The 72,089-nt window shown below is 42.9% G+C and overlaps 1 protein-coding gene across 1 annotated transcript; it reads right to left on the bottom strand.

Annotated features, from left to right (window-relative positions):
* Positions 1–14,140: 14,140 nt before the first annotated feature.
* On the bottom strand, positions 14,141–67,547 carry LOC147435276 (Galactose oxidase/kelch repeat superfamily protein). Its single transcript, XM_086488353.1, has 3 exons — positions 67,235–67,547; positions 65,848–66,921; positions 14,141–14,597 (listed from the first exon to the last, which is right to left on the bottom strand). Exons 2-3 carry the CDS (start codon positions 66,750–66,752, stop codon positions 14,327–14,329), a joined length of 1,176 nt encoding a protein of 391 aa, XP_086344479.1. The 5' UTR covers positions 66,753–66,921; positions 67,235–67,547; the 3' UTR covers positions 14,141–14,326.
* Between the last annotated feature and the right edge of the window lie 4,542 nt (positions 67,548–72,089).

Here is a 72,089-nt window from a genome sequence, read left to right as displayed (position 1 = left end):
TCTAGCTTAAGTCTCACTTTTGTGATCCAAATTTGATTTGTGTGGTCTACTTGATACGTTTGACCTTGTGGTATACTCAAATGTGAAAAAATGTCTAATTTTGTAGTAGATGTAAATAATCTTAATTATTTACTTCTACTATTTTTATGTAAGTTTTAAATTGAGCACTTTTTTCAACTTTTTTAGTGGACAGTCTTTTTATGAGCTATTTTAAGCCTCTGAGTCAAGTCAAAACTTGATTTAGCCTAAAATGTCAAGAAAAAGTAAATAATCTAAGTTTTGCAAACTCTTGAAATTTTACCTCAAATGTGTCCTTAAGCTTACCCACTGGTTCATATAACTTTTAAAGCGTACTCTCCAGTCGGATTCAATGGTGGACAGTCTTCTAGTGCTATTTCTAGCCGTAGACCTGAAATTTTGTAACTTCAAAAAACAACTCACAATTGATTCTTTTGGATAGAGCAATGTTATGAGATCCCACCTCGGATTCTACTTACCCTACTCCTAGGTTCTACTGCAATGGGGTTGTGGAAAGTGTCCACGAACACTCGTTTTTTTGTTTTTTATGGTTTTCTGAGCCTTGATCTTAAGACTTGTCTCGTCCGTCAATCATTCTTAAAATCCTAATCTAATCCTACAATCCTAAAAGGGACTTAGCAAGTACAACCTACTTCCAAGCTACCTCTACACAGCAACATACGACAATCTTAAGCTATGCGGTTTTAAAAAGAAGGTTTTGACTCTAGCTGATCGTAGAGGAAGTTAAAGGATAACTTCACAAGACGCTCGTGTTTTTTCCTAGTTTAGGTCTCTTCGATCCCCGAAGGTGGCGCCAAATGTGGAACGGGTGTCTAACCTCACTCTTATCTTATTGCAAACATAGCGAAAACCACGAATATAATTGTCAATCCATGGGATGAAGCTTACTCGACTAGTGTATAGAGGCTACAAGAGGTTGTCAATCTCTTGGAAAACAACAAACAACTCGCATCTAACTCAAGCTACACTCAAATGACACAAATCATCAAAAGCTAGTCGCTAATCGGCAAACAAATCATAACCGTTACAGCATGAAGCGCCATCCAAACGTTATGAAACTTCTAACACATGTTTATAAGACCTAAGCACACATGCTTATGGTCTCAAATCTCACTTTAGGTAAAGTGCAAAAATCACGATTATTAACAGCATTGAATTTTTTACCTAGTTGTTTTCGACTCCAAATGCATCTAAATGCTTAGCAATGATGCCCCAATACCCGTCTATACTTATATTATGATTTTGAAGCTTAAATTCCTACTTATGATGAAATTAGGCCGCGGGTCGGCGACGCCAAAAGCTACGGATTACCATGAAATGCTTATGTCAATGCGTAGAGCTCTTACCTGCGGGGTTGCAACGCAATAGACGGCACTGCAATGTGACAACCAGGAAGGGAATAGGTAGCGCGACAAGGAGAGAAGTGAGCGTCGTTAGCTCACGCTGTGTTTCTATTATCCAAAACTTATAAAGTACTTACAAAAATAGGTTTTTATACCTTAGCCAAGGTATTTGTGGTCAAAACTAATAATCTGGGAGCTCTAACTAAAGACAAGTTGATACAATCTGGAAGCTTGTAGCCTCGGCTCATTAATTACACTGTTTATCTGGAAAATAAGAGTTACAACATTCTCTAATCATCAAAATAATAAGTGTTTTAACAATAAAAGCTTCGAAAAATGTTATCCGAGTTAGCTTATTGGTAACAACCACAAAAGTATGGCTCTTCTGTGCAGACCCTCTCCATGGCAATCCGGAATCCATAAGGACTCACCTGAATCTGGCAAATAGTGGTGCATAATGCTATCCATGGCACTCATCCCTAGTGCATGAAACAAAGAAGCACTCTCTGAATTGTAAAGTGGTGGTTGTGGTCCGTGTATGTGGATCAAGAACATAATAGAAGTGTCGCACTACAAGGAAACAAAAAATAAATTGAAAAACGTGCACGTTCACACTTGCTTACCTTGAAATTATAAATAGAGGGATCACCTCATGTCGCTTGCCGGATGACTCTACATATCCATAAGGTGCATGATATAAAACCACCACAAATCGATGAATAATCAGCTCCAATGCCCTGCAAAATCGCTCAACCCAAAAGATTGTGTCTCCTACAAGGACAAAAGCCATCAATGATTAAAACTGGATATGTTAATGACAATATCAATATCTAGGACCGGTTTTTTTACTTGCAAGAGGTGCCATCACAAGTAGCAACCTCGAGTCCGCCAAGGTACTATGGCTCAAATGAATAGTTGATCATACATGATCCTCTGTACATGTATCCCATGAAGGTTGAGGTGATGGTGAGTGTAGAAAGTCTCCAAAAGGCAAGTCAACAAAGATAAAGTTAGTTGCACATGACATTGATCTACCACTCCTCCGATATGTAATCTCTGTCGATCGAGCTCTAACCATATGCTCGTGTACAGGAATCCATGATCTAGACTGCACACTACTACGAAAATCCCCAGCAATTGCAATATAGTCACCAAGAAAAGCAACACACCTAATATCACTGCAACTATTCTGCATAATAGGCTAACGAGGCAATGGTGCATACACTAACTGTAGGGCACGTTGCAATCTCTATGTGCCCCCATTCTCTATAGGAACAAACACATAATATAAATAAATATGAGTAATATAATAGAGCTGCAACAACAAGACTCCAAAAAAAACAAGATTATACCCAAGATAGACGGCAAATCATCAATCACATGGTCTGTAGTAGAAAATGCATTCTGATCCTTATCCAAAAAGCTTGTTTCTTAAATTTAAAAATAAGTGTCAAAATAATTTAGTATTCTAAAATTAGCAAAGTTTAGCCACATAGAAAATGAAAATGACTCCAACTCACAAGTTCGAGTAGGTGGACAAGATGGTAGAGGATGAGAGATGGATCAACAACATCTGTGGCTTGGGTGGTGGAAGATCCATAGATGCAGTTCCTTTAAACTGCACATTATGCAATTCTCTCTCTCTAGCAAGGACATGGCCTCTATCCATGTCGATCCACCAAGGACAATGCTCAAGCTCCCACTACGAGATCTGTTGCATGGTCGGTGGATACATGCATCCCTCACCGCTCTCAACATGTGTCCAAGAACGTGCAAGCACAGGTATTGCAGCAATGTGATGCATGGTCAAGAGGTGAGAAAAGTATCTACAAAAGCCAACAAACAATTATTCTAAACTGAAACAAAAATCCATGCGTAACATTAGTTGAAGCACATATTATGATACAAAAATAGTCAAATCATTATCTACCTGTAAACTAGCCGTAAGAAGCCATGCGGCAATAGTCAATCCTCTTTGAGGCTTGCAACTCTACGTCTCTAGAGGGAATAAAAATTTGCTTCCCTCCACCACAATCTCGGTGTAGAACATATCCATGGTGCACGAGGGAGGAATATCAATCCCTCCAGGCACATCCACATAGTCCACAAGAAGCTTCTTAGATTTATCTAAGATCCTTTGCAAAGCTCCCTCTCGTTTTAGCCAACTTTCACACCAAGCATGCAAAAGAAAAATCAAACTTCTTACTAACATTCACAAGTTCATTCATAAACCATTTGCATCAAGATGCTCACCCTCAAAACTTGTGGTCTCCTTTCACCATGCAATAAGCAGCACGAGTGATCTTGCTTGCCTCTAGTAAGAACACCCATAAGTTTTTAATTTCTATGGAAGCATCATGTAGAGAAATCAAGTTAAGTTTCTCTAGAGTGGCCCAACTATCTTCTTCCCATTGAAGGCTCATCACACGATCAAACCAATCTTTTCCTAACCTTGGATCAACAATGTTAAGAATCTACCAAACAAGAACATTAGTCAATTAAAATTGCATTTTACCATGTATCGAAGAAAACACGAAGAGAGGGTTATATACCTTCCATACACAATCTAAATATTTATAATGTAGATCATTCATGATCTTAGTCTCTTCTTTTTTCAAGTCCTCTTTAAAAAGCAACGATTTCTTGCTCTCTAGCTTAGTGTGTAGTTCTTCTGACATTTGAACCTTCAAAATAAACTAATACTTTTCAAAACAAAAAGCTTCAAATCAAGCATACAAAAAAGAGATCCAAAGTCAAACACGCTTACATCAAAAAGAAGCCTAGCTATATATCTTCCTGTAAGAAGATGCCATGGCTCCTCTCCCTTTGTGGTTCTCTTGCGCAAAGTGTCGATCAATTTTTGGTCATTCTCCGGTAATGCACAAAGGTAATCTTCATGATCCAAAGAGCAAATGTTTGCACAATTTACCAGCTCATCTCGTAGATGAGAAGATACTAAAGCATGGGTGTTCATACTGATGAAAATATTAGTAAGTTAGTCAACCTTCAATCATATAAAGTTTATCTACACACAAGTTTAGTCTCACTCACAAATTCATGCGTTGCAAGCTCATCTGAATAATTCTATTTTGGAAACCTTTGTGGGGTCGATGATAGTACACAAGACCCTACAATGCTTCTCCCTGCTATTGGAAAACATTTCTCTAGCTCTTGCTTGCCATGCTACTGTTTTGTGAGACTGCCTTCCCACACGTAGAACATTTTACCAAGCCGTGACTCTAGTTGTGACTGCAATGCTAACTCCTCTTCATACTCTTTATTTATGTCTTTCCAAAGTGGGTCCCATGTGTCAACAATATCATCTATTTCCAAAAATAAATGAGACTCTAAAATAACATTAAACATTCTAAAGCAAAAGTAATATGTCAATCCACAAAAGTAATTTGAAACAACAATGATTACTTGTCAACAATGTCTGTTCCTTGTGACATGTTTGCAGTGAAACTATAAAGGCACCTTTTTCCTTTATGTAACTTTCTCTGGAAAATGCAACCTTCAATCCAGAAACATCCAATCTAAGGCCACATACACAAGCATATGGAATGATTCTACACAAAGGAACTAGAGGGCACTCAAAACAACTAAAAACCCTTGTGGTTTTGAGAATGCCCTCTCCTCTATCCATATGCAAATGACTATCATCCACACCATCAGTAGACAGCCCAACTTCAGGGGCAATATGAAATGGAACCAGTTCTAAAGTTGACTCTTTGTCTAGCTATTTGAGCATCAACTTCATTCATTGACCCTAAGCCAGTGTGGGTACTTTTGTTCTCATCACCAATTTGATCATTGTCGAAGTCCTCTGTGACTGCCACAGAGCTCACCTGATCACTGCATATAGGATAAAGAGGCATAGCCTCTTTCCCCTTTCGACGAGAACATCTCCCAATTGCAGGACTACACAGAAATTTTCAAACACAAATTAAGTAATCCTTTTGTCATTGGTCTCAAAATAACATTTACTTAATCCATCATAATAAACTTTTATTAGTTTAGGTTAAAACCTAGATAATGAGTATCTTCTTTCTTAACATTGAAGACAATGAAATAAGGTCGAACAAGCATATGAACCATGTCACTATTAGATCCATAACACCCCAAAATTGAAGCACACTTTACTCGAATTAAAGCATTCTACATGTTGTTTGATTCAATTATCTAAAATCAAACACAGCATACGTCCTATCAACTAGAATAAATGACTAAATTTTCAAATTGCCTACCCTAGTGATTATGTGCTAGACTTGAGCAACCATTATTTTTCTTATATCAATATCATTGCATACTAACCACATCAATTGTCGACCCTTGACTTCGCAAAAATATTAAGAAGCAAACAATTATAAGCTACCTATAGTATACCTTACATTTACAAAGACTATGTTGAAAATTCTTATCATAACAAAAAATATATGCCAAAAAAAAAGGCCCCGGACTTGCTCTTGGAGTTGGACAGCTGTCGGAACTGTTCCGCGCCGGCTCAAAGGTTTCATCGATAGTGATCAAAGGAAAAATAGATGACCTGTGGCTTCCATGTGCAAGTGTCATTGACTTCATTAGAACCCTACCACTGCAAACTAACCTTGTTGTGGCTTTGAATCAAGCTCAAAAGTTGCGCAGGTGTCTAAGCTCCCATGTCAATATGATGGGTATATTGCTTTTGAGTTGCCTCCACAAGGTGAAAACGCAAGTATGAATGGTATGGAGCAACGTTTTGATGTCCACTCTTGGGTTGAATATGTGACTTGCAGCAGTGATTTGTTCAACGATATCGTGCGATTTAGTAGATGATGTGGCCATCTACGGTGTGTCAATCTTGATTGTAGTTATCATTTGAGAACAAAGCTTCCAAATGAAAGTCGGTGGAAGGGACGATTGTTGCGAGCACTACAAAGGGGATTAATTGGAGCAGAATTCGGCGAGCTTGTGTGTTTCCATTGTCATTAGATGCCAGAATGTGTACATGCTTGTGATGCTCATTTATTACTACATCCCTATTGAAAAGGAGTTTGTTAGTAGATGTGTAATTCATCTTGCTTATCACAAGAATCCAGTGGCTGTGGGAAAAGTACAGCTACTGACAAAATTATTTCCCAAGCTTTGCTTGCACGGGCAGCTTTAGATCCTTTGACTACATCCAAATAGTTGGAGAGAGTCACAACAAAAGAAATAGTAATGGATAGGCTCATGGGCCTAAGTTCCTCTAGGAATACTCCCTTGGCGGAAGATAAATTTGCCACGTTCCTTGACACAGTGACTCCACTCTCTAATAAGTGTCATGTGCAACAGAGTTTGGAAACAACCAAAAAAGTCAAGGGTATCACTTCAATGGGATTTGAGTCCATATTTAAAATAAAGAGCAATAGCCGATACCCATACCTACACATTGTTCTTTTTCCAGGCCATTTGGGAGCACAGAAACAACCTCATGTTTCCAAAATGTCTACAATGGGTCCTGGTAGTGGGGTGGACTTGGTGAATCGTATGCGTCCTAGAGGTAACTTGCAAGATATGTGGGTACACTTTGACCATGTGCATAGAGTTGATAAATGTCCTACTATGTGAGCACATGTATATGATCCTTACGTTTGAAAACTTTTAACTTTTGCAATATGTGAATTTACAGGTTAAAATATGCATGCACAGATTGAGTTTTGGAGAATGCTTAACAAGGTGGTGATGGATATGGGATTCGAGAAACCCAAGTTTAGAGGTTTCATGGCAGATGAGGCTAATGCAAATTGGATTGTTATTCATACGGTTTACTTTGGCGGTGCAAACAAGAAAACGCATGAAAAAGAAAGATCATGTATGTTCCATTGGGAGCAAAATATGGTTAGGCATACTTCAAAGTGTATCGGTCCCTCTTACCAAGAAGAGCACAAACTGAAATGACGAAAGTGGATGCATGCCTCCGTAGAGAATGCTGCAAATGTTTGTACAGAGGAGCTAGAAAATTTTGGCATGTTGGGCATGCCATTGAGTCAAATATTCCATCATTAGAAACATGGTTGTCTTGGTGGGATGTAAGAGTGCCTCATTGGGGTGATAGATATGTTTGTCAAGATGCAGCAGGTGCTTTTGTGCCAAGAACCAATCTCGCAGAGGCAAAGCATGCTAGCATGCATGAAACTATTGGATACAAGTCTGTATTGTTTTGTATGAAGCAACCTGTGCAGATATGGCTCTAGCTGTGTTGCAGAGTGTTAGATATAATGCATAACTTAAAGGGAGTAACACATGCACTGGACCGGTCAGTAGTGGCAGATTTGGTTGCAAGGTTTATGAGTCAGATGCTGCTAGTGGGTCAAGTTCATGAGTCAGATGCTGCTAGTGGGTCAGGTAAGAAGCTCATAGACCTAGCATATTCTTCTTTGAGCGAGATGCGCATGCCAAGTCCTGAAATGAACAGAGAATCAGTGAGGGAAAAGAGTGTTCAAGGATCTAGACCAATAGTTGTGGACCCTGATGAAATACTAGAAGATGACAGCCACAGACCTGAGTATGTGACTGTCACAACAACAAATGGGCTACCTAGGAGTACACAGTAGCAGGATTCCACAACTCCCCTCGTGTGGCTGGAGCAAAAAGTGTATCGGACTGTGTGGGAAATTAAGTGTATTGAGCCTGGGAGAAAAAACATGCTTTGGTGTTTTTGCAAATCATACTACAAGATGTGGGAGGCTCATTAATGAAACTGCACCTTCCGTGAAACATGGAGTTCTTGCACCAAGCTTCTGGGGCAGGCGGAAATATCTTGTAAAAGGATCCAATTTGGGAGGCATTGTTGAGGGGTTTCTATGGTTCTGCGACAGTAGTAACACTCATACATGGAATGTGGATGACATGATTGTCGGTCCTCCAGGACCTGCACCTGGGACTCGGGTTGTGGCTGAGGGTACAAAACTCCAGCCATCTGAAGTTGAAATGTTGTTGAACAATGGGTTTTTTCTTAAAGAAGCACATGCAAATGCTAAGTGCAGCCACAATGTTAGAACATGTGTTGGCACACCGAGTTCATTTCGTCCAAAATTTAGAGATGGCAAACTTGTTAGATGGAGATCAAAACTTACAAGAGATTTTCACGATAGGATTGCAGAGGGAAGAACTATGGCTGCCAAATGGTAAGGGAGGTAATTGTGGTTCCGAATGTATCACATGTGTTTCATGTTAGTACAACTAGGTCAGTGGAGAAAGGTGTTACGTATGCTGTCACACTTGCAGACTTCCCTTGATGCTCATGAGAGGATTTTCAGAGGCATGATAGCAGACGTGCGGCATATGTGCCTCGCAAGCACATCTACTTTGTGTTTTATAGAATCTTGGGTCTGGACTCCATTGCTCATGAGTTTGTGCATCAATATGCACCTACAAAAGTAGAGCTATTTCAAGCTTTAGGAGGTTCTCGGATAGCATCGTAGGTGCTAGAGTTCATGGTTTGACTTTTTTTGGGAAATGTACGTGCCAAATTTTTGGTGGACTATTTTGGAGAGGATCACCTAGAATTACGCTATGTGTCGAGTATTATGGTTCTAAAAGTTAAATTTGTATCCATCGGTTCACAGATTTGTGGTACTGAAAATAACATGCATGGCATAATTATTTTATTTCACAATTGTTTCTATTGTGTCAATTTACCCTTGGATTTGCTCGGAATGTGACTTCGCTCAATTTTCTTTGCACGATGACTACAACCCCCCTTCATTTCTTGCCCTAAATCTTAGATTTTTCACCTCCAACTGCCTTCATACCAAACATACATCCTCAATACATTAGTAATATATAGTTCATATGGTTCCCTTTTTAGACTACATGCAATAACCACATAATTCTTGTTATAATAATGCAAGTTCTACAAAGGTTAAATTGTAGCTCTCTACCATTTTCATCAAGGGAATTGTGGTTTTCTCACTTATTGATATAACTATTAGTGCAAGGAAATTTTTTGTTCGTGTGACTCACTTATGTCCTCTTGTAAGTGAGTTGTTTGTGCCTTACTTGTATGGTTTTTCAATTAGTTGTATATATGTTTCTAACCTTGGCAGCTTTGTGTTTGAGCCAAAAGTTTCTCTCGGTTTTGAAAACATCCTCACTATTTTCAAAGCCCTCGGTTTCAAATCTCTAGGTCGCCATACTAAAGGTATGTTTGAGATCAGATCAGATTGTTCTTCTTCTTTGAGAATTGACTCCAAAGGCTCTAGAAATCTTACTAGCTTGGTCTCTTATAATTCTAGCTTTTGACAATTGAATTTAAGTGCTCTATCTTATTTACACCCTCTTCACTATAGATATTCCTAGCTTGGTCTCTAATAGAGTTAAATCAGGTGGTTCTTCCTCTCTAATAATCAGCTCCAAGCTCTACGTTATTTACACTCTTCACTAGAAATCTTACTAGCTTGGTCTCTAAGACAGCCCTCTCTCTCACTCTCTCTCTCTCTCTCTCTCTCTCTCTCTCTCTCTCTCTTAGATCAGGCAATTCTTCTTCTTTGATCATTGGCTCCAAGTTCTACCTTATTTTTACAATCTCTTATCTTATTGGCTTAAAATTCATTTGATCTAGCTCAACTTATCAAAAGTGCCATATCTCAAATTGTGAATACTAAGAACAAAAGCTTCAACAAAACCTCACCCCTTCCTGGCATTTTTCTCAACAATTGTACCTTAGTCCTCTGGTTATAAACCTTGCACAACATATTTTACTTATAAGAAGTTATCTTTACAATCGCCTAACACTCGAATGCAATCAAATAAAGTGCTTCAATAACCACATTTGGATTGATTTTGGTGGGCTAGCTTGTACAGAAGGCTAGAAAACCACTTCATTTTTATTTGAAAAATGACTAACAGAAAAATTTTGTTAAGTCTTCCTTATGCTTCTCAAAAAGTGTTATTTCTTTAATTTTTTCACTTGATTTTCCATGCTCGTTTCATCATTGCTTTCTTTTAATATTTCATTGTGTTGATATGTCACCATTGCGACGTTTCAAACTCACCACATGTACCTCAAAAAGAGCACAATAACAATTAGAATTTGTCTAGCCTAGTGTTGCTTGTCATATTTTTTTTTATGAGTTGTCTTCTATTGTTTTACAAAAACATGGAGTTTCCTTGCATGGAGGAATTTGCACAATTCTCCCCAAATTTCTATGATACGTGGAAACAAGTCATTCCAAATACAACATAATAGCTTATAGCCCAGGCTTGCCTAACATAGGCAACCAACACAATTACAACTTCCCTTAATTGACATCCGTTGAACATAAAAAAATTCACTTAAGGTCTAAGCCTAACACCTAGCATAGATGGAAAAGCATAGCACCTGGCATAGAGGAAAATGGAGACATAAAAATCCAACACCTATCCACTTTCACCACATGCAAAACATGAGCCTATGAAACATCAGTTATGACTGGCTTAGCAAGCTCATCCATAAATAGTGCAGCAAAGTAATAAAAGGCATCTCGATGACAATCCTCAAGAAGTCTACTTATACATCCCAATCTCTTCTATAACTCTCTCTCTCTTTGCAAAATAAATCATGGCGTCTCAATTAAAATACATGTCTACATGCCTCAAATGGCACAAAGATACAAGCAGAGAGGCGTAAGGCCGGACCCTCTTGAGAGAGGCTGACAAGGGACCAAATCATCTCCATTGTCTAGCATAAAGCGGCATCCTGCAACACCAAATAAGGAATGTGGCACTAGAGGATACATACAACCAAACTTTATAGAAACTCGGGCATGATTAGACAAAATCACATGCCATATCATGGGATGTCCCATAGCAAGAAGCTCCCCAAGGGCCAACATAACATCTATCTAATCTCTCGAATAACCATCTAGACTAACTCTAAAAACCCCACGAAAGCTACAACGGCCGAGTATGAGTCAAGCAAAGTACATGCCAAGCATCCAAGCGAAAAACCGCAGAAAAGGAATCTCTCTCAAGCGTAGGAGCAAGCTATCGATGGTAAGGCATGAGAAACATATGTCAAGCATCTAATCTCTCAAATAACCATCTAAACTAACTCTAAAAACCCCACGAAAACTGCAACGGCTCAGTATGAGTCAAGCAAAGTACATGTCAAGCATCCACACCAAAAACTGCAAAAAGGATTCTGTCTCGAGCGTTGGAGCAAGCTATAGATGGTAAGGCATGAGAAACTATGTCTCCCAATCATCCATGTATGCCCCGACACTCCAAGAATCCACATGAAGCAATACATCCATAATCTGTTGCCGAAACTAAACCCTTGCACGAGTTGTGGTGAGAGCATACACATACAAAATGCCCTCTAAAATGTCAATCTATACAGAAGCCCATGAAGCTCTACCTGGAACAAAAGTGTCATGATCACGTAGACAATGTTGCCACTGCGATCACACAAATATACGTACACCTCCACAAGATTGATGGTCTCCAACAAAAGTTTCCCAACACGTACAAGAGACACCACGTAACAGCTTCCCACATCTATGTCTGTAATCATCCTGGATATCCCCACCACCCACTACATGAGTCTGTGAATCCCGTGTAAGTAGATTCCATCTCAAACCACTAACTCTGGTGTGATGCAAACCATTGATATATGTGACAATGTGTAAATCCATAGCAGCCAACAAGGGAAGTCAACTGAGGAACCACAAACATACATCCAAAAGTCGGATCAAGTCCACAAAACATATATGTGTCTAGCATGAAGGTCGCTTGGCCCTTCGCCATGGACCTATGGCAACAAGCAAGGGTGAATCAATATCCAATAGTGTAGGCCCGTCGTGGTGACCTAATTCAAAAGTATATGCAATAGTGTAACAAGAAGAATATAAGTATCGTGGGCAATACAACCCGAAATAGCAAAGGCCTGAGAAGGCGGTCCCATCAACAAGTATGTGCAGCAATATAACAAGAGGAATAATGCTTGTGGACAAGATGAACCCTGAATTGCAATTGATTCCTACCTTGCTAGCATGTTGTGGGGGACTGATGAGGAATGGGCCACTACATTAGTGCTCCTCTGTCTCTAACTATTGGATGCACCCATACGTTGTGCACAGCCTGTCCATGATTGAAGGGATCTCAAGGTCTACTGATACCCAAACTCCCTAGCATAGCTCTCTATCCATGTAGCAAGATCACGAGTCCTTGTGAAGGGTGCAGAAGCGGCCTAAACAGTGTCCGTAAATTGTATAGTGGCTGCAATGGAGTGATGACATGAGGATGAAATGACAGAAGAGGTTGTGACTCCCGGCTGTGGCAAGCTCTCTCTCTCTCTCTAAGCTAGGAGAAGGAGAGTGAGGGAAGAAAGTAGTAAAGAGTTGAAAGCCACCCTGACATCGAGAGGAGGCCATCAAGGAATCTCTGATAGCCAACTCCAAATCTTCAAGGCCATATACAATTACACATCCCAACAGAAGAGACGTCACCACTCCAAGAAGACACTACACCAAAGATCCGGGAGAGAGCCTATAGCCATCCCTTGCAATGATCAAGGGGGCAATGACATTCTACAACCTGCAAGCACGAGCAGTATATGGTGCAAATTTGAAGGCAAGGCAGGAACCGCCCAACACCCATCAACCCACACCCACCAAACCAATTTTAAATCTAAATCAACCATCAAACACAAGAAAAAACAAAAAAGAACCAATAAACAGGCAGAACATGTAAGCACACACGTACACACACCTCAACCACAAGCAATCATGCAAAATGCACTCACCCCAAGCACATGCAGATCCACAAGCACAAGCATCACACAAACAATAAGGCACATACAAGCAAACAAGCGCTCTCTCTCTCTCTCTCTCTCTCTCTCTCTCTCTCTCTCTCTCTCTCTCTCTCTCTCTCTCTCTCTCTCTCTCTCTCTCTCTCTCTCTCTCTCTCTCTCTCTCTCTCTCTCGCTCGTCTTGAGTTCAACTCCTCGTCCGCTAGATCTATAAGGTCTCTTGGGATAGTTTCCTACGACGTTAAAACTCTCTTCTTCTTCTTCTTCTTCTCTCTTCTCATGTCCAACATTTCCAAACTACACCCAATAAAGAGTTATAATGGAAAAGTAGAGTTGTGAATTCAATAAGTTTTGCAATGAGATGCCATGAAACCCTATTTCCATCTGAAAAAAAAAATATATCAGCATGACAAAAAACTTCAGCATCATGGATCAGAAATGTTACACAGATTTTTTGTCTTAGCCAAAAAGGCTGTTCAAGCGCTTGTATCATGTGCACACAGCATGCAACGCACTCCACAGCACATTAAATTCAATATACAATCAACACCCACTACTCACTAGTTCATACACATTCACATATGGGGCGTGCATCCTTGCGCTTACCTAGATATGTGTACAGTCAGCCTTGTCTTGGTAACCCATAAAAACACGTACAACTACTACTACTCATACAAAGATGCTAACAGTCATTTGATTAAGTTAGTTGGACAATATAGTTGCTTGAACAAGAACAAACTATGAAACAGAAACCCTCCACTTGTTATATTACAAGAGAAAAAAACGTTCTAGAAACGTTAGCTTAACCCCCACCCTGCCATTCAAATCTCCACATCCAAAACTCACAAACAAACAAATCAAGGGTTTAAAAAGAACTTCCGGTGAAAAATGTTACTGTTCTAGTAAAGCTGCAGTTTTTCCTTTTTTTTAACAACAAGGCATGCTGATCATTCGTGTGTAGCGAGGCTAGATTAGATTATGAGGCATAGAAATACCAACTCCTAGGTTTTCAGGAGAACCTTATTGTGATTCAAATAAAAATTATGAATTTGCTTCATCACTTTTCAATTCCTTGTTTGTGCTACCAACACACTTACGAGTTTGAAATATTATACACAATCCAATGCATGCTTTTGCTCTTTAAATGTGTTATGGACATTTGTACATTGTCACTATACGAACCATAAACAATCTACAACCTTATACTACAAGCAGCTATCCAAGGACGGCTGGGTGACTTGCGTGGGGGGGGCTGTGTGGACACAAACCTCCATGCCTTCCTCTTCGGGTGATAAACTTGGAAAAACAATGGAATTTTACCTGTTGGACATGAGCTTTGACCTCGTTCCTCACAGTAAACAAAGAGCTCCCCATCTACAGCAACTACTCTGCAAGAAGCCTTCACGAGTGCCTTTCGAGGGAGGGCAGACTCCTGGACCCAGACATTGGCAGCCACATCGTACCTAGAACCATTAACGTGTATACATGTTAGATTAAGAGCAGAACAGAACAGATCTGATACAATATGAAATTTAATTGATCTCATATCGCATCTCATTTAAGATACCAGAACAGAACGGTTTAGGTCATGGAATGTGCACAAGGTAAGCGCATTGCAAGAGGCTAATCTGGCAGTATTCTCTGATGTTTCAGCCTTTCCATGTTTTTAGTTCAAAAATCACATGCAGCATCTTTACTAGTTCCCTTGAGTCCACCCACAATCCACTCTTGCAAGCAGAGTGCTTCCTGGCATCACCAGCACCAACTCAGCCAGTTTTTAGATATACCAGGCAGAAAGCGCTCTTCCCATCACCCCCAATCTCATGCTTTCTGTTGTTTCAGCATTTGACAAAGTCATGTGCACCACTTCTCTATGAATGGTGGCATGCAATTTTAACCCGTCTATGGATTTAGGCATACTTTTATCATTTTTATACAAACTCTCTGATTTAAAGACAAAAAAGTTTGAAACTCAATCCTGACATAAGCAAGTTAACCAGAGTCAGTTACTAGTGTCCGACTTTAAGCAATTTCTAATTCACCTTTCAAGTATTGCAAATAAAGCCCCAGAGACTAACGCAGCATTTCTGTTTTCTAAATTTTAAAAAAAAAAAAATCTCTTCACATTGTTGCGATTGCTCAAAGGAGTCCCTCCTGGCACTTTCAGCCTGGAAAGTCTTCCGTGCAACCCTCTCTCAGCACCCCCCTCCCTTGCCAGCCCCCCTTTCCTCTCTTTCCCCGTTTCTTCCCTCCTGCAAATTTGTGCAGCACATCAACCCCTCCTCTTGTACAAGAGTCAGCCATTGTCATCACCTCGATATAACACACATGGAAGCGTGTTTTCAGCCTTTAACACTGTCCAAGGCATCTCAGCCATTACACGTAACAGAACATTCTGTTCTGTGATCGGTTGACGTCACTCTCTAGCGTCTTCAGCCTTGGTTGGAAGGGTTGGGCGCATCAGCCTCTCTCAATGCGCCCTTATTCTCAAGAAATTCGCAGGAGTAGATCAACCCTTGAGGGAATCAATGCCCCCCTATTCTCCTGCAGTTTGCAGCACTCGATCATCCCCTCATCAAGCACAAGTTTTCACCTATCTGTATCACTTTCGTTCAACCCCTCTAGAGGGGCAGAGAGAGAGAGAGAGAGAGAGAGAGAGAGAGAGAGAGAGAGAGAGAGAGCATTGTGTACGCTGTTACCGGGTTGGACACTCAGAGGACAAACACTTGCATTCTTCAAAGACAAAGCTAAAATGAAACAAGGCACACAACGAGCCAAAAACGCCCGACCCCTCCCTCAAAAATTCTTTATTTATGGGAGAATTGTACATAGTATCATGGGCAATACAATGCCAGACTTCCATACCGATGTCCATTCTCCAAGCCGCTTGTTCCTTTTATCTACTCTCTCAAGTGCCTCTATTTCCTTGCAATTGTCTTCCAAACAAGAAGCCACAATCATCGCAAGCACATACGACAAAAGAATGCTTACAATAGAGTAGACTCAACAAAGCCTTCGCGATGGAAGTCGTTTAATGGCTGAAATCTTCAATTCTAATGCAATTCCATTGTCGACATAGATTGAAAAGAGAGTTCCACATGATCTCTATCGAAGAGGGTTGGTTGAAATTGCAAGAAAAGTACTGAAAAACAGAGAATTCAATGATAAAAACAGCTCCATATATGTAGAAAAGTGGCGTAGGATGATGAAAAGAGGCTCCCCCAAGGTAGATCTATGGAAAGCTTCAAAACGCAGAAAAATGCTGCAAAAAGAGAGTTTTCGGCCCCCAAAAATTCCCTAGAAGCTCAAACTCGCAAATTCTCTTATAAGCCAGCCTTTCTAGACTTCTCACTTGTCAAAATTGTCAAATTGGTCAAAGGGCTTTAATTTAATTCCTTTATGTCCACTTAGAAATTAAAATTAAGTATGAACACAAATTTAGTCTTTTTAGACTTGTCACTTATCAAAATTCTCAAATTGGTCAAAGGGCTTTGATTGAAGTCCTTTATGTCCATTTAAAAATTACAATTGTGTGTGAACACAAAATTATTAATCTTCTACATGACTTATAGGTTGCCCAAGGCTCTAATCCTATAACTTTTCATCCCAAAAGGAAGGGGGGCTATACTTACCATTGTTCATAAGCCACAAAATGTGTCACCAAACAACATTCGCAAGGTTTCGGGCAATGTCCCCATTTCCCAAAACTATTCACTGCATTCATGCAAGAAGGTACTATGACCTTCCAAGGATGAGATGCAAGAGGACATGGAACAGGACGAGCATCTTGAGGTAGAGGATTCTTTTACTTGAGCAGATCCTAGCACACAAGGAAATTAAGTGAAGGGTAAGCTAGTCCCCAAATACTTGGTCAAGTTCAAAAACTAGCTTGCTCTTGATGCGAAGTGGATGAAGGACTTGACATGTAACAAGCTTGGACACCCAAGCAGAAAATCTAGCAACTGCAATAAACTGACCTAAATAGAGAGAGAGAGAGAGAGAGAGAGAGAGAGAGAGAGAGAGAGAGAGAGAGAGAGAGAGAGAGAGAGAGTCGACACGACAAAGTTCCGCTTCCATACGTACTACGTCCCTTTCAATATTTCTTTCTTGATTGATAATCACAAAAGTACAACTGTTGGAAAATGTGCTCAGTATTAAGCTCCCAAGCTTATCTACAAAGCCCACTCCCAAGGCTTCTTAAATAGGTTACATGGTGTCACAAACGGGAGCACATATACTCGGATAAATAGAATACATAATACTGAAGCCAAAGGATATAGTAAAAAATAGATAGAGAGAGAGAGAGAGAGAGAGAGTGAGAATATCAACACAATATGGGACCAGAAGATGGGCTGGTCCCCCCCCCGTAATAGTATCTTTATTACTAAGGAGAAGTCTATACAAGCACTTGAACTGAACGTATTACCACGTTCGTTCTAGAATAAGACTTTATGGTTCCCGGAAGCCTTGGCTTCCTGTTCCTAGGGCAAAACCCTATCCCAAGGAACTTCCGTTCCTTATTCCAAATCCTCGAGAATCAAGGTTCTCGCCTCTGGATCTCACCTTCCAGACTCAGGGCATGGCAGCCCTGCAACTCTCTTCTTACTCGGTTTCCAAAGTCCTCTTCCTGCAAAATAACTCTCCTTTCCTCGACATGAAGTCCTTCCCTCAGGAATTTCAACTTCCGGATCACATCTCGAGAGTCTACCACTCTCCGATCCGTGGATCTACTTCCCAAACTCGGGTACGAAACCCTTGGGCTGATTTGGCTCTAGTTCCTCAGGGCGCTTTCTCTTACAGAGGCTCATGCCTTCCTCCGCTCCTACTCCCTCGTGAAGAGCAAGTTGTTGCTAAATTGGCTTTATCTTACAGAAAAATAATTCTAGATGAATTATTGGATTTATAAGTGAGAGGGTTTTCTCGCTTGGAATACCAAGGAAAAATAATTCTAAATGACTTATTGGAATTTTAAGTGAGAGGGCTTTTCTCACTGGAGACATCCGAGTACAGAGTATTCCTAGTGCGTCATTTAAAGTAATGACGGGAACACTGAGAACGGGAATATCTGTAAGGCCACCAGGAACGGGTACTTCTGATGCGTCACATCAGATGAATTGCATCGTGAAGGAGATTGTACCGTAAGTTCGGTAGGAAAGGACTAGGTGATGGGTATTCCTGATGCGTCACAAGGTGGGTCCATAGTCGGGAGGAAATTCCGAACTGTGTTAGAATTGTGCACAAGGAAAAAGCAAGCACTTGAATGAAGATGGGTTCAAAGGAAACTTTGAGGAAAAACAGATGCTTTTTGAGAAAGCGGGATTGCCTTTCGGGAAAGCAGATGCTTTCTCGCGAGGAAGTCTATGTCTGCATTGCAATTGTGCGTGTGATTGCATCCAGGGACGCCTGGGAAGTGCTGTGAAAGCATTGTTTTTAACTTATAAGGTTTTATTGAGTTTTTGGGCAGGTTCAGACTATTTTTAAAATACGCCGGTCGCCCACTTAATAAGTGGGCAGCCATCTGATAAATAAGGCAACAGATCAGCCAGCGTTTTCTCTTTCTCTTTTTTTGGCAGAACATCGAAAAAAAAAATTGAAAAATAAAATAAAAAAAGAAACCCGGCCGCGATCTCTACGCAAGCAGCTTTTCGTGCCCGTGGCTAGGAGCTATAAAAGAATCACATGCCCTCACTCAGAGGGGAGGACCAATCTTTGCAAGGAGGAGATGCTGCTGCAAATTTCAGCCGTAAAGAAGACGTTGCAGGTGATGCCCATGGCTGCCCCAAGCGTACCAGATGTCGCCAAGACCCAGTGCGCGAGTTTCCTCGCGAAGAAGTGCCTACGGAGCGTGTTTCCATCGCGACAAGCTACTGTTTTTTTCTCTGATTTCAGCCCCTAAACGTCGTAGACGAGGCTGATTTATGAGAAGGAACCGCAGAACACACCTCTTTTGTGTGTAGGATTGGAAGAGAGGATTTTCTATGGAGAGATCTCTTCCGGGGAATTGCTTTTCGAGAACGGAGTTGGGTTTTGAGCATCGAGACTTTGAAGGTAACGATTTTCATGTTATGAACTCTGAGTATTTGTTTGCAGGTGTACTTCCTCTTAGTGAGGGAGTAGGAGCAGAGGAAGGTATGAGCCTCTGCAGGAGAAAAGCGCTCTGAGGAACTAGAGCCAGATCAGCCCAGGGGTTTCGTACCTGAGTTTGGGAAGTAGATCCACGGATTGGAGAGAGGTAGTCTCTCAAGTTGCGATCCGAAAGTTGGGATTCCCAGGTAAGGACTTCGTGTCCGGGAAAGCAGAGTTGTTCTGCGGGAAGAGGACTCTGGAAATAGAGTTCTAAAAGAGAGTTGCAGGGATGTCATGCCCTGAGTCTGGAAGGTGAGATCCAAAGGCGAGAACCTTGATTCTCGAGGAATTGGAATAAGGAACGGAAGTTCCTTGGAATAGGGTTTTGCCCTAGGAATCGGAAGCTCAGGCTTCCAGGAACCATCAAGTCTTATTCTAGAACGAACGTGGTAATACGTTCGGTTCAAGTGCTTGTATAGACTATTCCTCAGTAATAAAGATACTATTACGGGGAGGGACCAGCCCATCTTCTGGTCCCCAGTACTGTCGATCTTCTCACTTTATCTCTCTCTCTCTATCTATATCTCTCTATATCCTCTGGCTTCAATATTAAGTGATAAATTTTATTTATCCGAGTATATTTTATATTGCTATGCGCTCCCGTTTGTGACAGTGGTATCAGAGCATGGTCTCCTCTCTTTCTCTGTAAAGGAGGACGACTCTGGGAAGATACGGGAAGAAGCCATGACAAGCCAAGAGAGAAGTAAGCAGGCGGAAACCTAAGTCTTGCAGGAAAAGCTCGCAGAGTTGGGATTTTTTTTTTTCTCTCTCTGCAAAAAGTCGACACAAGACTTGGGATCCTCTGAGAAGGCGACAAGAGCATGATGCTCAAGAACCTAGAGAATCCAAGGAGCGGAATGCTCAAGATCGTTCAGAACCCATAAGATATTCATGAACATCAATCCAGAACTATAGCCATGAAATCCCGTCATTCCGGTAAGGATATGAAGAAGGTCTTTAGACCTCAGGACACTCCGGTCAAGTTTGATACTTTTGACGGAAGAGAATATGTCCCGAAAGCTACGGTTTTCATTCAACAGTATAAAGTTGCCTTTGCAAACGGCAATTTCTGAGAAGCGTCGAAGGTGAGGCATGTGACGAAACACCTCAAGGGGATTGCAAGTACTCGGTGGGATACCAAAGCTCTGCAAGGAACTTACAACAAGACTTGGATTCAATTCAAGGCTGAATTTTTCAACAAATCTTTTTTCCTCTACGCTTTGAGCAAGGCATCCAAGAAGATTGGGGTCGGTTTGCCCAATAGGAACACAAGTTATTCCAAGCAAGTAGTGGTTCACTCTTGCCAAGGTAGCTCCATTCTCGATCCTCTCTGAGGAAGGAAAGATGAACAAATTTAACGAAGGACTTTTGCCCGAATTTTGTAAACCCATCTGCAAAATACTTTGTAGCAGATGGTAGAGTCAGCAATAAAAGCTGAAAGTGTATACCTTAGTGTACATAGAATCCAATCCCCGTAGTGGGACGGGAATCATTGAACACAGAAAGTTTGGAGTAAGGGAATTCGATCTAACTCCTGAGTTCTTGAATAAAAGACCCTCGAACTTTAAGTGAGAGGGCAGGTTTTCAAGCAAAGTTACATCTTTGCGAAAATCATAAAGTGCATTGTGCTTGTTTGCTCTTTTGCACGAGGTATAGTTGTGTCTAACCAGGACAATCACTCTCGAGTGTTTATGAGAGTAAGGTTGAGTCAGATTATTGTTTATACAATGCTTTGCTTAACCATCCGGAAAGTCCATGATTGATCTGGTATCCGGTAATTCTCCAACAAATTACCTGCTATTGCGGGTAGGAAATTATGAAGGAACCATTCTGAGTTTTCAAGCAAAGAAAAGCTTTCATGAAGCTTGAGTACTCTTTAAGCCCACACCCCCTACCCGGTAAGGGAAGATATGGTAGTGCTTTTCGCACAAGTGAATGAACACTCTTTTTACGAGGGAAGGAACAAGCGACGACTACGGCCTGTGCTTGAGGAATCCAAGGATTAAAATCCTAGATTATTTGATGAGCGGGTTTTGCTCTAAGATCGAGCCAAGTGATCATCAAGTTGAGCGTCTTCGCTCTAAGGATCTTACGAAGGGAAGGTAATTTCCCAGGTTCACCGAAACTCTAACACAGCTTAAGAATTATGTACACCTTTGAGTACATGGCTAACACACGAAGATGCAGATCTATGCCAAGGAACTGAACGAGAGTTTGTTATACTCTCTTAAGCGCCTTTTTGCGTGCAAGAATATTCCGACACAAGAATCTCTATTTGAGATGTGTTTGGTAGAAGGAATTTGAGCTTCTCTACGGAGAAGAGGTTTTCCGATGGTCGTTGATCATTGAGTACGCTATGTGCTTTTACCATTACAGTAGCAACTTTTGGTTGTGGTATATGTTTCTCCATGAGCAGGTCAAGTAGCATTTACACGCTGCTGCTGGAATAAATTCGAACTATTATGTTCGTAAGAATATAGCTCGCCAACCGTTTCAAAATGGTAAGAATTACATATGGGAGAACATCCCTGAGATTCAAATTTCAAAGAGGGTTCGCTCTATTGTGAACCGGGTTTGAACGTACGTTCAGAAAATGCTATGGCTAGAATCCTATCTGCCTGAGGTTTTGCAAATCGTCATTGATGCTCGCAAGGTGAATCATTTTTTATGATTTTGTAAGGAAGAGACGCTAATGGGCGTCGGGAAATCACTGTTGGTGGTAATAACTCGCAGGAGGAAACGATTGGAAGGAAGTGCTGTCCTGCACAAGGAATCTTCGGACTGGAACCGTCCGCCTACGTTGAGCGACAGCCCGAAACAAGAACCTTCTTTAATGTTATCGCAAACTTTGTTTGTGAAAGAAAGACATCGAGCTTCATGCTCTATGACTTGGGCATTCCCTATGTGGGAGAACACAAGAGGTTTAATACCCTCTAGGCTAACAGCGCAGGATTATGCGCAAGGACAGATACCTAGATTGATTTCTAGGAAGATTATTCTTCTCGAATTTGAGAAGACGGAATCAAGTTAACAGAGTCTCGGATAACGAAACTTTGGATCACAACAATTGGCCTACCCAAAGCAAAGGCCCGGAATAAGAACTTACTTTGGTAAGGTGGCACACTTTGTCTGCCACAGGAAGATTCACATGAGCTTAATGCTCTCGACATACCCTATGCGGGAGGACATAAGAGGTTTAATATCCTCAGGACTAATAGCGCAAGGTTATGCGCAAGGACATAGACCTAGATTGATTTCTAGGAGAATTATTCTTCTCGAAATTGAGAAGGTGGAATTGAGTTAACAGATTCTCGGAAAGACGCGAATGACGAGTTCTTACATGGCTCGTAAGTTTCATGAATGGTGAAGGATATCCTCGAGGTATTAGAGGAAGGACATGAACTCGTAAGGTAAGTATTGAATTATTGAATTTTTGTTTAATTTAATTTCTAAGTTCTCTTTTGAGAAAGGACTGGCTCAACCCATTGAGCAAGATTTGAAATTTTCCGGTTTCTCCCCGACAGTTCAGTTGGACCTCTACAGTTGCGGACAATTGTTTATAAATGAGAGGGATGTTGCTAAATTGGTTTTATCTTACAGAAAAATAATTCTAGATGAATTATTGGATTTATAAGTGAGAGGGTTTTCTCGCTTGGAACACCAAGGAAAAATAATTCTAAATGAATTATTGGAATTTTAAGTGAGAGGGCTTTTCTCATTGGAGACATCCGAGTACAGAGTATTCCTAGTGCGTCATTTAAAGTAATGACGGGAACACTGAGAACGGGAATATCTGTAATGCCACCAGGAACGGGTACTTCTGATGCGTCACATCGGATGGGTGACAAGGAGCATCGGAAAGAAGTATCCGACCATCCGGGAACGGACATCTCTGATGTGTCATAGGATGGGTGACATAGAGCATCGTGAAGGAGATTGTACCGTAAGTTCGGTAGGAAAGGACTAGGTGATGGGTATTCCTAATGCGTCACAAGGTGGGTGATGGGTGCATCGGAAAGGGAATATCCATAGTCGGGAGGAAATTCCGAACTGTGTTAGAATTGTGCACAAGGAAAAAGCAAGCACTTGAATGAAGATGGGTTCAGAGGAAACTTTGAGGAAAAACAGATGCTTTTTGAGAAAGCGGGATTGCCTTTCGGGAAAGCAGATGCTTTCTCGCGAGGAAGTCTATGTCTGCATTGCAATTGTGCGTGTGATTGTATCCAGGGACGCCTGGGAAGTGCTGTGAAAGCATTGTTTTTAACTTATAAGGTTTTATTGAGTTTTAGGACAGGTTCAGACTATTTTTAAAATACGCCGATCGCCCACTTAATAAGTGGGCAGCCATCTGATAAATAAGGCAACAAATCAGCCAGCGTTTTCTCTTTCTCTTTTTTTGGCAGAACATCGAAAAAAAAAATTGAAAAATAAAATAAAAAAAGAAACCCGGCCGCGATCTCTACGCGAGCCGCTTTTCGTGCCCGTGGCTAGGAGCTATAAAAGCATCACATGCCCTCACTCAGAGGGGAGGACCAATCTTTGCAAGGAGGAGATGCTGCTGCAAATTTCAGCCGTAAAGAAGACGTTGCAGGTGATGCCCATGGCTGCCCCAAGTGTACCAGATGTCGCCAAGACCCAGTGCGCGAGTTCCCTCGCGAATAAGTGCCTACGGAGCGTGTTTCCATCGCGACAAGCTGCTGTTTTTTTTCTCTGATTTCAGCCCCTAAACGTCGTAGATGGGGCTGATTTATGAGAAGGAACCGCAGAACACACCTCTTTTGTGTGTAGGATTGGAAGACAGGATTTTCTATGGAGAGATCTCTTCCGAGGAATTGCTTTTCGAGAACGGAGTTGGGTTTTGAGCATCGAGACTTTGAAGGTAACGATTTTCATGTTATGAACTCTGAGTATTTGTTTGCAGGTGTACTTCCTCTTAGTAAGGGAGTAGGAGCATAGGAAAGTATGAGCCTCTGCAGGAGAAAAGCGCTCTGAGGAACTAGAGCCAGATCAGCCCAGGGGTTTCGTACCCGAGTTTGGGAAGTAGATCCAGAGATCGGAGAGAGGTAGTCTCTCAAGTTGCGATCCGGAAGTTGGGATTCCCAGGTAAGGACTTCGTGTCCGGGAAAGTAGAGTTGTTCTACGGGAAGAGGACTCTGGAAATAGAGTTCTAAAAGAGCGTTGCAGGGATGTCATGCCCTGAGTCTGGAAGGTGAGATCCAGAGGCAAGAACCTTGATTCTCGAGGAATTGGAATAAGGAACGGAAGTTCCTTGGAATAGGGTTTTGCCCCAGGAATCGGAAGCTGAGGCTTCCGGGAACCATCAAGTCTTATTCTAGAACGAACGTGGTAACACGTTCGGTTCAAGTGCTTGTATAGACTTCTCCTCAGTAATAAAGATACTATTACAGGGAGGGACCAGCCCATCTTCTGGTCCCCAGTACTGTGTCGATCTTCTCACTTTATCTCTCTCTCTCTATCTATTTCTCTCTATATCCTCTGGCTTCAATATTAAGTGATAAATTTTATTTATCCGAGTATATTTTATATTGCTATGCGCTCCCGTTTGTGACAAAAGTACACCTGCAAGCACACACAAACACGGAACAACAATTCGTATGGCGAATCCACAATTGATACCTCTCGCTCTTTGTGCGGGAAAAGCAACCTCCGTACTTCGTAGTCTCGCGATCTCTTGCGTCTTCTGGCGGTAGAGTCTCCTCTTGCTGGTGCTGGCAACTCCTTTCCTCTAGTGAGGGCATGTGATGCTTTTATAGCTCGCTCTGGCCACGGCACGAATAGTTGAGCAGAGGCTACCCGCATAGAGATCGCGGCGGATCGCTAACCGCCTAGTCCTTTCCTACCAAACTTACGGTATAATCTCCTTCGCGATGCTGTATGTCACCCATTCTATGACGCATCAGAGATGTCCGTTCCGAGATGGTCGGATACTTCTTCTCGATGCTCCCCGTCACCCATGCAATGTGACGCATCAAAAGTACCCGTTCCTGGTGGCCTTACAAATATTCCTTTTCACAGTGCTCTTGTCATTACTCTGAATGTCGCACTAGGAATACTCTGTACTCAGATGTCCCCAGTGAGAAAAACCCTCTCACTTAAAATTCCAATAATTCATTTAGAATTATTTTTCCTGGTGTTCCAAGTGAGGAAAACCTTCACTTATAAATCCAATAATTCATTAGAATTATTTTCTTGTCATATAAAGCCAATTTAGCAACACATGGGACCCATAAAGGGCACCCCAACTTTCCTTTTCGGTCGCTAAAAACGGAGGCCCGAAAGTTAGCGTCAAAACCTGCTCGCAAACGTTTGTATAGCCTGCGACGTGGCTATTAGAGTTAAGCAGCGCGATTTGCACTGAGATGCCACATCATCACTTTGCGTAAGGTTTTTAATGTTGCTAGCTCTTGTCTGGCCTCTTTACTTCAATGTCCATTTAATTCACAATGTCCACTTGAGAATCATGCCACGTCATCACACTTGTGACATACCCTCCTCTTCAAAGATCGCCCTCCATTACGTCTGCAAAACAGACAGAAGACAAAAACGAGCTAAGAGCTCAGTAGACATTGACTCTATCCATGCATGCACCAGAGTGTACTCGCTTGGAGTGTCCAAGCCCGTAACAAGAGAAGGCTCCTTCTCCTGATTGTTCACCAGTTTTGTTTGTTCATAAGAAAGACGGCACTTTTCGAATGTGCATCGATTATCGTTCTCTAAACAAGACTACGATTAAGAATAGGTTTCCGATCCCTCAAATGGATGATATCTTAGACGAGCTACAAGGAACACAAATTTTCAGCCATATAGATCTCAAGAGCAGCTACCATCAGATTCGAATTGCTCCAGAAGACATACATAAGACTGCGTTCCGTACAAGCTTGGGATTGAACGAGTTTTTAGTAACGACTTTTGGCCTTACTAATGCTCAAGCAACTTTCAATCGAATGATGGATCGAATCTTAAAGATTCAAGCTATTTCAGAATGGCCATTACACCAAAAGCATCAGATTTATAAAGAATTTGCTCCCAAAAGCTACTGACTCCAGAAGCTTGCGCAAACTGCCTGTCTACAAAACGGATGCCACGTCAACACTTTCCACGGTTTGTGGGCTTGTCGTACTACAGGTGTCACGTCAGCAATAGCTTCCGTGTTTTTTGAGCCAATCCACTAGGTCTTCAGATTCGCGCCACTTTCAAATAGAGTTTAGGTCACTCAACCATGACCTATAAGTTGGTCAAGGTTAGGTTAATAAACCCTAACCCTTTACAGTGCCGCATCACCTACTTGTGACAGAGATACTCAAACTCCGAGAATCAGTAAACACTATGAAATCTGCTTTAAGTAGGTAATGTCTCCATTGAGTAAGAGCATGTATCATTGCTAAAAGGTACTCGTCATAAATCTATGCAACCCTCTTAGGTCTAGAGGACATACAACTCTCATAAGCTATGACATGGCCCAGACCGCACCCAGACTGCTACCACGAGCATCACAATAAACCTCAAACTGTTTCTGTAAATTTGGCAAAACCAAAACGGGACCAATCGTCAACTTTTCCTTGAGCTTCAAAAACGTTGCAATCTATAAAGGTCCCCACGTGAATGGAACACCCTTTTGAGTCGGGGTATACAAAGGCAAGGCAATCTCCCCAAACAATCTAATAAACCGTCGATAATACGAGCACATACCCAAAAAGCTTTGAACTTCATGCACATTCTTTAGTTCTGAATGCTCAGACAAAATGCCACAAAAAGTGTATCTCTGGCAAGAAGAACTCACTTTTCTACCTGTTGATGACCAACCTTTGTTTCCATAGTCCCTCAAGTAAATGATTCATGTGGTCCTCTTCATTCTTGGAGGGTACGATGATGTCCTCAAAGAAAGTGGTCACAAACTACCTATGCTCTCTCTGAAAATCGTCTTGTTGAACGTTGCAAGCGCATTTGTGAGACGAATGGCATCACCAAATACTCGTACAATCCGAAGGATGTCCTAAATGCGGTCTTGTATACATCTCCAAGAGCGATCTTGATCTAAGAATAGCCACTTTCAAATCGATTATGTTGAAGCACGAAGAATCCTGTAGTCTATCAAGTGTATCATCAATCCTAGATATTGGAAATCTTTCTTGATAGTGGTTGTTGAGAGCCCTGTAGTCAATGCACATTCTCCAAGATCCATCTTTCTTCAAAACAAGAAGCACTAGTGAACAAAAAGATGAAGTACTTGGTTAAATTAGACCCTTTTCTAAAAGTCCTTTCACTTGGCCATTATTTCCTCATTTTGGGCTTTGCTCACTCCATATTTCCAGGTATCAAATCAATCACATGATCCTCACGTCTCTCAAGAGGTAGCTCCTCAGGCAAACCCTCAAAGAAACAATCGGCTTGAGCTTGAAAAACTTCTTGGCGTTTCGACTCTTAAATCTGATAAATTTGAATTATTATCCTCTTCCAAATCTCTCATAAAGATCGAGTGAACAAAAAGACTCGATTTCATTACTTTCGAAATAGCCGAAGCCAATGTAAGCGGGATGGACTCACCCTTCAACTTTACATCGAGGATGATATCTCTACCCTTATAACACTTTTCAAATATTTCTTTCTTGCCCAATAATCAACCACGATGTAAGGTGCAGCGGAAGTGAATGTTGAACTTTGCTCAAGATGAGTGCTCCGAACTATGCTCAAGGTTCCTTTTACTTATGGAAGGAAGAGCCTTCCGTTCCTTTAGTGAGAGAGTACAATGGACACAACAAAATGGTGAACACTGTGAATGAAGATGCATGAGACTAAGAGATAGAGAGAGAAGAATACGACACAGAATGTTATCAAACCCTCCTCCAAAGGCCCCACTCTCTATGGCGAGAGCGGTCTACTATTGATTGCACAAATATCTACAATGCTTGGACTTGCCGAGTCTCATGCACCTTCATTCACAATGTTCACCATTTTGTTTTGTTCATTGCACTCTCTCACTAAAAAAACGAAAGGCTCTCCCTTCCATAAGTAAAAGGAACCTTGAGCACAGTTCGAAGCACTCAACTTGAGCAAAGTTCAACACTCACTTCCACTGCACCTTACATTGGTATCAGAGGATATGCATTTACTCTAAGTGCCTGGGCATGCACGGTCTGCGAACAGACTCACAAAAGTGCCAGAGCACTTCCTAAGCTAGACTGACTGGACTGAACTCAACCCTTGTCATGAAGTAGCTTGTCCACGTACACATAGGGTTAATTGTGTCACGTGACATCCCCTCCTTTTTAAAGTGAGGTACTGGTACCGATCTACATGTCTTCCTTGTAGGCGGCCAACATCTCGAGATAATCGTTGAAAAACTCTTCATCTACCCACACTGCTTCGTGGGTTCCTCGTTCCTTGAACTTCAAAAAGTATTGTCGTACTTGCTTCTTTGAACCACGGCGAAACCGATGTAACAACACTTGCTCCGGCTCCATGAATTCTGCTTCATCAATGATCTCCGGTTCCTCTTCTTCCGAAATGTCCTTTGAGGTGTTCCTTGAAACACTTTCAACCAAGAAACATGAAAAACGTTGTGCATTGACCATGAGTTAGGCAATTGCAATTTCATTGAAACCTCATTTATCTTCTTAATGACAGGAAATGGACCATACATTCAAAAAGACAAATTGGGACACTTCTTTCGAACGTGCTTAAGCCGTTGCTTCATGATTCTTAAATACACCCAATTCCCTTCCTTAATCAAAACATCCTGACAATGCTTATTAGCCTGCCGTGAATAAGATTCTTGAGCCTTGCTTAGCCGAAGCTTCACACTCGCAGAAATCTCATCCAATGACTGACTTTCAGCATTGGCTTCAGGCATTTGACTGACCGAGCAAGTCAAAAGTGACTAGAACGGATGGCCAAAAGCTGCCTCATACGGAGTTCGCCCAATGGCAGAGGAAAAAGAGTCATTCAAAATAGCCTGAACCCATGGGAGATAGAGCTCCCAATGAGACTGCCGATCATGCACATATGACTTTAAAACATCAAAAGCCAACTGATTGTAAATCTCTGTGTGTTCATCTTTCTTGATGATTCCCGTACAGAGAAATCGGTCGTGCTCTGATACCATTGTAACAGACTTGGACACTCCAAGTCGAGAATCTACCGCGACAACACAAATAATCACTTCAAAACAGTTCACAATTGATTCGACACTGGCCCGGCGCAGTTCCGTGCCTAAAGATATTGGCCCTAGGACTAGCGCCCCTTTCGGTATGTCTTTTTGTATTAATCTGAGTTCAAAGTACAAGAGTGCAGGCAGGCGCTCACTCTCAGACTCTGTGTCCAAATGCTTTGAGTTGTGAGAGGCCTACCCACTTATTTAAAGATTACAAGGGATGTTAAAAGTAAAGCCCAAAAGCTGGTCGAATCAAAAGCTTTCAAAAATAAAGCAAAGGAGCTCTCTCTCTCTCTCTTTCTTAAGCCAAGTGGAGAATAAAGCAATTACCCTTTGGCACATATGGTAATGCCCCACTAGTTGGGCTATTCAGATGAACATGTACAATTCTGGGGGTTTATGCGTGTTTGCCAAGGCAAGAGCCTTCTGAACAGGAACCGGATTAGCTAATTGCTAATCCCCTACAGGTACGCACAGTTCCATCGCGAAAGATTGCGAGTTCGGAGAGTTCTCTCGCGTGAAAACTCGTCCAATTCACAGGGGAACTGTCCCATTGCGTGCGGGAGCCCTTGGGACACGCGTAGGTGTGTTCGCTCTGCTTAAAACGATCCGAAACAGCGAATTACAGCCAACTGTGTTTTTCTGCAGGTTTAGGGTTTCGCACCTAAATTGCAAGGGAACACCGGGGGAGCCTCGTGAGAGCCTTGGGATGCGTGTACAGGCTTTTGGGCACCCGGCACTGAAAAACAGGGAATTACAGCCCGCTGAATTTCTGTGACAGCTCACCAGAAACCTTCCAGATAGCGAGGGAATCCGTCCTAGACAGGTGCTTTTGACCTGCAGGGGTTTTTGCGCCGTTATGCTACCAAAATCAGGTCGAAAACCTGCGTTTTCAGCCCTTGCCGGGTTTGGACAGCTTTGTGAAAGCTTGTGCGAAGTGGTCGGATCGTCTACCTTAATTTGAATAAAGAAATACCGAAAGGGGCGCCAGTCTTTGGGGCCTACAGGGTGTCGGTCTCGTGTGCGCAGTGACATTCTGGTCGCTGGATGCATCTGTGTCCTCTTCCCTTCTCAGTGCTCTGTGTAAAGTTAACAGGTAATTGAAATAGTACCGCCCTCTACGTTGTACAGGCCGGTTACATGGTTCCATCGACGGGATAGTCACTTTTTCTTCAAAAAGTGCAGCGTGGATTGTTGTGGGTGAAAGCAACACAGAGCTTGTCGTTATGGCAGAGAAGAGAGACCAAGTACCTAAAGAGGGATCTTCCTCACATGGCACGGAGATAGTTCCTTCAACTCTTCAAGAAGAGGACAGGTTGTTTGAACTTAACTACGTTGCTGCATGGACATGTTTCAGCAGTTGGCTAACAACCCAAGGATGCAGGAGTTCTTACAGGCTCCGACACAGGGTTTTCAGCCTCCTACACAGGGCATGACTGAGCCATTGCAAGAAAAGAAGATTTCCAATGCGCAGAGGACTCGTGATGCTCGAGGGAAAACCCATGTGGTTGAGCAACTAGCGGTGTCCAATGATCCAAAGCAGCTTGCTTTAGCTGAACAGGAACCGTTTCTGAATGGTCAAGGGAGTAATGAACACGCTATATGTAAGACCCTTCCATTACCTAATACTTATCCTGGATATTTTGGAGGTGGTTCAGTGTTTCAAGCTATGGCTGGACCTTCCACAGGTTATATGCCAGGGAATGTGTTCGGGACAATGCAAACAGGCATGGGTAACCCCATGTACGCGAACATGGGTGTCCAACCAGGTTTCCAGGGTGCCTACGGCCAGTTTCGAGTGCCTGGAACACAATTTGGTATGGCTGGATTTTCGCAGCCATACGTACCAAATGCAGATATGACAGGTAAAACAGTTGATGCGAGTGCTGGAATGAACACTCATGGAGCACCACTGTTACAGGCACCTGCTTATGATAATGTGGCTCCTTTGAGTCAGCTTAAGGATTAAAAGGAAGGTGGGCAGGGAGTGAAGTTTGAAACTTTCAGAGGAACTGAGGATCAATTGAAGGCTTTGACCTTCATACAGCAGTTCGATGCAGCTTATGCCGGAGGAAACTTCACGGAATCTTCAAAGATACGCAAGGCTGCCACTTTCTTGAAAGGGAATGCGCTTCAATGGTGGACCACATTGTTGAACCAGGGTCAAGCCCCAACAACGTGGGTCCAATTCAAACAGCTTTTTGCGCCTGCATGGTTGACAAACACTTTTGAAGTGGATGTGATGACAGAATGGCACGAGTTGAATGCTAAACAATGTGCGAATCTGGAAGAGTACAATAAACAGTTTTGGGCCGCACTGTTGCCAGTCACCTCTTACAGGTTTGTGCCATTGTCAGAACAGATTGAGAAGTACTGTTGCGGATTGCCCAAGAAAATCAGGGACTACTGCACAAAGACTACTGTCATGAATATGTTTCAGTTGATAGAGAATGCAAGAGTGGCCAGCAATCTGTCGAAGGGAGATTCCGATGGATTTAATAGCCACAAGAAAAGGTCCCAGGGCAAACAGTTTTCAGCCAAGGGCAATGTTGCAGCAAAGCCTTCTGAGCCTCCCGCAAAGAAGCCCTCCACTGAAGAAGGTGATACGTCCAAGAAGCAGTCTAAATCTTCATCCGGACAAGGACAAGGGCAAAAAAGGCATTTTTCTGGCAAAACTTTTGAAGAAAGGAAAGCTCTTAGGGAGGCCAAGAAATGCTACATTTGTGAACAGGAAGGACATTTTGCAAAGAAATGTCCACAGAAGAAGTCACAGGATAAGGATGACAAGTCAGACTATAAAGGGAAGAAGCCAAAGCCAAGTGTAGGACTTGTTCCAGATTTGGTTGGAGACCAGCCAAACACAGATGCCACGGAGCTGTGCAGAGCTTGGGGCAAAGTTAGAGACCAGACAGTGCTAGTTTTCTTTGATCCAGGAGCTTGTGCAAATTTCATATCACCAGAATTGGCATCAAAGTTGGGCATTCGTGCAGAGGAGATGGGTATGACAGGGGAAGCAGGTTTGGCATGCCCAGGTCATTCAGAGCCCATTACTCCCATTTTGGGGAAGCTTCGTCTGCACATTCAGAGCTATGTGGATGCGGAAGAGTTTCATATTATGCCACTTGAGGGCTGTGATGTGTTACTGCGTATCCCATGGTGTTACAGGTTGCATGCTATGGTGGATACTTACAACAAAAAGATTACCCTTGTACATAGAGGAAAGACTCATGTCCTTGATGTAAAGCTTAAAGGCGAGTCTGTTCCAGTTGTTTCTGCTTCTGCTATTTCATCTGTAATAAAGAATCATCTTTCTGCGTACTTGATCTTTGCAAAAGAAGTACCTCAAGTTGTATCTAATTTGTCTTCCTTAGATAAAGACAAGTCAACTTTTTTGAGTGGTTTCAGTGATTGTTTTTCGGACTCTTGCCAGGGGAGTTACCTTCTGAGAGACCTGAGGATCATACTATAGATCTTGTGCCAGGTTCTAGTCCACCGAATAGACCACCATACAGGGTTAGTGCAGCCCAGCAGAAAGAGATTATGGGTTAGGTCAACGAGCTTTTAGAGAAGGAGCTGATTCAGCCCAGTTCATCCCCTTTTTGTTCGCCTGTACTCTTAGTGCAGAAGAAGGATGGTTCATGGCGCATGTGCATTGACTATCGCGCCTTGAATAAGAATACTATCAAGAACAGGTTCCCCATACCGAGGATAGATGACATTCTTGATCGGCTTGAGGGAGCGTCATTGTTTACAAGAATAGACCTAAAGAGCGGGTATCATCAGATACGCATTAGACGAGAAGATGTCCATAACACTGCGTTCAGGACAACATTTGGTCTCTATGAGTTTCTTGTTATGCCATTTGGTCTCACAAATACTCCTGCCACATTTAATAGAATGTGGACATAATTTTTAGACCACATAGAAACTTCGTGGGTACCTTCTTTGATGACATGATTGTCTACTCAAAGTCTGAAGAGGAGCATAGGGATCACTTGACCGCAGTTTTCAATGAGCTACGCAAGAATAGGCTACTCATCAATGCGAAGAAAAGTGAGTTCTTTTTGCAAGAAATTCGCTTCCTTGGGCATATTGTTTCAAAGGATGGGGTACGCATGGATCCCGCTAAAGTGGAAGCAATTAGGTCATGGCCAGACTTGAAGTCCGTACATGACATTTGAAGCTTTCTAGGCTTATGTTCCTACTACAGGAGGTTCATCCGAAATTTTGCTGAGATTGCTTCTCCACTCCATGCACTGCAAGGAAAAAGGAGTTACTTTCAAGTGGACAGCCAAGGAAATTTTAGCGTTCAAACACTTGAAAGAGAAGCTGACTTCAGATCCGATAATTATTTTGCTAGATCTTTCTAAACCTTTTGTGGTTCAATGTGATGCGTGTGGCCATAGTCTTGGTGCAGCTTTAATGCAGAATGGCCGAGTAGTCGCATATGAGAGCAGAATTCTTTTGAAGACTGAAAGGAACTTGCAAGTCTATGAGAAAGAATTGCTGGCAGTAATTCATGCTCTCACTAGTTGGAAACACTATTTACTAGGGGCTGATTTTGTTGTCCAAACGGATAATCAAACCTTGCGATATTTTCTTACACAGACGAAGTTGTCTGAGAAGCACATGCGATGGGCAAACATCTTGTCAATGTTCCATTTTCAGATTGTGCATGTGCAAGGGAAAAAGAACGTGGTGGGTGATGCATTGTCACGAAAGCCCCAAATTTCAGCAGTGTCAATTCCGTACCATTGTGAACTAGACGAAATGAAGACACAATATGCTGAAGATTGAGATTTTGCAAGGATCTATGACCAGCTTGTTGATGGGCAACATCATGAGCACTATATGCTTAAGAATGACTTTCTCATGATGCATGGAAAGTTATGCGTTACTAAACAGTTACGGCCAAAGATTTTGATGGAAAGTCACGCTCCACCTTATGCTGGGCATCGTGGAATTGATGCGACAGTGAAAGGGGTTGAGGCATTCTTCTATTGGCCAACTTTACGTCAAGATGTTGACACATTTGTAAGATCATGCTTAGTATGCCAAAAAGTCAAATTTGACAGACAAAAGCAACCGGGATTGTTGCAGCCATTGCCAATCCCAGATAGGCCATGGGAAAGCATAGCAATGGACTTTATCTTTGATCTTCCAAGGACGCAAACAGGCAATGATGGGATTTGGACTTGTAGGTTCAGTAAGCAGGCCCATTTCATTCCTGTGAGGAAGATGATAAAGCCAGAACACATGGTCAAGATATTTATGAGCAATATCTTTAAATATCACGGAATGCCTCAGTCAATTGTCAGTGTGACAGGGATCCACGTATGACGAGTCTTTTCTGGAAGGCATTGTTTGAGAACATGGGCACTACGCTAAAGTTCTCTTCTTCGTTTCATCCGCAAACTGATGGACAGTCAAAAGAGGCAAATTCTACTGTCCTGGACCTGCTCAAATGTTATGTGTCAAAGCATAAGGCAACTTGGGAACACCATCTTCCATTCGTTGAATATGCTTACAATAACACTGTGCATACGTCAACAGGTAAGGCACCATTTGAGATAGTGGAAGGAGAGAAGAAAGTCCCGCCCATTTTGCAGACTAAGGACAAGATTTTTGAGGCAGACAAGTATGTGCAAGATATGGATGAAACATACAGGAAGATAAAGATTGCTCTTGAGAAGACTAAGGCTAAGCAAAAGAAAGCTGCTAATCGTCACCGTCGTGAACTTGTATTTTCACTTGGTGATTGGGTGCTTTTGCGCTTTGAAAAGGCTAGGTTAAGGAAAAGGAAAGGCAAGGAACGTTTGTTTCCTAAGCTTGGTATGCGATATTATGATCCTTTTCAAATTTCAGAAAAGATCAACGATGTAGCTTACAGGTTAAAGCTACCAGAAGGCTGGAAAATACATAATCCTTTTCATGTCAACCTTCTAAGACCCTTTGTTGGTGATGTGCCAGAGAATATGCTTGATGAGGAACAACCCGAAGTGGAAGAATTGGATGAAATCATTGTTCTTGAACAAATATTGGCACATAAAGAAAGAAAGGTTAGAGGAAAGGTTGCAAGACGCTATTTGGTGAAGTTCAAGAACTATCCATCGTTGGATGCCAAATGGACGGAAGAGTCTGAATTGGTTGATTCACCTCAGCTATTGCAATTGTATCTTGAAGCCTTTCAGATGGAACCCACAGTGACTTGATGTAGCCTTTTCTGGGGCAAGGCAAGAGCATGGTTCATGATGCTCAAGAGAGTAGTTAAGCAATTGTATCTACTCTTTCCATACAGAATTTAGCTAGAGAAGTTTGTGCTTGAGAGTACACTAGAAGACTTCTATGCTTGATATATGTGTCGTAGCCAGGTTGGTGGGATTGTTTAATCGTCCAACATTACATTTCCGGAAGCATGTATATCTTGGATTCCCATCATAGAATATATGTGATATCAAGAGATACCGCATGTATTATTGGCATGCAAGCGAGGTCGCTTGCAATATTTCAAGGGTGGGGTGTGTCACCAAGAGGTGTATTTTTCCTGTTGCCTTCCGTAAATAAGTACTAGATATTTTTATTTATTTTTATTTTTACTTGTTTTCCTCGGGACCCTTGAAAAGGTGCAAGTGGACATTGCATGGCCAGTGTGAAACGGCTGCGGCCGAATAGGTTTCTCACAGCGGGAGTCTGGGTCGGTCAGTCTAGGACTGGTCGTGCCAGTTAGCACTGAATTCTGATGAGTATGGAAGCCTGTGTGCGCCAAATGAACTCTGAGCCACTCGGAAAGTCACTTATAACTTTATAAGTCAGTGGGAACTAGGGAATTAACTCAAAGGGGCAAACTGGACACTTGGCAGTTGTAGAGCCGTCTACAGGACACCTCAGCTGGAGTAGGCGCCCAAAAGAGAGAGCGGGCTGATTTTTCACACAGAAGTGACCTACAGTGTGTGTGTGTGTGTGTGAGTAGTGGGTGCAGGTCTACAGCTTTATTGGAAAGCTTGCCTCCTCCTCTGTCTCATGTAGCACGATGATTTGCTCTCGTGCATCTCTCTCTCCCCTTTGGCACATATGGTAATGCCCCACTAGTTGGGCTATTCAGATGAACATGTACAGTTCTGGGGGTTTATGCGAATTTGCCAAGGCAAGAGCCTTCTGAACAAGAACCGGATTAGCTAATTGCTCATCCCCCACAGGTACGCACAGTTCCATCGCGAAAGATTGCGAGTTCGGAGAGTTTTCTCGCGTGAAAACTTGTCCAATTCACAGGGGAACTATCCCATTGCGTGCGGGAGCCCTTGGGACACGCGTAGGTGTGTTCGCTCTGCTTAAAACGATCAGAAACAGCGAATTACAGCCTGCTGTGTTTTTCTGCAGGTTTAGGGTTTCGCACCTAAATTGCAAGGGAACACCGGGGGAGCCTCGTGAGAACCTTGGGATGCGTGTATAGGCTTTTGGGCACCCGGCAGTGAAAAACAGGGAATTACAGCCCGCTGAATTTCTGTGACAGCTCACCAGAAAGCTTCCAAATAGCGAGGGAATCCGTCCTAGACAGGTGCTTTTGACCTACACTGGTTTTTGCGCCGTTATGCTACCAAAATCAGGTCGAAAACCTGCGTTTTCAGCCCTTGCCAGGTTTGGACAGCTTTGTGAAAGCTTGTGAGAAGTGGTCGGATCGTCTACCTTAATTTGAATAAAGAAATACCGAAAGGGGCGCCAGTCTTTGGGGCCTACAGGGTGTCGGTCTCGTGTGCGCAGTGACATTCTGGTCGCTGGACGCATCTGTGTCCTCTTCCCTTCTCAGTGCTCTGTGTAAAGTTAACAGGTAATTGAAATAGTACCGCCCTCTACGTTGTACAGGCCGGTTACATCAGCCGTACGCTGCTCGTGATTTGCGCCGCAAAACGCAAAGGCTGCCATGTCAGCATTTCTTTGCACTGCAGGCCTGTTTTCAGCCTAGGGGTAGTATGTAGGTCTAGCGGACAGCCACGTCACCAAGTTGTCACAGGTCCTGGCGACGAGTAAACTCCAACGCTAGCCTGAGGTTTTAAGATGCCTAAAAATTGAAAGCCGAGTAACTCTGTTTTAGGTTTTTAGCCATTTTCCCTACAAACTTGTCACGTGACACAACCAACCCTATGTGTCCGTGGACAAGCTACAGCATAACAAGGTTCCGCCAGTCCAGTCAATCTAGATTAGAAGTGATCTGGCACTTTTGTGAGTCTATTTGTAGACCGTGCATGCCCGATCACTTAGTATAGATGCATATCCTCCGGTTGCACACAGCATGATCATAAGCATTTCCATCAGAATCCATTAGAATCAATTAGGGGATTTTTCCAATGCATTTAGCCTATTTTACCTATTTTGACATTTTTCACTTATTAAGTGACTCTTGTTGGAAAGTAGGTAGGGCAAATTGGGTAAGAAAATATATAAGCAAACCAAGGTTAGCCCTAAACAGCAGATGAGCAAGAAGAACAGCAGGCCATTGACAACAGGTTCCCCCCTCTCTCAGCAAGACTCTCCAAGATCCCCTTGGCGTTTTCCATCACCCTTGCCTTGGCATTTTTCCCTCCCTCAGCCCTAGCGTTTTGCATCATCGCTAGCCATTCCTTTGCCTTGGCGATTTCAGCATATACCGCACAGCATCACCCCCTTTGCATCTAGCATTTTCAGCCTTGACCAGCAGCACATAAAACCTGCTTTTTCAGCATTGAACCGCGGCAGGACAGCAGCGTTTTCAGCCCTAAAACACAGCAGTCATCAGCGTTTTTGTCAGGCTAATTCAGCGTTTTTCTAGCAGCATAAAGTCAGCCCGAAGTTCAGCCTTTTACTTGCAGCAGAATTCAGAAGTGAGCGTTTTTGGACAGCAGATAGATCCATACAGTTTTCAGCCCTATTGTCGGCCTCACCATCCCAGTTGTCATCGTCTACATAGTCTAGACTTGCATCAACTTCATGCATCAGCATTGTACCTGTTTGTGCAATCAATTGTAGACCAATCTCGCCAACGAGAGTGGGGCCTTCGGAGGAGGGTTTTACAACGTCTCTGGTGTCGTATCTCTCTTCTCTCTATCTCTCAGTCTCATACACTTGCACGCACAGTATCCACTCACTTTGTTCGTGATCATAGCACTCTCCATTAAGAACGGAAGGCTCTCCCTTCCATAAGAACTAAAAGCAACCTTGAGCAAAATATGGAACACTCACCTTGAGAAAGTACAACAATCATTCCGCTGCACCTTACATTGGTATCAGAGCTTTGGCAGTGTTCTGTATCACTCGAAGAAAGAACCACAAGAATCACAAGTTTTTTTTTGCTTTGTTGCGGTCGCACGAACCCAAGTTCGCTTGGGCGTGTCGATTCCTAATCGTGTTTTTGAAGAGTGACAAGAATCCCAAGAAAGAAGGGCTTGTCCAGCCTCCCCTTGTGTCTCTTTTCCCTCATTGAGAGCTGACCGTGCACTTAGCGGCCGGCCAATCGACGTGAGGTGGGAAAAAGAAACCTTGGTGTGAGCGCAAGGCCGCCAAGGGGTGCGCCCGCAGAAAGGAGTAGAACTCGGGTGAAGAGAAGATCCTTCTCAACACGGATTGCAAGCGAAAGAAAACCTCAAGAACCTCAAGACCCTCAAGCACCCAAGAACCCAAGTCCTTCGTGGACTTAAGAACCAAAGATCAAAGTGCATGGTCATCACCCGAAGCGGAATGGATACTTCGCATACAGGTGGTGAGCATGAGAGAGGCGACAGAGAGTTCTCCCCACCAAGAGATTTTTCCGACCCTCCCCCTTCACCATCTACGCCACAAAGTGAACCAAATCCTATGGAGGCAATGGTCAAGTCGATGACGGACATGATGGCCAAACAAGAAGAGACTTGCATTGCTTTGGAACGCGAACGCGACGAACGAAAAGAAAGAAAAGAACAAAGAAGGGAAGAAGCGGCAGCACGAAGCGCAGCCTTGGAGACCAAGCGTTAAGCTCAAAAGGTGGCCTTGGCGGCTGAGCGTGAAGCTCAAAGGGTGGCTTTGGAGATCGAGCGAGAGGCTCAAAGACAACTACGTACTCAAGAATTGATTCGACAAGTGCTTGCCTCGAAGTCCGAACCAGCCAAAGATCGTGGGAGTTCCTCAAGTGGCGCAAGCCACGATGCGGATTCCAACCATCCAGTCACAGAGAAGTTGACTTTCAGTAAGTCTGATGGTAAGATGGATGCTACGGTTATTCATTCTTGGTTGCATCAATTTAATGCTTATTTTGCGTCAACTAAGAAGACAGGAAATAGCAAAGTTTTGACGACAGCCATGTACCTTGCCAGCGATGCCATCAATTGGTACCACGCATGACAAGAGGCACAGTTAGCCGCGCACCTAGAGGAAGCCGACAAATTCACACCCCTGTCCTTCAGTTGGGCTGATTTCCAAGACAAGTGCAAGGCGCGGTTTATGCCTCCTCAGTACCTCGCACGATTGAAGGAAGATTGGCGCAATGATCAATCTCAAGCAACATGGTATGCCAGTCATGTCTTTTTCTAACCGTGTTTTGCAGCTCAGCACTCAATTACGTATATCGGATGATGAGCGCAAGGAGGCTTTCCTGTTTGGGTTAGACAAATACATCAAGTTTAATGTAGAAGTCTTTGACCCCGAGGATCTCAACAAGGCGGTAGCGATTGCTCTCTCCCAAGAGATGAAGCACAACAAGGGAAAGCCTAAGGAGAACAAGACTTCTCAAGGAACCTCTCAGAATTCTCAGACCACGCAGAATGGTAAGAACGGTAAGAATGGTAAGAATGGTAATTCTTCTAGCCCTTCTTCCTCTAATTCCTCGGAAAAGAACTCTAACAATGAATCTAAGGGTAAAGCTAAAGCACCTGCAAAACCTAAGCTAACCCAAGATGAAAAAGCTTCACAAGGAATTGTAGGAGGATACATCACGGCTGAAGAACAAGTGATTTATGCTAAAGAAGGTAGATGTTTTCAATGTCACGTCAAGGGTCACATTAAGAAGGCTTGTCCTAAGACAGTCCCACCTAAAGAACAAAAGGCACCCACAACAACCACAAGCACTCTCACACACCACCCTGAATCTTCTCATGACTCTAACACACATATTGATGAGTCTCTCATGAAGTGTTATGGTCATGTAAAGGGTCGGCGTTTTATCATATTGTTTGATCCAGACAGTATGCATGATGTGATCAGTCCCTCTCTTGTTGAGAGGGCCCGCCTAGAGGTTAGTCAGAAATCTCCTCTCGAGGTGTCTGGCTTCGCTCTTGATATGGACTCTCTCATCACGAAGGAGTGCCTTGATGTGATGTTTACCGTTCAACAAGCTGCTTTCAGTAGGAAATTTCTTGTGTCTCCTCTCTCAGGATGTGATGATTTTGGGCATAAGATGGTTTCGTGAACTCAACCCTCTCATTGATTGGGAGGCTAAGACTCTCACTTTACATGCCAAAATTGATCCCCCCCTCATCATTCATGCTGAGGAGGGCTTACATTCTTTGCCTCTCATCTCTCATGTGCAGATAAAGCGTTAATTACGACGAGGAGCGCAAGCGGCATTCATCTATGCTGCTCCAATTTCCCAGAGCATACAGGCTCCAGCTAAGTATTCAGAGTTGTTTACGAAGTTTAAACCTCTCTTTTTGCAGGATGATCTTCCACCTCATCTCCCTCCCGATCGGCTGGAGGACCATCGCATCGAGCTTATGGAGGGGGCACAACCTGTCAGTAAGGCTCCCTATCGTTTGAACAAGACACGGGAGGAAGAGTTAGAGCGACAACTCACGGAGTTGGTGACTAGAGGATTCATACGCCCTAGTGTAAGTCCTTTTGCTACCCCTATTTTGTTTGTTCGCAAGAAGAATGGTTTGTCTCGTTTGTGTGTTGATTCCAGGGCATTAAACAAGATGACCGTCAAGAACAAGTTTCCGATGCCTCGCATTGAGTATATCCTGGATAGGCTCAATGGGGCAAAGGTTTTCAGCAAGGTCGATCTCAAAAGTGGATACCATCAGGTACGGGTATTCAAAGGCGACATTTTCAAGACCGCTTTTTGCATCGAGCGAGGACAATGGGAGTATATTGTTATGCCTTTTGGATTGACAGGTGTTGTGGGTACATTTAATCGTCTCATGGTAGGTTGTTTCAACGATATGTCGGTGTATAAGTGTTCATCTTTTTGGATGATATTCTCATTTTTTCTGCATCGTGGGAACAACATGAAAGAGATGTCGAAAGGGTACTAACTCGTTTGGATGAGTTTGGATGAGTGTCAGTTGTACATTGCAGCTAAGAAGTCTGAATTTTTTCTTACTGAAGTCACTTATCTGGGTTATATCATTTCTGCAGAAGGCATCAAGCTAGATCCCGCGAAGGTGGAACAGGTTCGTAATTGGGATTTGCTCAAAACTGCATATGATGTGCGTTCTTTTCTTGGGTTATGAAAGCATATAGTTCGCACATAGAGAATTTTGCACGCATTGTTGCACCTATGACTGATGTTTTGAAAGGGGTAAAGACTCGCCGTCAGCGCGTAGACTTGCCCGAGGCAGCCATTGAGGCTTTCGCAGCTCTCAAGGTTGCGGTGACAGAAGCACCGTGTCTTATCCTTGCCTCTTGGAATGATCCCTTTGAGGTATGGATGGATACGAGCAATGTCGCCATAGGCGCTGTGCTTCAACAACATCGTCGTCCTGTAACTTTCCTTAGCCGGAAGCTCAATAGTGCGGAAAAGAATTATTCAGTTTATGATAAAGAACTTTTGTCTGTCATTCACTCTCTTAAGCATTGGAAGCATTTTCTTTATGGTAGAGAGTTTACAGTTCGCACAGATCATCAAGCCCTCAAGTGGCTCCAGTCTATGTCTAGTGCACATTGGAGTGATCGCCAAGCACGGTGGTCACAATTTTTTGGGCAATTTGGAAGTTTGATTGAGTATGTGCCTGGAAAAGCTAACCCTGTTGCAGATGCGTTGCGTCGCAAAGGACAGTTTTGGCTCTTGAGTCAAGAACCACATTTTCTATTCAGAGTGAGTCTTTTGACAGCATGAAGAATCAGTATGCGGATTGCGAGTTTGGTAAGCATTGGTTGTAGGCTCTTGCTTCCCAAGGGCCAAGCAACTATCTCATTCGTGATGGATTGTAATTTTTCGTCAACGTTTATGTGTGTTGCCCTCTCTCAGGCCAACCATATTGCATGATACACATGATTCTCTCACGGGTGGGCAAAGGGGATGAACACCACTTTGGAAAAAAATGAAAGATTCTTTTATTGGCCTAAAATGCGAAAAGATGTGTTTCGTTATGTCACACAGTGCACTACAAATGCCTCTTGCTTCCGCTGCCTATTCCCGATGGACCTTTTCAGAAAAATTTCCATGGATTTTGTGACTAACCTACCACCAAGTTTGCATTCAAGGAACACTCAATGTTTGACAATTGTTGATCGTTTCAGCAAAGCCACAGTTGATTCCTTGTAAAGCCACAGTTACTGCACAAGATGTAGCACGGTTGTTCATTAAGCATTGGTACCTCCTCTGTGGTTTCCCAAAATCAATTGTTTCAGACAGGGATGTTAAGTTCACGTCCAATTTTTGGTGCGCACTCTTTGAAAATTTTGGCACTAAGTTGAATTTTTCATCGGCTTTTCATCCACAGTCAGATGGTCAAACAGAAATTTACAATCAATTGGCTTTTGATGTTTTAAAGTCATATGTACATGATCAACAGTCTCAGTGGGAGCTCTATCTCCCATTGGTACAGGCTATTTTGAATGACTCTTTTTCTTCTGCTATTGGTCGAACTCCATATGAGGTAGCTTTTGGCCGTCCGTTCCAGTCACTTTTGACTCGCTCGATCAATCAAATGCCTGATGCCAATGCTGAAAGTCAATCATTGGATGAGATTTTTGAGAGTGTGAAGCTTCGGCTAAGCAAGGCTCAACAATCTTATTCACGACAGGCTAATTAGCATCATCAAGATGTTTCGATCAAGGAAGAACATTGGGTGTATTTAAGAATCATGAAGCAACGTTTTAAGCAAGTTGAAAAGAAGTGTCCCAAGTTGTCTTTTCGTATGTATGGTCCATTTCCAGTCATTAAAAAGATAAATGAGGTTTCAATGAAATTGCAGTTGCCTAACTCATGGTCAATGCACAACGTTTTCCATGTTTCTTGGTTGAAAGTGTTTCAAAGAACACCTCCGAAGGACATTTCGGAAGAAGAAGAACCGGAGATCATCGATGAAGCGGAAGTCATCGAGCCGAAGAAGTGTTGTTGCATCTGTTTCGACATGGTTCGAAGAAGCAAGTGAGACGATACTTTTTGAAGTTCAAGGATCGAGGAACCCACGAAGCGGTGTGGGTAGACGAAGAGTTTTTCAAGGATTATCCAGACTTGTTGGCAGACTACAAGGAAGCCATGCAGCTCGGTGCCAGTACCTCACTTTAAAAAGGAGGGGATGTCACGTGACACATCCAACCCTATGTGTCCGTGGACAAGCTACAGCATAACAGGCTTCCGTCAATCCAGTCAGTCTAGATTAGAAGTGATCTGGCACTTTTGTGAGTCTATTCGTAGACCATGCATGCCCAGTCACTTAGTATAGATGCATATCCTCCGGTTGCACACAGCATGATCATAAGCATTCCCATCAGAATCCATTAGAATCAGTTAGGGGATTTTTCCAGTGCATTTAGCCTATTTTACCTATTTTTGACATTTTTCACTTATTAATTTGAGTGACTTTTGTTGGAAAGTAGGTAGGGCAAATTGGGTAAGAAAATATATAAGCAAACCAAGGTTAGCCCTAAACAGCAGATGAGCAAGAAGAACAGCAGGCCATTGGCAACAGGTTCCCCCCTCTCTCAGCAAGACTCTCCAAGATCCCCTTGGCGTTTTCCATCACCCTTGCCTTGGCATTTTTCCCTCCCTCAGCCCTAGCGTTTTGCATCATCGCTAGCCATTCCTTTGCCTTGGCGATTTCAGCATATACCGCACAACATCACCCCCTTTGCATCTAGCATTTTCAGCCTTGACCAGCAGCACATAAAACCTGCTTTTTCAGCATTGAACCGCAGCAGGACAGCAGCGTTTTCAGCCCTAAAACACAGCAGTCATCAGCGTTTTTGTCAGGCAAATTCAGTGTTTTTCTAGCAGCATAAAGTCAGCCCGAAGTTCAGCGTTTTACTTGCAGCAGAATTCAGCAGTGAGCGTTTTTGGACAGCAGTTAGATCCATACAGTTTTCAGCCCTATTGTCGGCCTCGCCATCCCAGTTGTCATCGTCGACATAGTCTAGACTTGCATAAGCTTCATGCATCATCATTGTACCCGTTTGTGCAATCAATCGCAGACCACTCTTGCCAACGAGAGTGGGGCCTTCGGAGGAGGGTTTTACAACGTCTCTGGTGTCGTATCTCTCTTCTCTCTATCTCTCAGTCTCATACACTTGCACGCACAGTATCCACTCACTTTGTTCGTGATCATAGCACTCTCCATTAAGAACGGAAGGCTCTCCCTTCCATAAGAACTAAAAGGAACCTTGAGAAAAATATGGAACACTCATCTTGAGAAAGTACAACACTCATTCTGCTGCACCTTACAAAACTATTTATAAATGTCATGTCAAAGTCACTTATTAATGTATGACTTAAGTGACTGTCATATGTCTAAATGCCTAAGTGATTTGATGAATATACTGTGCAAGTGAGGGTATGTAACTATTGACCTATCTGGGCATGTAAGTCCTCTGAGACCCTCGCGAGAACCTCTCATACATGATCACGAGGATTCCACGTGGCTCAAGTGCAATGCGAAAGTGAGAATTCCATTGTTGATACAAAAAAGAAATAGAGGGGCCCATGCTGTGTAGGAGACAACTCTGCCTCTCCATTTCTCCCCATCCCTCTCTAACTCTTATTCTCTCCATTTCTCTGTCTCTCTCGCTCTATCTCATGATCTTCATCACCTATACATTATCTATGAGCTGAATTCTTTCTCTCTATGTCGTTTGAGTCTATATACTAAGCCTTCTTTATCTCTATCATTACTCTGTGGGCTGAATATACACTTTCTTCTTCATTATTGTGGGCTGAAATTACTGATTTGATGTCCATTACCGCCTACGTAGTAGAACAACTGGTTATGGTGGTATCAGAGCACAGTTGATTGCTCTTCTATGGGCGATGCGATCCAGATCGGACAGCTTCTTTCAGTAACAATGGAGTATTGGCCCCAAACCTTGGCGCCCCTTTCGGTATCTCTTTATATTACTTGAACTCAGTACAATGCCGGTACTTGTGCTCTGCACCTTCTCACTGAAGTGTGCCAGAGAATGAGCCCTCTGCATATATTTAGAGGCCCTTGGCCTATGAAAAACAATTTACATGAAAAGCCTTCAAACTTAAAAGCAATTGGCCCAAAAGCAAATGCCCAAAAGCTGTCAACGCAAAAGCAGAATTCCGTACATCTCTGCCACGTCAATAGTCAGCGTAAAACGCGTAAAACCGTACAATTATGCAACGTCAACATGTCAACGTAAAATACGAAAATCCGTACAAGCTGTCAGTGCGAATTTTGGAAATCCGTACAGTTGCCACGTCATCTTCTCCTTGCATGTGAGTGTGTGGGCTTCCTTTATTTTAATGTCTTTATGTCACTTGGGCCCCATTGGACGGGGTCCTATAAATTGGTAGGACTTCTTCTTCTTCGGCTGCTTCTTCTTAGGGTTTAGGCCCCTCAGTCGGAATCTGCACAGTGGCTCCATTCTTCAGTGGCTTGACACGTCAACAGTTTGTGACATTCCCCCTTCTTGAAAGAAAGTAATCGTCCGTGATTACAACATATCTGCAAAACAACTCAAGTTAGCTCAAAAATTTCCGAGGGATAATCCGTTTGCTTTTTTTGTTGAGGAGTTGGCTTCTCCTTTCGGCTCTTTTGATCAAGGAGTTGGCTTCTCCTTTCGGCTCTTTTGATCAAGGAGTTGGCTTCTCCTTTCGACCGGATCGGAACTCTTGATATTCCGGCGTAGTAAAATTAGCCATCACACCGAGACCGCATTGATCTTCCACGGGTGTCTTGATGCACTAAAATTAGGAATATTCAGTGGTTGGCACATCATAATGCAACACGAATGCTCACATATGCATGTTACAAGACACAACGAACAGCCCCGCTGAGCACTCCCCCGAGACAAACGTTTTGCAGTATGTATCTACTCGACGACTACCTTGTCACTCCCCCGCAAATAACCTAAAAAGGTCCAAGCCATGAGCTCAAAGAACTGTACAACCAAACGCTCCCCAGACAGCAGCCTGTGTCACTTGGAGATTCAAGCATACAACCAAAACAGCATTTCTCCCAGGGGTCACGATAAGACCTCGAACAACGAGAGGGAGAGGCCAAAGTTGACAACTTGTTGGACCATTTTGTTGCATTTAGGAAGGATCCCCGTTATGTCAAGCACATGAAAGAGTAGGCCATGAAGACAATATTCAAGCAATGTGAAATGAAAGGATTTGGTGGGTCCTCTGAACCCCCAAATTAAATTTACGGTTTCAAAAGCAAAGGTTCCTAAAGAACCCAATTCTTTTGCTGGCAAACAACACATAGGAGGAAAATGGGAGGAATAACTACTTTTTTTGGAATGGCAGGTCAAGGATCCATAGATGCCAACATGCCTGGAAACAATAGTGGCATATATGAAGCTGTAACGGGAGGGGCACCACATGCCAACAGAAACGAACAAACTGAGCAAAATTTTACGCACTTCAAACAATTGAACTAAAAGATAGACTTCACACGAGACACGGAGTGGCGTAGATCCACCCCCAGAGTGCACTAGTCCCAAACTGTGACACCCCTTTCGGTATTTTTTTATATTGCTTTGGAATTGGAGCTGATCTCTTCAGATAGTTGATTCCAGTGTTAGAACTTATAGCTACTGGTAAGTTGTCAGTTTAGTCAGAGAAACTGGAATAGAAGGTGGAAACTCGACTGAAATAGTTAACTGAACTGAAATAGTATACTGGAATGAGAAATAGACTGGATGACTAGAAAAGTGTTTATAGTTTCAGATTCAGACTCATAGTTCATGAATAACCAGTACAAGGTATATCAGTGTTAGGTTGCAGCGGAATGATTGTTTGCACTTTGCTCAAGATGAGTGCTCCGAACTGTGCTCAAGGTTCCTTTTAATTCTTATGGAAGGGAGAGCCTTCCGTTCTTAATGGAAAGTGCTATGATCACGAACAAAGTGAATGGACAATGTGCGTGCAAGTGTATGAGACTGAGAGAAAAAAGAGAAGAGAGATACGACACCATAGACATTGTAAAACCCTCCTCCGAAGGCCCCACTCTCGTCGGCGAGAGTGGTCTACTTATGATTGCACAAAGTGGTACAATGACGATGCAGTGGATTGATGCAACTTGGGACTATGCCGATGACGACGACGGTGATGACGACGACGACTTTAGGGCTGAAATCTGTGGTCTTCTATCTGCTGAATTTCGGGGCTGTTTCGGTGGCTGAAAATAACTGTTTTGGCTGCGTTTTTATGGCTGAAAATGGGGATCTTCTACAATGCTTCTAGGGCTGAATCTGCTACTGTGGGGGATGCTGAAAACGCTGCTCTATCTGCTGCATTTACGGCTGAAAACCAAAAACGCTGGGGGCTGACTGCTAGCGTTAGTGAAATGCTGAGGTTCTGGGGGTGATGGCGATGCATGCACAGCTGAAAAACACCAGCTTGGTGGAGAGGCCAATGATGTCAAAAACGCTAGGGTGTAGGTATCTGTGGCGATGCCAAATTGGAAACGCTAGGGCTAACTGTTGATGGCGATCAAGCAGGGCTAAAAACGCCAAGTGAGGGAAATGTCTAGCGATGAAGGGAATCTACAAACGCAAGGGTTCTGATGGGGTTCTCGCTGAGAAGGTGCCTGTTGAGCGGGAAGCTCCTGCTGCCTCTTCTGCCCTACCTACTTTTGTTGGAAAATCACTTAAAAATAATAAGTGAAAAATACCAAAAATAGGGAAAATAGGCTAAATCACTGGAAAATTCCCCTAACTGATTCTAATGGATTCTGATGGGAATACTGATGATCATGTTGTGTGTCCACGGACACATAGGGTTGGATGTGTCACGTGACAATCAGACTAAAGCTCAATTGACTACAGTTAGTTATGATTACAAAGTGGAGTTACAGGCGAAGAGATTGTAGCTCAGGAACTGCTTAGGAGCTAAAACCAAGAGAACTAAGAAGTAAAAAATCAAAAGACAAGCAACCCGATAACAAAGTAATGGGTCTATTTATAGCCTCTAGAAGTTACTGTAGTAACTGCCGTGGTAATTACTGATGTGTGACCACCCATTGTCCGGATTCCAGGAGATAGTTTCCGCCTGCTGGAGCCGTCTTTGCCTTCTACATCCTTCCCTGCTTTCTTGCATTTTGGTATAAATCCAAAATTTCTGAAAAATCCACCCTTTGATTTTTATGTGGTGTTGAGGAAACCCCTTGCCCGTTTGTTGAGTCGCTGATGTTCCTCATGATAGTACTCCTCTGGAGTTGCTAGCTCTTCTGGTATTGCTAGCTTTATACCATATTTCATGCTTGTTGAGTGCTTGACACGCCTATAATTGTAATTCCAAGGGTGCCTAGCCAAAGAAATTCCATCGCCTTTCTGGGAAAATCCATCGTCTGATTCTGAGATTGGCTGGAAAAATCCACCGTCTGATTCTGAGATGGAACTACCCAATATCCTTCCACTGAACCCGCTTTCTCTTGCCCTTCGTCCGTGTTGATGTCTCAAGAGTCAAAAGTCCCAGTGCTAGCATTGTCCTTCTGGATAAGTCTGTAAATGGCCTCCTGCTCAAGCTGATCCCGCCTTTCTGTGGTCATCTCAATTTCATAGGCAGTGAGAGGATGATAGGTTTTGGTGTCGCGATCATAGAGCGTGTGTAACCGGCCTGTTAACTTCAATAAGGGCGGTAGACTTTACTTCAAACCTTGATTTAGCTTTCACCCATTATTAGTCGTCTATTCTACCTGTGCTATAATGACACAAGAGAGGGGAATGGGATACAGATGCTAGAATGCATATGTATGCGAGTCAAACACTAGATTGGCCCCTAAATAGGCGCCCCTTTCGGTATTTCTTTATTCTTCAACAGAGGGAATAAAAGCTGTGGTTCCCTACAAGCTGCCCTGCACAAACTTGGCTGAATTTCAACTGTTCTGGCCCGATTTCGGCAGCATAACTATACTAGGACCCTTCACAGTCAGTATTCCCACGCATTAGATGACTTTCCCGACGCATACGGACACTTTGCAAAACCTGGCGAGAATCTGCAGCACGCTGAATTCTCTGTTTTCTGCCCCGAAAATGCGCCAGATCACTTGAATGGCGGTCCCCTCGCGTCCCCGAACCTCCTAGGGGTATTAGGGTCCGTTTAGGGCCAAAACCCTAAACCTGCAAAAATACACAGCAGGCTGTAATTCACTGTTTCGGGCTCCGTTTCGCGTGCCGGTCGCATCCGTAGCAAGTCCTCGAGCTCTCGCACCTGTAGGGCTACTTGCCCTTTGAATCGGACGAGATTTCGCACGTGAAACCTCTCCGAATCGCCTGTGCCTGCGGGGGATTAGCCGCTAGCTAATCCACTACCTGTGCAAGAGGCTCTTGCCTCGGCAATCGCGCATGAACCCACACAACTGTACATTGGTCAATCTGATGAGCCCACTAGAGGGGCATAACCATAAAGAACAGGGGGGAGAGAGAGCAGTGAGAGGTGTGCAGGTCATGACATCCTGCACCTCACTGTACATAGAGGGTAAGCCAGCACTCCATTGAAGCTCTCCCACCTTTGACAGCACTCAAAAACGAGCTCACAGCTGAAAATCACGTTTTTGCCTTCTCTTTAAGTAGTAAACTGGCCTCAGAGTGCCAAGTGTCACTTATTTGTGCATTTTCCCGCTTTAGACCCTCAGGTCTAAAAATATCTCACCTGCAGCCTCTGTTGACTTGGCCACAGAGTAACAAAATGATCCCCATGTCAAACTGCACGTAATGACGCAAAGACATTTTGCCGTCCAAAAATAGCAGTCCCTAAAATTTAGGAGTTTCTGCCATTACATTCTTCTAGGTCATCTGACCCTCTTTGTACACTGCAACCACACCCAAAACTGAAATGTAGCCTATGTAGCAAAGGATTCCGCTTTGGCTGGCCAATGATCCCACTTTGGCTAACCATAGTCCTTGTCCAACCTTAGTGCTCTTTAGCCCTCATGCCTGGACTCTCTCTGAACAGTTCCACACTGGCTATGCAATGCAGGGCAATTAGATTTCCAGAGGGGTGTTTCCAAAAGGTAAAACAAACGAAATTCCCCAAAGAAAGAGAAAATAAACAAAAATGGAATTGCCACTGGCTGGTGACAGCGTGTGTTTACCCTTTGTTAAATGGGCTCTTGCCAATTTATGACAATGCGAAGCTATGTGGATCCATCCTTTTGGGAGAGGCTGATTTGTTTTAATCCTAGCTTCAAAGAGTATCTCAGTCATTTCTTTGTACTGTGGTCCCAGACCTAGTTTAACCGTAATATCCTTTTCACGAATCTTAGAGGACTCCACATTAAGTTGCAACAGCTGATTTGTGATCTTGGTGAGCCCTTTGAGCTGGATTTTCCATTGCCCCATACAAAGCTTGATCCTCTGCATTTCATCTTTCAGTTCCAGAATATCATTTAACTAGAGAGCATCATTGATCAACGACTACCAGGTTTTCCATTCAACGGTGGATCGCTCATACCAAGGCTGAAGATCATCAATGATGTTATAGTATGTAAGCCGATCCACTGGTTCTGGATGTTGAGGATATAAGGCTTGGAAAAAACTAAGCAGCTCAGTTTCCCTAGCAGGCAAGGCATATAGGAAAACTAGGGAATCAGGTACAAATTCTAAAAAATTTAGAACAATCTGGTTCTCCTGCTGCATCATCTTCCTGGTGACTCTAACCAGCTGGAACAAACTTCGGAGAGCCGTGGCCTGTGCCCGTACTGTTATTTGAGTTTGTGGTCCCTTACTGTTGGAAGCTTGATCTTCAATCATAACTTGTACCCTCTGGTCCAGGACTCCTCTTGCAATTTGCATTTGCAGTAGGACTTCTTTTAGTTGATTTCTGACCTCTCTCATACACTTGTATGTGGGCCTATTCCCAAGCAGGAGCTCTAATTCAATGGCTAAGAAATGACAGTCTGCAGTAGACTGCCGCTGCAAGTGTACATTGACTTGCTTATCATCAGAGGTTAGTACCCATTCAGGTACTCTCTCTAGCAACTGAATTTTCGGCTAGGATGCTCAGACAGTTAGCACACTTCATAATCATAGAAGTCACCAGATTTCCAATGTTGGCCCATTTCTTTGGCGCCAACGTATAACCTCTGAAAACGTTCCAAATCTGGTTATTGGAGTTTGCTGATGTCTTAGCCTTTTGTTAGTGTGATGAGATGTAGTGAATGTTGCTCATCACCTTCCAGAGTTTCAGTCACAACTTTAGCTTTCCCTTTCACATCTGCACAATGCTGTGACTGGTGTACTGGGAAGTCTTCAGTGTTGCCTGTTTGTTGATTTGCAGTCCCTTGATCTCACGGCTGCTGGCCCTTATACTGGTCTGGCTGGTCCGTGTTGGGTTGACTGCGGCAGCTGATCCACCAGCACCAGATTCTGAAGGCGGAGATGGAAGACAATCATCATCATCATCATGTTTATCTGTTGGTTCCTCCTCCGTTTCTTCATCCTTCTTTGCTTCTTTCTCACAATCCTCCTTGAGGTCATTCTGCTTATCAATATAGTTCATAATAGCTTGATTTGCCAGAGCACTGTTATACTCAGAAAGTTTATCCTCCAAATCACTTTGCATACTTTCCATGAGCACCCTCGGATTATCCATATTGAAGACTGCGTTGCCGTCTGGATTCATTTGCATAGTTTCCATGAGCGCCCTCGGATTATCCATATTGAAGATTGCGTTGCCGTCTGGATTCAAAATATCAGCCAAATTATTATATATGTATCTTTCTGTTAGAGAGGCTTTTAATGCAGTGTGACTGGTTAGTAATGAGTTGAATTCAACTCTATTCATCCTTAGCATAGTTTCAAATCTGTCAGCAACTCTCTCAGCCTCTCCCTTTTCTTCTCTCAACTGTCTCATCTCAAACTCAATCTTTGTCAGCTTACTTTCCAACGTCTGAATTGTCCTGGCTGAATGATTTTCAAGAACACTATGCCTCAAGGACTGTGCCTCTATATCTTCTTTTAACTTCTCAACTTGCTGCTCACTGTTCCTCAATTCAAGTTGTAACTTGGTCACTTCATCAGTGGACGCTGAGGCATCTATCATTTGTCCCAAGGCATGGACAATTGTATTCCATGATGACTACATTAGCATTGAGCAACCATCATTGACAGTTGCTGGGTCAGAGGCAACTGGCTCATAAACTGTAATAGGAGCCATATATAGTAGTGTAGTATAATCAGGTTTGTGCAGGATTAATCGTCCTGTGAGAGGATGAGTCTGCAGCTGTTGTAATCTGTCCTTCTTGGTTAAGGCCAAAGCCATGTCACTTAAAGGGATAGTAGAATTACCGAGTGGGCTAGCAGGTATCAAACCTTTTCCCTTATCAGTGTGGGTTGCCAATTGCTGAGGACTAATCTTTTCAGGCTGGTCTTTCCCAGCACTGGTAGTTGCTGAACTCTGCTCAATTTGTTGGCTAGTCACAACAGTAGTCTTCGCTGGAGGCTGGTCTCTCTGGCCGGCTGAAGTCTGATCTGCTGGAGATTTTTCATTAGACACATATTTGACCTGACTTTCTAGCTGCTTTAAGAGAGCACTGCTCTTAGCCAATGTAGTTTTTGGTCTCTTAGAGCTACCAGCTTCCTCCTATGTGCCCTTTCTCTTCTAACCAGTAAGAGCCAACTAAGTGCCTAGGGTTTATTCATCAGAGGATAAGTCAACATTATTAGTTGTTGGGATGGGTTTCTGACTAGACGCCATCCGTACTTGATGATGAGCATCTGGGGAAGGTGCCCAGTAGAGAAACTGCCAGACATACCAGGCTTTAAAAACAGTCTAAAACTTTAGCTTGGTGGTTTGCTGAAGCACATTATGGGACAGAATCTGACATAGGTTGATTGAAGCCTTGCCATCCAATCTCTTTGCCAGTAACATAGCAAACAATTTTTCTGAAACATATGTGGAGTTATTCTTCGGACTCAGCTTCAGCCACAAATCGGTAAGCAATGGGAATGTCCAGACCTGCTACTACTGGAACTCCTTGCACATTGGCCTTACGTTTTTTCTTGGCTGCGTCATCTTCCTTCAAGGCTGCACTTATCTGCTCTGCAGTTGCCACAGCCGGCTTCGGCTCATTTGGCATCTTGAAAGCATAAGCAATATTGTCTGGAGTTGCTGACACTTCCATTCCATACACCATAGCACTGTCTTCATCAGCATTGAAGGAATCGAGAACCTACCTAATGATGGCTGCGTCGAACTCTATTCTTGTGGCTTGCACCACCACATGCAAATCCCACAATCGTAGCAACGCTTCTGCTTGCTCAGTAAACACATACCGTTGTATCTTACTATGGGGAATGAGTGGTAGGGAGGCTTTGAGAGAGGTGATAAGTGCTTGAGCCTTTTCTATAGTGTCTTGCATCTTATCCGATATTTTTCTACGGCCCATACAAGGTGAAGACGATGCCTCTGCGGAAGAAGAAGAAGACTTACCCGAATATTCAAATCCGTATCCAGGTATGTTGGGTAGAGACAAACAGCAATCGACTGTTGCTTCCGATGAAGAAGTCAGTGGTTGCAAAGACGGGCTTCGGAGCTTGGCGATGGCGAATGTGTGACAGCAGGCAAACGTCGCGCAAGGGATTTATGAGGAAAAATGCTTACTCGCCTTATTGTTATACGCGTTCACGCCATAAAAGCTCCACTACTTACCGTTCCTAGAGTCCTGTGCACTGCAAATGACGTGGCATACATGTTCCTTGAAATGTATGCCACTAATTGTCAAACTGACCCTTTTCCCCATAAAAACTGATACTGGTTCTGACACTTTACAGATTCTGCTACTGACACAGTTTTGTCGTACTGGAACTTTTCTGACCCTTGAGCTACCTCTTTGACTGGCTCTGGTACTGGCTATACATGAAACAAGCTTAGAATAACTGATTTTGAATTTTCCTGGTTTTCAACTCCCAGAATACCAGTATCCTCATCCCTGGAAGTCTCTTTGTCATTGGAATAGTATATAGCTTGATTTTGGCCCATTATAAACGCCTGGCAACAATAATCGTTGCTAAATTGGTTTTATCTGACAGAAAAATAATTCTAAATGAATTATTGGATTTATAAGTAAGAGGGTTTTCTCGCTTGGAACACAAAGGAAAAATAATTCTAAATGAATTATTGGAATTTTAAGTGAGGGTTTTTCTCATTGGAGACCTCCGAGTACAGAGTATTCCTAGTGCGTCATTCAAAGCAATGACGAGAGCATTGTGAAAGGGAATATCTATAAGGCCACCAGGAACGCGTACTTCTGATGCGTCACATCGGATGGGTGACAGGGAGCATCGGGAAGAAGTATCTGACCATCCCGGAACGGACATCTCCGATGCGTCATAGGATGGGTGACAGAGCATCGCGAAGGAGATTGTACCGTAAGTTCGATAGGAAAGGACTAGGTGATGGGTATTCCTGATGCGTCACAAGGTGGGTGACGGGTGCATCGAAAAGGGGATATCCATAGTTGAGAGGAAATTCCGGATTGTGTTAGAATTGTGTACAAGGAAAAGCAAGCACTTGAATGAAGATGGGTTCAGAGGAAACTTTGAGGAAAAATAGATGCTTTTTGAGAAAGCGGGATTGCTTTTCGGGAAGCAAATGCTTTCCCACGAGGAAATCTATGTCTGCATTGCAACTGTGCATGTGATTGCATCCAGGGACGCCTACGAAGTGCTATGAAAGCATTGTTTTTAACTTATAAGGTTTTATTGAGTTTTTGGGCAAATTCAAACTATTTTTAAAATACGCCGCCGCCCACTTAATAAGTGGGCAGCCATCTGATAAATAAGGCAAAAGATCAGCCAGTGTTTTCTCTCTCTCTTTTTCTAGCAAAAGAGCGCCCAAAAAAAAAAAAAAAACGGCCGCGATCTTTACGCAAGCAGCTATTCGTGCCCGTGGCAAGGAGCTATAAAAGCATCACATGCCCTCACTCAGAGGGGAGGATTAGTTTGCAAGAAGGAGATGTTGACGCATATTTCATCCCGTGTGGCTGCTCCAAGTGTACCAAATGTCGCCAGGACCCAATGCGCGAGTTCCCTCGCGAAGAAGTGCCTACGGAGCGTGTTTCCATCGCGACAAGCTGATGTTTTTCTCTGTTTTCAGCCCATAAACGTCGTAGACGGGGCTGATTTACGAGAAGGAACCCGAGAACACACCTCTTTTGTGTGTAGGATTGGAAGAGAGGATTTTCTGTGTAGAAATCTCTTCCGGGGAAGTGCTTTTCAAGAACCGAGTTGCGTTTCGAGCATCGAGACTTTGAAGGTAACGATTTTCATGTTATGAACTCTGAGTATTTGTTTGCAGGTGTACTTCCTCTTAGCGAGGGAGTAGGAGCAGAGGAAGGCATGAGCCTCTGCGGGAGAAAGCGCTCTGAGGAACTAGAGCCAGATCAGCCCAAGGGTTTCGTACCCAAGTTCGGGAAGTAAATCCACGGATCGGAGAGAGGTAGTCTCTCGAGTTGTGATCCGGAAGTTGAGATTCCCAAGTCAGAACTTTGCGTCCGGGAAAGCAGAGTTGTTCTGCGAGAAGAGGACTCTGGAAACAGAGTTAGAAAAGAGTTGCAGAGATGCCATACCCTGAGTCTGGAAGGTGAGATCCAGAGGCGAGAACCTTGATTCTCGAGGATTTGGAATAAGGAACGGAAGTTCCTTGGAATAGGGTTTTGCCCTAGAAATAGGAAGTCGAGGCTTCCGGGAACCATCAAGTCTTATTCTAGAACGAACGTGGTAATACGTTCGGTTTAAGTGCTTGTATAGACTTCTCCTCAGTAATAAAGATACTATTACAGGGGGGGGGGGGGGGGGGGGGGGGGGGGGGGGGGGGGGGGGGGGGACCAGCCCATCTTCTGGTCCCCAGTACTGTGTCGATCTTCTCACTCTCTATCTCCCTCTCTATCTATTTCTCTCTATATCCTCTGGCTTCAGTATTGTCACGTGCGCACACGGGGATGTCGGGTCCCAACCCTCAAGGGCCCCCTTTGCTCTATAATCTATTGCCAGAGCAAGTACTTTCTTTATTCTTGCACAATGCTGCTACAATGACTAAATACTGAGATGCTAATGCTAATGGGTACTCACACTACTGATGTTGGATACTCGGTACTAAGGTACTGAAGGGATACTGAGGTTCTATGTCGAAGACGATGATGTCGAAGACGGTTACTACGAGTTCTATGTCGAAGACGGGGAGGTCGATGACGAGGTCTATGTCGAAGATGATGAAGTCGACGATGAGGTACTAAGGGTCTTGTCGATGACGATGAAGTCGACGACGGTCCTGTGTCGAAGACAATGATGTCGACGACGGGGTCTATGTCGAAGACGGGATCTATGTCGAAGACGATGATGTCGACGACGGGTATTACTTGTCTATGTCGACGACGACAATGGTGACTGTGATAATGACGACGATGGTGTCGTCGTCAAGTCCGGGACTGCGATGACGATGACAGAGGTGTCGTCGTCAAGATAGGAATCTGCGATGACGATGACGAAAGTGTGGTCGTCAAGATAGGGATTGCGATGACAATGACGATATCGATGACGACGATGACGGCGTCAAAGCTGAAAACTGAAAACGTTGGGCTGTCTACTAAAAACTGAAAACGCCGGGCTGATATGGGCCTTCTTCTTCTTGAGAAAACGCTAGGGCTCTTGCTGAGGTGCTGCTTGACTACTGGGTGCCTGCCTCCTTGTGTCCCTGCTTCTACTGAGTGCCCAATGGGTTTCTTTTATAGATCTTTAACAATTTGCCCTACCTACTTTTCCAACAAACTTACAAAAAGAATTCCAAAAGTCACTTTTAATAAAATGACTTATAAGAGGTGGTTCGCGCGGTAAAATGCATGCATGATAAAATGATTGTTCTTGTGCAAGAGAGGGTATGCAAGTGTGACTAGCTTGGACATGCACGTCCTGCTAGAGACTCACAAAGGTGTCAGGCTCAGTCCTAAGCTAAGACTCATGCTAGACTATGGAGAAGCGTGTCCACGTGGTGCAAGTGAAGTGTACACGTGACATCCCCCCCTGTTAAAAGTGAGGCACAACTGCTAAACTTCTTTCTGTACTTCTGATGCTGACTGATGAATGCTTCTGATGCCATGGATGCATAAACCAATGCAGATTCCTCCGAAACCAGGGTCTGATGGTACTGCGGGTGCTCTGGGTGCTGTGGGTATTGTTGGCGATGCAAACACCGTGTAAGGGTGTCTAGCCTTACTACGATTGCTGAATATCAGCCTGGGCTCTATACCAGATAGTGCTGACTCTGCCTGCTGTAGGGAGAGCTATTCCCCGAACACTGCCTGTGGTGAAAACATTACCGGTGTTGAGGGACCGAGGTGTAGTTCCGAAGTTCTTTCCAAAGGTTCTATGACAAGGGAAATGGATGCACGCTACATGCGAATACGAATGCAGAAGAGGTTAGGGATCTTGTCTCCAACTCCTTCCATATCCGCATACAAACCTAGGAGATCTTGGTACTCAAGATCTGGGTTCTCGTGTATCCGATGTCGATCTTCTTTCAAAGACATGGCAATGAAGATGGGAATTGGTAAATCCATGGTCAGGACTCAAAAGATTCTTCAGGAAAAAATTTGGGAGAGGTTCCTTGGGTTCTTGGGCTCGATGGTTCTTCTTGGGTTCCTTGGGGTTCTTGGTTCTTGAGGTTCTTCTTTATGTTCTTGGGGTTCTTGGTTCTTGGTGGTTCTTCCCTTGAGTTCGTGAAACCGAAGCACACAGAGCTTTGATACCAACAGAAGAGAATACAGAAACAAGTTTGGCAGTTGTGCCTCACTTTTAACAGGGGGGAATGTCACGTGCGCACTTCACTTGCACCACGTGAAGTATTAAATCCTATTTATCCAAATGTATTTTATATTGTTATGCACTCCCGTTTGTGATAGTAATCCAAAGAAATCTTTCAATCTTATTGTGCCATTGGAAAACACCCAATCAACTTCATATGGACCGGCCTAAGCTATCTTTAAGTTCGGTTTCTTAGGACCCAGTTTTGATTGATACAGCAGAACCACATCTCCTTCTGAAACTCCCTGACTTTGATTCGTCTATCATGCCAGTATTTCCTTCTTTGCTGAACAATTTCCTATTCCAACATAGCCCTTTGCCTTAACTCATCCAACTATGTTAACTCCTCCAGTCTCTTCTTCAGATTGTGATTAAAATCCAATCCATACTCTACCGCCATCCTGAGACTGGGTATTACAAATTCCATGGGTACGACAGCTTCAGTGCCATACACCATTCTAAATGGTGTCAGTGGTGACCTTATAGGCTGTCCGATATACCAGAGAGCAGTTTGAAGTTTCAAATCCCACTGACGTGGCTCTTTCTGCACAATCTTAGTGAGGATAGTTTTGACAGTCTTATTGCTTCTTTCGGCTTGCCCATTGCATCTAGGATAATATGGTGTTGATTTCCGATGCTTAACTGAAAGCATTTCCATGAGAATGTCCATAGTGTCATTTATAAAGTGTGTTCCCTGGTCAGACACAATATCCACAGGACATCCATATCGGCAAAAAAATATTTTCAAATAAAAACACAGTTGTGGACTTCGCAGTGTTGTCGGAAAGAGCCCTAGCTTCTACCCATTTGGTCACATAACAAGTGGCCATCAATATATACCTATTCTTCCTTGAAGTAATTTTCTTAAATGGACCCATAAAATCCAGACCCCATTTCATAAATACACCCAACGGCTGGACTGCAGTTAGACGAGTCATATCTGCTGCTGTGGGTCTTCCCATCTTCTGACATATATCACATGTTTTACAAAAGCTTCTAACATCAGCTATTAAAGTTTGCCACCACAAACCTGCCTACAAAATTTTCTTGTAAGTAATATCAGTAGAGAAATGTCCTCCAGAATCCCCATTATGTGCCTCTGAAATTACTTGCATTCTGCCTTCCATAGGTATACATATTCTAAGAACTCCATCTATTCCTAGTCTGTAAAGTGATCCGCCAATGATGGTGAACTTCAGACTCTTAATAATCAGCGCCTTCTTCTGATTCTGCGTCTAGTTGTCTGGAAATTCTTCCTTAGAAAGAAACTGATATACATCATACAACTCTGGATTAGTTGTTTCTTCAACTATTATCTGAAATAGTTCTGCATCCACTAGCTCGTCTCTCAAAGATGCTTCAGAGTAGCCATCCGTACTTCTGGACAAGAAATCAGCACCACAATGGGTTTTACCAGGCTTATGAAAAATGTGAAACTCAAATTCCATCAGGAACATCATCCATCTTATCAGTCTCCCTTGAATAATGACTTTGTTAATCAAAAATAATAATGCCTGATGATCCTCATAAAAATGAAATAGCTTGCCCAACAAATAGTGTTTGAATTTGGTAGCACTGAAAACCATTCCTAAGGCTTCTCTTTCAATAGTGGTATACCCTTGTTCAACCTGACTGAATCTTCGACTAGCAAAATATATTGGATAATCAGTCATGCATTCTGGCTGAGCCAATATTGCTCCCATCGCCAGTCCTGAAGCATCTACTTGTACGTGAAAAATGACATCCCAATTCGGTTGTCGAAGTACTGGCTTGCTGATAATAGCATTCTTTAAGCTCTGAAAACTTTCCTCACATTCAGCAGTCCAACTAAACTTTCTGGTCTTCTTCATGAGTTCATACAAAGGTAATGCCTGGGAAGTAAACTTGTGCACAAATCTTCTATAAAAAGTGATATATCCCAAGAAAGAACTTAACTCTGATGCATTGCGAGGAGCCTTGGCCTGTTGGACACACTGAATCTTGTCATTGGCCATTTCTATACCATTCCTGGACACTACATGTCCGAGCACTTGTCCTTTCCAGACCAAGAAAACAGATTTGAATGGATTCAAACAGATCCGCTTTTCCTGACAGCGCTGGAAAACCATTTCCAGAAAAAGTAAATGCTTCTCCTCTGTTGAATATACAGTGAAATCATCCATGAAGATAGCAAAGAATCGGTAGAGAAATTCACAGGCATCACCAGATACATGAATGTTCCCCACTCAGTAATGAAGGTCGTTTTACTCCGGTCCTCGAGAGCAATCTGTAATTGGTTATAGCCACTATAACCATCCATAAAGCTATACATCTCATAACCTGCAATTTCATCAAGCAGCATGTCCGTAAAGGGTAAGGGAAATGGATCCTTGATGGTCTGAGCATTCAACTTCCAATAATCCACACAGACTCCAAGCTTTCCATTCTTCTTAGATACCACCACAATGGGAAATAACCAATCACTACTGACTACTTCAGTAATGAATCAAGCCTTCAGAAGGTTATCAATCTCTTCCTTGACCTTCTTGGCATAATTGGGATTCATTTTATACCTTTGCAACCGTATTGGTCTGGCACCTGGTTTCAATGGTATTCGATGTTGACATACCTCTGGATCTACTCCCTTGAGATCAATATGTTCCCATGCGAACACATCTTTGTAGTGCTGAAACATGTGTCGGGCCTTTTCTTTCATTACTGGATTCAGATGCTTGTTGACTTTGATCATTTTAAGATTTTCCTCTGAACCCAGATTCCATTCCTCTATTTCCTGATCATCTGGAAGCAACCAGTTAGGCCCACCACCTTTTCGTTTGGTTGACTCCTCAGCATAATTCCAAGACGGTCCTCTGAGCTCTGAACCATTATTCTGAATTTCAGTATCGTCTACAGAATATTCTTGTTCAGAAGCCGCTAGTATACTGGAATCAACTAGGTCTTTTGGTCTTCCAATTAGTTGAACTGGTCATTCCCCAAAATTCAGTTCAGTGAACTGATTTGGAAATTGCCTCTTTTGCTTTTCAACCTGATCTTTGTCCAGTAAGACTGCGTTGAGGTCTATTTCAGCTAGTGGAAAAATATTCATTGCCGCTAGCATCCTCTCAATTTTCTTCACCTTATACTTCTGGCAAAGCTCTTATGGTCGCAGCTCCTTTCGCCAGCTCCTAGTGTTGTTTGTCTGAATCTGAATTCTCCTACTGGCACCTTGTATTGTTAGAGTCTGATTGGCATAGTCGTGAACAGCCTGCGCTGCTCACTACCACGGGCGCCCGAGTAGCATTCCATATGCACCTTGCACGTCCAGTACTAGGAAGCTAGTTTTGAACTTTTCTTTGCCTACTCTTATCTGCAGGCTGTCTATCATTGCTGTTGCCTACACCACAAGATGATCTACCATTCGAACGTTGAAAGGTGCTCGTTTCAGGTTTGTGATACCCATTCTTTGCTGAAGCTATTGTCCCCAAAATATTTACTTCTGCTCCTCCATCCAGTATGACACCAAATAGTGGCTCCCACTGTTTTCTAACCTTGTAATCTACCTAGATCACAGGCACTTCATCATCTCTGACAGCGGCCAAGTCAACTGCTCTTGCCTCCGCCTCAGCCTTCCTTCGCTGTCTGATGAATTTCGTTGCTTCAGGCAAAGTTTTTCTAATGTCATCTAGCTCAACTGTGAGTTTTTGAATTCTGTCACAAATTTTGACATGAATTTCCTCCCTCTTACCATCAGAGTCGTTATCAGAACTTGAAGAATCAGAAACTTCCGCACAGTACCATTCCTTTGTTCCGGTGCCTTCAGCTCTTCTATCAGTCCTTAATTCTTCCATCAGTCCCTGAACTGCAACCAACATGGTCTCAGGAATCCCGGATCCTGACTGATCTGGTTATGCTTTTTCAGAAGACTGGGCTGGTATCTTTTGAATGACCCGAGCATCAGAACTCTCTAGCTACTCTGGCAGCTTCTTGGCTAAATCCTCTGTGATTTTCGCCGCCAATTCTCTCTGCTCCTGCCATTCATTAACCACCTTTTCTTTACCCTTCGCCTTCCACAACTCTCTGTTGAGCCCATTTGCTAACTTCAGGACTGACTGGTTTTACCGGCTCATCTGGAATTTCCTCAATGACCACCCCTTTGCTGCGTGTAACTGCTCTTACAGGAACTGGCTCTGGGACCTTCGCCTCAGTGCCGCAGTAGTAGGTGTTTCTGGACACTGAGCCGCAAAATGCCCATACTTGCCATAAATATAACAATTCAGGCTTCTATTCCGGAAAGTACCACGACCCCAGCCCCGGCCAGTACCTCCTTGGTATCTGCCACACCAAGCATCAGTGCCACTGTTACCTGATTTCTCTTCTTGGGGTACACTGGTAGTCTCCATTCTAACTGGTTCAGCATTTGTAAATGCCACCGCAGACAGATCTTTTCCCTTCTTGAAATGATGAATACGAATGCCACAGTTGTTCCATAAATGGCCATAGGCTTTGCAATAAGTACACTATGGACACTTATTGGAAACATGATCTTTGGTTTACACTTTGAACACAGGTTTCCATTCTTCGTACCGGTTGTCCGGTCTGGCTGATTTCACCAATCTGTCGGGTCGTCTCATCAATCTTTCTGGATCAAGACCCCTTCTTGGCCTTGTCTTTGCTCTTTTCATCTGAGCTACTTTCCGAGCTGTTGGAGGTCTTACTGGAATCAGAATTCTCAGTAGAAGTACTGCTACTACCGGACCTCCTTCCTGTGACTCCTTTCCTTCTTTGCCTGCTGTTCCAACTTCAGAGCACGCTGCACCAAATCATTGAATTTCTTTGTTGGTGTGGACACCTCCAGTTCCCTAAGCTTTTTACGGCGAAAACCATTTAAAAACCATGCTCTCAACCTCTTCTCTCATGGTGGTTCCTGCAGCTGCCTGGTGAGCTCCTTGATTTTCTCAACATAACTTCTGACTGATAATTTTTCTTGTTTTATCTTATCAAGTTCACAGAGGATATCCTCATCTCCTCTGTTGTCTGAATACTCCAATCGGAAAGCTTTGAGCAGTTTGTTGTATGATCTGAGTTGGCAAGCTGGGTAATGGTAGAAAATTCCTTGCTCCATCCCTCAATGTCTGAGGAAAGTATTCTCCCCAGTCATCTTCATCGATAATCTTCAACTCAGCATACTGTTCAAAGGCTTGGATATGAACACCCGGATCATCTTTCTTCCCACCTTTGAACACTGGAAAGGAAATTTTTTATAAAGAGGTATAATCATGTCGATCAGCATCGTTTCTGTCTCTTCTGACCTTAGGAACCTGACTCTTTCTTGAAGATTTCTTGCAATGGTCCGTATCGGCATCCCGATCAATTTCTTCATCAGTCTCAGTTTCTGTCTCCTCCCTGGCTTTTCTGCTGGAACTGTGGCGACTACCTTTATTGTCTTTGGCTCCTTCATCCCTCTGTGTGGTTCGAGAACTCCTGGCCTTGCGTTCTTCCCTCTGAGCCCTTGTTCTTCTGGACTGACTGGAATGCTGAGAATCCTTGGCTTCATCAACATGACTATGCTCCTCCTGAGCCTCAGTATCAATCACCGGTTCATTCTTAGGATCAAAATCTCTTTCTGATTCCTCAGGGATAGGATCAACGCGGTAGAATGGTTTACGACCACAACTGGTTTTGGATGCCATTACTTCAGCTGGAAATTCTAACCGAGAGAAGAGTTTTGTGGTCAACGAGCAAACAGTGCTAACCACCGTGTGATCGCCAAAATGGAATTGGAACTAATCTCTTCAGATAGCTGATTCTAGTGTTAGAACTTACAACTACTCATAAGTCGTCAGTTCAGTCAGAGAAACTGGAATAGAAGGTGAAAACTGAACTTAAATAGTTAACTGAACTGAAGTAGTATACTGGAATGAGAAATAGACTGGATGACTAGAAAAGTGTTTACAGTTTCAGATTCAGACTCATAGTTCATGAATAACAAGTACAAGATATATCAGACTGAAGCTCAGTTGACTACAGTAGTTATGATTACAAAGTGGAGTTACAAACGAAGAGATTGTAGCTCAAGAACTGCTTAGGAAGCTAAAACCAAGAGAACTAAGAAGTAAGAAGTCAAAAGACAAGCAGCTCGATTACAAAGTAATGGGTCTATTTATAGCCTCTAGAAGTTACTGTAGTAACTACCGTGGTAATTACTATTGTGTGACGACCCACTGTCCAGATTCCAGAAGATAGTTTTTCGCCTGCTGGAGCCGTCTTCGCCTTCTACATGCTTCCACTCAGTACGCCGGCAACACTGCTCTGCATCTCCACGCGGAAGCATGCCTGAGAGTGAACCCTTAGCACTTATTTGAAGGCTCCTGGCCCACCAAAAGCAGTTTACATGAAAAGCATCTGGACCCAAATACTAGTTTAGTTTAACTAGAATTTTATCAAATGAAGCATTGTTCGGGAATGTCTCTTTTATTAAGCAACTGAGTTTCCTTCTTGCAAAGAAGTAACAAAAATCTTCTTGAAAGCTTGCCAAGTCCTTGGAGTGTGCGGCCTGGTAGCTATAGACATCCACCAATGCATGGCACTGTCTCTGAGAGATATTTGATTCTACAGAGTAGGTCCCCATGGTATAGATGATGTCAAACTGTTGCACAAATTGTAAAGCTTTCTTTGGGTTTTTCTCTCTCAAAAAAGGGAAAAAAAATTCTTATGAAATCTGGAAGCGCTATTTTGTTGTCTGATACCACATCAGCCGACGAACAAACGTTTGTGCTGCTAGAAAGCAAAAGAAGTACTGCATACGGTGTTCTGGATTGTTCTTCCAATCTCATGTAATGCCCTCAGCCCCTCATAAAAAAAAACCAAGAAATGCCACTAACATAATCTTTCAGATTTTTTGATCGAGGTCCCATAAACTGCACACATAGCATACAAGATGCATATGAAACCTTGCACGAACATGATTGTGCTTCAGTCCCCATAAATCATGGCCTCAGGGCATGCATGCTGATAAGATATTCCTTTGAACACAAAAATGCAGAAAATCCAGATATTTGGTTGCTTAGAACGTGTATGTTGTGTATGTCAAACATTAGGAGTCACAAACCTTGGAACACAGCTCGTCACTACTTCTACTTATGAGAGAAAAGTAATGAGCATGCATCGATAGATGTTTTCATACACACAACTTCCAACTCTCAAAAAACAATAAGCAGTAAATGGCCTAAACCACTATCACCATAGAGCCATACGCCAGCAAAAAAAATGCAGTATCTATATAGTACCTGAAAATAGTATAGCCCTCCAGCATAAAGATTCCTGTTGATTCACCTGTATCAATAACTGCAACCATGCCCAGCTGTCTTCTTTCCCCTTCCTTCCACATTGGCTGCAAATATCGCCAAGTTCCAGTCTTCAAGTTTAGGATCTCCCCATCTCGGTAATGTTCATCTGCTGGTAAGACACCAGCGATTGTTCTAGAACCCCCATAGCCACCCATAACCCAAAACTCGTCTCTATACAGAAATCCCACACACCCTGCTCTTATGCTCCTCAAACCTTCAACAAGATGCCACTCATTATTCTTAATGTCATATTTCTCCACTGTTGAGACCCGGTCACCCTCAGATGGGAAAATTATGTGCCGTGAGCCTCCTCCAGCAACAATTATAAATTCATTAGACACACCACAGGCAAAGCTACCCCGTGGAATTCTCATATTAGATAGCCTCTCCCAGACACCACGAAAAGGATCACACTTGAAAACTGCAGAGGAGGCAAGAGGTTTATCAATAGGATAGTTTCTACTATCAAATAGGGACCCCCCAATAACAAAAATGTCAGTGCCAGCAGCCGCACAGCGGAAATTGCTCAAACTATGGGTGGAGGGATCACAAGGCATAAGGGGCAGCAAACGCCATGCGTCACATCTTGGGTCAAATACCTCCCCACCTGTAACAGATGGATCATCCCTGAATATACACAAGAACTCTTCTGTCTTTCTCCACTGGCTGCGAATGTTGAGAAGAAATCTAGATGAATATGCTGCACGCCAAGCTTTACATATAACTCTTAATCTCCCATGGTGACACAGAGGCACAAAAGCAAGGCAAAGACGAGCCAAATCATCAGGAAGGCCAGGAAAAATGCTGCAGACGGACTTTCCCTCTCTTGATCCTGAAATTGCCATCAAGTGTTGACCATAACTTCTAAAAGAAACTCGCTAGCAACTTTTACAGACCCGGTTGGGATATCAGCAACCTTTGTGCAGAATATTGACAAAACCCTGAAACTCGCTAGCAACTTTTACAGACCAGGTTGGGATATCGGCAACCTTTGTGCAGAATATTGACAAAACCCTGGAATAAAACATAGCCAACAGAAGTTTAAGTGAGAAAGCTACTTGACACCATAAAAAGATAAAGAGTTTAGCGACACAGTTCATCTGTTACATGCGCTTTCTTCCTCATTTTGTTCAGTGTGAATATCTAAAAGAAGTCTTAGATCACACCCACTTGCAGCCATGATAAGTTGTGCCTAATGGCAAAAACTCCTTGCAGAACTTGCAGCCCATCATTATGATCAGGGTCCAAAAAACCCAGTCAACGAGAAACTAGCGTTTATCTAACCTCGAAATGTCAGTGTAAAAAGAAACGGAGGGGTGAGGTTAACCTGATGGGTCGCTGAGCTCCTTGACCAATTGAAAACCTCCAGCAACGTTGTTTTGCAGACACGATGTATGAGCTCCTCCGACAAAACAAAATTTAAAACCTCCACTATGCCAGAAACAACACCCGCGGATGCGAAAATCACGGTCTAAGGGTGGAAACCCTTCAGATTGCACCCAGCAATGCCGCTCCAATTGCATAGACGGGGACCTCCCAACACAAAGGAAGCAGCTACTGACGAATCATGTAATAGAATATCTCGGCACGATCAAGCAAATCAGAACTGACGCTGTGGCGCTGTTGATCCAAAAATGGTGGGGAAAGGCTGCGTCTTTTATTATTTAGAGAAAATTACCAAAATACCCCTCTAATTTGTGAAAATTCCCAAAATACCCCTCAAATTTCAAAAATCCCCAAAATACACCCGAAATTTTGCATAATTTCCCAAAATATCCCTGGTTGTGAGATTAGAAATTTTCAAAAGATTAAAAAATTTGTACCTTTTATAAGAAGACTGATTGTCTATCAATACAAGATACTAAAACTAGAATTTGAGTAGGTTATGTAGGCTTTGGAGAAGAATTGCTTCATTATTTTTAGATATAATTGCCCTTTTTTGCGAGGTAATTTGTGACAAATTACATGCTAAGCAATCAAAACCTGATCTTGATTGTCAGAAAAGAATAAAGGAATGATAAGCTTGAATAATTCAACCAAAATAGATACTGGGGTATTTTGGGAATTTTTAAAATTTGAGGGTATTTTGGGAATATCCACAAATTAGAGGGATATTTTGGTAATTTTCCCTATTATTTACTAGTATTGCTGGCCACCCTCTCTCTCTCTCTCTCTCTCTCTCTCTCTCTCTCTCTCTCTCAGTGCAGTCGTTTTTTGACCTAGTAGACAGCAGTCCACTCTTTTGATCATAACTTCTTCATCCGAACTCCGATTTGGGTGATCTATAGCTTCAATCGAAGAGCACGAAGTCCTCTACGCATTGATGTAAAGACAGAAATTTTCAGAGTTATGGAAGGCGTTTCTGTAGCAGCATTCCCGAAGTGAACAGGTTCAACAAAATTGATTATCATCTCCTATTTTACATACAATGTCTTGCGGCACTCGCAAGGGTTCTTCTTCTTCAACAAGGTCCCACAACCATTGTGGAAAATGATCCAAAATCTCTTAAGTGTGGAGATAGCAACACAACCATCCAACCAACGACATCGGAAACCATGATCATGGCGTACTTGTTATCATTGCAAGAGACCGTAAACAAACAAGGCGAAGACTTACGAGCACTTGCAATGGAGAATGGCACACTAAGGGTACTTGTGGTTGAGAATGAGAATCTCAAGAGGACACTTGAGATGCAAACAACACGTTTGATGCAACTTGAAGAGGAAGTCAAGGAATGTAAACGCTCTCTTGTAGACTTGAATGTTTTGAAGGAGCGGATGAGCAAAGTAGAGCATGACCATGTATTGAAAGAGGAGAAATTTGACACTATGAGCCGGGATGTATGCGACATGAAAAATGTATGCACAAACAAGTTTTGGGCTGATGTATGTGGTAGCAATGTAGTTTCTAATTCCTCACTCATGCAAGCTATGGTTCAAACAAAGAATGTTGAGAATGTAGATGTGGAGGAGTTGAAGGAACGGGAGCGACATTCCAAGAACATTGTTATTCGTGGAATTCTCGAAGAGAAGTTAGAGACACCTCCTTCTCTTGCCATTGTTATTGAAGATTTCTTCAAAACCCACTTTGGCATGTCCGGAGTTATGGTCTATGGAGCACATAGAGTGGGGAAGCAAGGAGCTCCTCGCTCGGGAGAACGGCCAATTGTATGCACCATGCCGGATGAGACCAAGCGAAAGATTATCCTTGATAATAGTTGGATCTATTTGAGGAATACAAAATGTTTTGTATGTGAAGATCGCACTATTAAGCAACAAAATATGCGTCGCAAGGCATATGAGGAAAAGAATAATAAAAACAAGGAAATCTCTCATGAAGAAAATGTGCCCAAGGAGGAGGCAAGTCTCTCAAGCAAATAGGGATGCGTGACCTATGAGACCGAGTTACAATTGAAAATATGCTTTTGGAATTGTAATGGATACCCATGGAATGCGGGGGTTGGCATTGATGAACTAACAAGCAAAGCCGATGTTGTACTTCTTGTTGAAACTTGGGAGCATGATACACAAAGGATTAACGGCTTGGAGGATTACAATGTACATTCATTGATGTGGTCAAAGAATCTCAAGCAACGAAGAGGACAAGGAGGGTTAGCATGTATGGTGAAGAAAGGATTGGAAGATTTTGTATCAATTGTGAAAGATGACAAGTACAAACGTTATGTATGGCTGAAAATTATGACACCAAAAAGAGCACCCATTTTTGTAGCCGGTTGCTACATTCCTCATCATGATTCTCCCTTTTATGCTTGCATGGATAGAGATCAACCATTTTCTGATTTGGAAGAGGACATTGCTTATTTCAAAGGTGAAGGTGATGTTATTGTATTTGGGGATATGAATGCTCGCACAAAAACATTGCAACATGATACTCAACAATTTGATATGCCATACATTTCAAGGGAGTTGGAGGAAGTTCACTTGTATGATCGTACTTCAATGGATGAGAAAGAGCCGGATCACTATGGAAAGTTACTTTTACACAAGTGTAATAGCACGGGTATGCTCATTGCCAATGGTGTATCTTTGTGGAGTGGAACCAATGGATTTACATGTAGAAGACATAATGGGGATAGTGTGATTGACTATATGCTACTCTCTGAAGCCATCATGTATCGCATAAAGAGTTTTATGTTTGGTCAATGGACCCCGGAATCCGACCATCGCACCTTATGTATTGACCTTTTATGTGGAGAAGCAACTAAGCATGATAATCTCAGCCAAAGGAAAGAGAAGTTATCACTATGTATGGATTTCAAACGAGCACCAATGTATATTGAAATGGTTGAGCAAAAATTATGGATGACAAAGCTTCAATGTGATGCACCATTGGAAACTAAATGGGAAGCTTTCAAGAAAGCTATTTGTTCTTGTGCGGAAGAATGCTTTGCCATAAAGCATCTCCATGGTATCAACAAAGATAGATCACGCAAAAGGTGGTTTGATAAAGAATGTCAAGATGCTCGAAAGTCCTTGATAAAGCTTGATGCAACTATGGACAAAGACAACTATCAAAGTCATTTGCATACATACAAGGCATTGATTCAAAAGAAGAGAAGAAGATGGGAAGTAAAGCAACAAGAATTTCAAGTCCAAGAAAAGGCACATGCATGTGGAAGATTTTGAAGAAACTTGAGAGGCAAGCGGGTTGAGAATTTTGGTAACTTGAGTCTAGTGGATATGTACACACATTGTAGGCAATTATATGAGCAAGAAAATACTGAAAAAATGCCATTTTATGGTTCACTCCCATGTATGCCGTCTTTTTTTACTATTGAGGATGTATGCGGTGGGCTTGAAAAGTTGGCCACTCGCAAAGCGGGAGATCTTCAAGGTATCAAGCCGGAGATGATCAAATGGACGGGAGATTTTACCCATGAGTGGATGTGTGATATGTTCAACCTTGCACTTCAACATGGTATGCCTTATGATTGGAGTACTAATTGGGTTAAGCCTTTGCATAAAGGAGGGGATGTAAAGAATGTAAGCAACTACCGGACTATAATGATTGGGTCTCTTATGGCAAAGTTATTTGGGTGCATAATGGAGATGAAATTGAGTGATTGGGCTGAAGAGAATGACAAGCGTGCAAAGGGACAAGCGGGTTTTCATCGATGCCATATCACCATTGATCATCTTGTCACTCTTCGTGTTCTCATGGAGGAAAGTCGGTTGAAAGGCAAGCGATTGTATTGTTGTTTTGTGGACTTTAAGAAAGCCTTTGATATGATTCCACGTAACAATTTGTGGAGAAGGATGGAAGAACTCCAAGTGCCAAGTGAGTTTATGCTTGCGGTTTCTCGAATCTATGAGAAGGTGATTTGTCAATTGCGCATGGGAAGAGAAATTTCAGAAATTTTTGTAAGCACTATTGGGGTTAAACAAGGATGTCCATTGTCACCAACTCTCTTTGGTCTATGCATCGATCAATTGGAACAAATGGTACTTGACTTTATGCAAGAAGAAGGCATTGAAGAGGTCACTATTTGTAATGCGGTAATCATGCTTTTGTTGTATGCGGATGATGTAGTGCTTCTAGCACACACTTTAGAAGATGCACAAAAGCTTATGGTTGTCCTTGAGAACTTTTGCTTGCATAGTGGGCTGATTGTAAATGAATCCAAACAAAGGTTATGCTTGTGAAAACCAACATAAGGAGAAGCCATGCATTGTGTACAACAACAAGACACTTGAAGTTGTTGAGAGCTTTAAGTACCTTGGCCTTGAGGTTCCATCCAATCACAAGTGGCATGAATGTGCTATGCGTCGTTTGGAAGCGGGAAAGAGAGCATATTATGCATTTGAGAACATGTGTAATGCGGGAAACATCAAGTGTTGGGTTCTCAAGAAGTATCTTTTTGATGCATTGGTGACACCGGTTCTTCTTTATGGAGTTGAAGTGTGGGGTGGGAGCATCTCAAAGTCTACTTGGAAAGAGTTTGAGAATGTCCAAAAGCGTTTTCTTACAAACTTTCTCCAAGTTAAGACACAAACACCATATATGCTCCTACTTCTTGAGTCGGAATCTCTTCCAATTGAGGTTATGGGCATGGAAAGGGTTGTGGAGTACATGATAAAGATGCGTCAAAACCCCTCACATCGACTTCCTACAATTGCATGGGAAGCAAGCAAAAAAGTTCAAAAGACGCATAAAAGCAAGAT

This window comes from Adiantum capillus-veneris, chromosome 18, assembly GCF_014529385.1.
Source record: "Adiantum capillus-veneris isolate H3 chromosome 18, ASM1452938v2, whole genome shotgun sequence".
Classification (NCBI taxonomy): domain Eukaryota; kingdom Viridiplantae; phylum Streptophyta; class Polypodiopsida; order Polypodiales; family Pteridaceae; genus Adiantum; species Adiantum capillus-veneris.
Note: the sequence above shows the minus strand (reverse complement) of the source record. Positions and strands in the feature narration are given on the sequence as shown.

Bases quoted from the DNA above. Each gene is read 5' to 3' on its own strand.
- LOC147435276 (XM_086488353.1), bottom strand. From the start codon at position 66,752: ATGGCAATTTCAGGATCAAGAGAGGGAAAGTCCGTCTGCAGCATTTTT. The intron at 14,598-65,847 runs GTACTATATAGA...TAATGGTTCTAG, and splicing joins GAGGGCTATACTATTTTCAG to GTACGATGTGGCTGCCAATG.